The sequence below is a fragment of the Athene cunicularia genome (assembly GCF_003259725.1).
Source record: "Athene cunicularia isolate RWA chromosome Z unlocalized genomic scaffold, athCun1 chrZ_part3, whole genome shotgun sequence".
Classification (NCBI taxonomy): Eukaryota; Metazoa; Chordata; class Aves; order Strigiformes; family Strigidae; genus Athene; species Athene cunicularia.
Genome location: NW_020799144.1, coordinates 4,579,657 through 4,651,745, shown reverse-complemented (window position 1 = coordinate 4,651,745; position 72,089 = coordinate 4,579,657). Strand labels below are relative to the sequence as shown.

At 37.5% G+C, this 72,089-nt stretch overlaps 2 protein-coding genes across 6 annotated transcripts in view; both read left to right on the top strand.

Moving 5' to 3' along the window:
- IFT74 (intraflagellar transport 74) overlaps positions 1 to 20,250 on the top strand; it is a 46,315-nt gene extending 26,065 nt beyond the window's left edge. For 2 of the 3 annotated variants that reach the window (XM_026866704.1, XM_026866706.1), the window contains exons 13-21: positions 708 to 787; positions 1,899 to 1,901; positions 3,903 to 3,956; positions 8,724 to 8,821; positions 9,781 to 9,907; positions 13,672 to 13,835; positions 14,489 to 14,614; positions 17,054 to 17,114; positions 18,858 to 20,250. In XM_026866704.1, coding sequence (XP_026722505.1) covers positions 708 to 787; positions 1,899 to 1,901; positions 3,903 to 3,956; positions 8,724 to 8,821; positions 9,781 to 9,907; positions 13,672 to 13,835; positions 14,489 to 14,614; positions 17,054 to 17,114; positions 18,858 to 18,973 — 829 coding nt within the window. In that variant the 3' untranslated portion in view covers positions 18,974 to 20,250. The remainder of the gene's footprint in view (positions 1 to 707; positions 788 to 1,898; positions 1,902 to 3,902; positions 3,957 to 8,723; positions 8,822 to 9,780; positions 9,908 to 13,671; positions 13,836 to 14,488; positions 14,615 to 17,053; positions 17,115 to 18,857) is intronic. The other variant, XM_026866705.1, reaches the window with a different exon arrangement.
- A 9,117-nt stretch (positions 20,251 to 29,367) lies between these two features.
- On the top strand, positions 29,368 to 71,606 carry TEK (TEK receptor tyrosine kinase). 3 transcript variants are annotated; one of them, XM_026866699.1, is made up of 23 exons: positions 29,368 to 29,855; positions 41,719 to 42,030; positions 47,180 to 47,290; positions 51,106 to 51,258; positions 53,375 to 53,506; positions 54,643 to 54,783; positions 55,477 to 55,605; positions 56,258 to 56,412; positions 56,695 to 56,836; positions 57,212 to 57,373; positions 58,191 to 58,325; positions 59,097 to 59,390; positions 60,662 to 60,961; positions 61,421 to 61,578; positions 62,806 to 63,016; positions 63,927 to 64,037; positions 64,392 to 64,582; positions 64,960 to 65,073; positions 66,828 to 66,898; positions 67,469 to 67,509; positions 68,805 to 68,901; positions 69,372 to 69,471; positions 69,581 to 71,606. In XM_026866699.1, the coding sequence occupies exons 1-23, from the start codon at positions 29,804 to 29,806 to the stop codon at positions 69,653 to 69,655; spliced, it is 3,387 nt and encodes a 1,128-aa protein (XP_026722500.1). In that variant the 5' UTR covers positions 29,368 to 29,803; the 3' UTR covers positions 69,656 to 71,606. The 3 variants fall into 3 exon arrangements, 2 of the variants coding, with proteins under 2 accessions (XP_026722500.1, XP_026722502.1); XM_026866701.1 differs by lacking the exons at positions 29,368 to 29,855; positions 41,719 to 42,030 and adding an exon at positions 42,050 to 42,119; XR_003400201.1 differs by lacking the exons at positions 67,469 to 67,509; positions 69,581 to 71,606.
- Positions 71,607 to 72,089: the final 483 nt, after the last annotated feature.

Here is a 72,089-nt window from a genome sequence, read left to right as displayed (position 1 = left end):
CTGGTAAATGTTATTATAAATAGTAAAGGAGTGGGTTTAAAAGAGTATGATATTTTTGTGATTTTGAGCTTTTTGATTTATCTCTCTTTAGAGAAAAATTTGGATAATTCCTGAAATCTTCTAGAAACAATTTTAAATTCTTTTAAGTGGTATTCCCAGCTGTAATAATTGGTTAATTTTTAGTGTATTGACACCTTTGATTGAATAATAAGCTGCGTAACAGAATTTTTGGAAACAGTAACAGAGAATTATATTTGAGAATTTACACAGAAATGTTTTTAAGCTAATTTCCTTTCCCACTTCAATTGATTTTATAACACAGTGTTTTACTTGGCAATTTCTTAATGAATTTTAGTGAACATGTAGGTAATTTCTAAGGAATACAGTTCCTTGTTGCAGTTTACCAATTATGTTGTACCTCTGCAAAGCTGTATAGCAACCAGAAGAGGGACCAGCTGAGTAAGTTAAGAACTACTGATAACTTAAAAAAAAAAAAAAAGATTTTAACTCAAAACAGCAGCAATAATTATATTTCACAGATATAGGGACTGGAGTGACAAGTGCTTTACATACACATTTTATAATAACAACAATCCTCATCCTATTCTTTTGGTTTTGATAAACGTAGGTTTGCTATTCTTATTCTTGATTTTTCTCTCCATTTTACATCACATTTTTAACCTTGGATTTCATTATCTATTTGTCAGGCTGACAGAAGTAAAAGAAAAAACAAACCATTTTAAAAAGGTCATTCAGCGACTTGATATGGATCTAGAGAATCATCAAGGTAATGTGACTAGAGTTGTAGTATACTATGCTGAGCTGCATCTATTCATATTACAACACATATTTTATGGACATTAGTTGATTGAAACATTTAAGCTTATATAAATGTCCATTATTCACCATCAGAAGAAAGTTTTGTGTCTAGGGCTGCAGGCTTCTCTTTTTAGATGTGAGAAATAGGGAGTACCCACCTTTAGTGGCATGTTTATTGAGTTCATATAGAGTAGTAAAGCTACCAAATAAAATAATAGTACAGCTGTCTGGTTTTGTGTACCAGTTTTATTTTTAGGACTACTCGAGGGATAGAAGTTTATCTTACTGGCAGCATTGCAGAACCATCTCAGTTTTAGAAAAGTGCGGTTTTATTGCAACTTCCACATGATCTGATACACTCTCAGTGAATGTGGAATTGAGAATATTTAATAACAATATGTAAAGCAGACAGAATTCATACTATTTTTATCTGGTTTTGAAACTTTTTGGATTCAGCTTTGCAAGAAGAGTTTGGAAACTCCCTAGAAATGGCATTAGCTTAGGCAAACACCTGCTGTAGTACATTAGGCTGGGTTAGGATGGGATTTGTCCTAGCACATCAAGTCATGGTTCTGAAGGAAGTAATTTAAATTTGAGCATAGGGCCTCAACAGCTGTGGAAGATTCTCCTTAAAATGAAAATTTATCCCACGGAAAACTTTCTAATTATAAGGAATCTTGTTTAGATATGAGTTAAATAAATATGTTTATACATTCTGGAAAACTTAGTAACAAGTTATTTAAATTCTATAGGGCTGATGAATTGATGTGTTTGTGTTCTTTTTACTTTATACCTTTTCTCAGGCAATCAGTGTAAAATTTACAGTGTAAATTCCTTCAAGGTGAACAAATGTTTCTAAAATTGACCCTAATGTTTGATACATCCGTTTCTCATCTTTTGCATTACAAAATAATTCATATTTATCAAGATATTTAATTATTTTTGTGCAAATAATTTATTAAGACAGTTTTATTAGCTTTTTGGTTTCCAGATAATGTCATTGTCAACTTTACTATTCTGTTTTAATTTTTCCTTATTTGGCTTGCAACTCCTTTTTTTGTATCTTTGGAGAAATGCAGAAGGTAAGATATGAGTTGGTTTTCACATTTGGTAGCTAGGTTTACACACACTATCGTTTGTTGCTGGATTGTATGCCTTTCACTGTTTTAGAAAAAGACCTCTGATGGAGAAGAGGGTTTAAAGCATATGTAGCAGAAAGCACATGCGCTCTGTCAATGTATCGAGAACAGTCAGGATATTCAGAATTAGTTGCCTTGTGGCATAATATAAGGGAAATTATACCTCTTGGTATAACATAGAGTGAATAAAGAAGATACTCATAAGGAGTAGCTTTAGACACAGGAATTCCCAATGCCGCCTTCTCTTGTGAATGGAGAAAGAATCCCAGATGGCCATTCATACTTCTGCTCTAAATCAGAATCTTGGTGTGCCCTTGAGATTCTTGTCCTCCCTCCCTCCCTTGTCAGCTTGCTTCTGACTCAGTATTTAAATTGTTTGTTACAAAGCATTCCCAAAACTTCAGCTCCTAAAGTTTTTTAGTTAAATTTAAGGTAAAATAGCCAGTAAAGGAAAAAGTACACATATGGATTTTTTTAATGTTTCAGGATAAATATTTCAGTGCTAAAAACGGAGCAGAGGAAAAAAAAAAAAAACCAAAACAGACCATAAACAGAAGTAACTATTTTTAGTTTTCACTTAACAAAGACTAAATAAGTAAAAAATTCACCCACTTATTATATGTTCCATATATTAGCAGTTACCTTTAACTGATTAGTCAAAATCAAGATTAACTCATAATAGAATAGACTTAACACTTCATAAATTGTAATGAGAGGCTAAGATATCAATGTAATAATTTTGTATTTTAAAGAAAACTTATCTGTAAAGACATTTTAAAAGTTGTGGTCTTAATTTCAAGTATTTTTTTTCTTTAAACACTTGATAGATAATGTAGTTCTGTTTTATGGCTTACTGTAACTAGACTTAACAGTAGCACAGACTGAGTTACAAAGTATTGGAGACTTGCCTTGCAAAATGAAAGAGAGAGTCCAGCAAGGAACAAAGCCACAGCTGCAAGGAAGCTGAAGCAGGATCACAGTTCCCTTGAGGTCTGAGGGTGTTCCTATTGTTTGTATATACTAGATAAAAAGGAAAGCATGGGGGTGTACAAGTAAAAAGACCTGCAAAAATTTGCTTGCTCAGTTATATCTGTATATTCTTCATTCTTTTTCTTTGTATTCTTTAAAGTTACAAGATTATGCTGAAAATTAATCAATGCCTAAGACTCAAACAATTACAAATTTAGATATTTGAAACTTAAAATTATTCTTGGGAGTTGAATTGTCTGATCTTCTTGAAACTTGTGACAAATACATCGTCTCGCATTTTACTATTACTATTTTAAGTAAGAGTCAGTGGTTGGATTTAAAGATGTTGTGAATTATGTATTGTATGTTATCCATTACTCCTAATACCACTGTAAAGAATGTGTACAGAAATGTTCTTTTAAACTTAATTGTAGAAATTCTTCTGTGCATTTTATTTTCCTATATCATTGCTCGTACAGTTTTTCTGTTTATTTCCCTGAGATTGTCACACTGTTACTTACAAGCAGCATATCCTTATGAAAGTCCATTATAATACGTGAAAGTGACATTGAAATGGTTCATATGTTGACGACTGCAGAAAGTTTTAACTAACCATGGTGCCTGAATGCACAAAAGCTTTTGTTCTCTAGTACTGAAATTCACCTGTGTTCAGAAAAATCCTGTGAACTTCCTTTGTTCAAACAAAGTATCCCACTCTTATTTATCAAAAATTCTGATCTCTAAAAGGTTCTAAAAATTGCAATGGGGCTGATTTATTAAGATAATTATCTTTTTTTTTTTAATATAAGTGTGTATGACATAGTTGGACTGACTACATTAAATGGCATGGGATGAATCCTGTAGTTTCTAGGCATGTAGAATTTTTATTTTTTAGATTGACACTTTGCCTACCCTACCTAAAGGATTTCAGGATTGAGACAATATAAAGTTAAATCAATATTATTTCTCTTTCAGGGGAGGAAAATTGGAAATACAAAGAGCTGAAGAAGAGGGAAGAAAGCATGGATAGTAAGTTGTCTAATTTCCTTTAATTAGGCCTAACTCCACCAAAATACAGGTTTTCTTGTATTGTTAACACTCAATTTAGACCTTAAAAGAGCTGATGTCCTGATCTTTGCATAAAGTTTCTGTGATCTACCTTAGGACAAGACAATTTATATATTAGGACTCACAGAACAGTCAAAGGTATTTGGAGCATCTTTCAAGTATTTTCATCAAACATTAAAGGACTTGGGAACACAGCTTTTTTTTCTGAAAGCAAGGCTGAAATTAATTTAAATAGAAGACATAAAACCAGCTGTTGAGGTCTGTTTCAAAGCAGCACTTCAGAATGGACAAGCATAGATATTTTCGAATTCTTTAAAATTAAGGCTTCTTGTATCTTTTTATTCAAGATGAATGCTACTAAAGCTTTCTTCCATATTAAAAGGTTCTAATGTTATAGAGACCTCAGCAGCAATTAACAGAGGATGAAGACAGAATTAAAATATAAAATATACCTTATTGCTAGTATACTGTAATGGGCAGGTTACAAAAAAAGGTGGTCTGCTACTCAACAAAAGGGGAAAATGATCAATAAATATGCCATGAAAGCAAAAGTATATAATACCTCTTTGTTCTCTACAAATGTTCAATGTAATTTATGGCTAGCATGATACTGAAAGAAAGGTTTCAACTGACAGTAGGGAAAGATGGATAAGGACGCAGTTAGAGAATTTTTGGATGTTCTAATTACCTGATTTCCTGAGGAGTAGAAAGGCAAAAGCTTGTTTGATCTTGATTTTCGGTATGAATACAGACCATAAAAGCAGGGCCTCATGATCCTTCTGACTTTTGGGATTTTGGTTCTACTTCTGCCCTTCATCGGAGAATATTGATGCAGTTCTAGAGCTGTTTGAGATTAACTGAGAGATTTGGAGGAACATGCAGGAATCTTAAAGATGGGAAAAAAGCAAACACGGTACCTGTCTTGAAGAAGAAGAGCTGGGGAAATACAGACCAGTCAGCTTTATCCATTTCCAGAAAGATTGTAGAAAAAATAAGCAAGCAAATTTGTAACATTACAGAAACAGCAATATGAATTGATTTGTCAAGAACAAACAACTAATTTCCTTCTTTGACAGAATAATATTGCAGAATAAGGGAGAAGCAGCAGATGATGTGTCCTGTAACTTCAGTACATCTTCTACTGCTGTCTCATGTTCTTAGAAGCAAGCTAAAGAAATTAATCCATTATTAACCTACACTGTGCTTTTGATTAAAAAATAAATGATTATGAAGGATTCACTGCCAAGATGGAAGAAAGTATTGAGTGGAGTTTTGCAGTGGTTTGGATGTTCAGGTTAGTGAATATTTTTATTAATCGGTTGGATGACAGGAAAGAGAGTAAATATATAGTTCACAGAAAATACTGCATTGGAAAATCTGAAATCATGTTGGAGGACAGCGTTAGAATTTAAAATGCCTGTAGCAGACTAGAAACTAAGTACAAGAAGTTCAAAAAAGATGGTTTAAATTTTTACACTTGGGCAGAGTAATCAACAGCAAAAATGCAGAACAAGTAGTTCACTAGACACAGCTCTGTGGTATGGCTTGGAGTTACAGTGAAAGAAAAAGTGAACATGGCTCAGCAGTATCACACTAACATGGAAGAGAAAAATACCATAGTAGTAGGTATACATAGGAGTGTAATTTGTCAGACACATGTAGTAATCTTGCTCCCTGTGCATTGAGGAAGGCTTCAGTTGGAGTATTGCCTCTAGTTCTGTAGATAAAGAAAGAGGTTGACAGTCCTGAAGAGAGACTTGATAGAGGATGTGGAAAGCATGACCTGCAAGGAAATATTAAAGAATGAGTATTTTATTTTAGAGAATTTATGACAGTCATCAAATGCGTAAAAAGGCTCTTTCCAATAATAAATGAATAATCTATCTCTACATATCCATGGAGGACAGAAGTAATATATCAATAGTTGCATGAAGATTTTGGATTGGATATTAGAAAAAACCTCCTAACATTGACATTCACCAAGCATTGGAATAGATTGTTCAGGGGGATTGTAGAGTATCTGTCATGAGCCTGTATGTAAGAAGAGTATAGACAAACATCTGAATTACTGACATGTCTTTGTCCTGTAGCGAGTTAATCAGATGACCTTTTCAGTCCTTTCCATTCAATTTTTTATGAATCTGTGAAATACATAGCACTCAAACGAAACAAGGTCAGTCAGACACATGTGATGAAAAGGAGAGTTGCTTGCAGAAAGACAGTGAGATGAGATGTAAATACAGACCTTGCTTAATGTTTTTAAATAAATTCAAAGAAGGTTTGGAAAAAAAACCAAAACCCACCTAAAGGTCCAGAATGCCAAAGGAGAATAACAATAGTGAAATCATGTAGGTACAATTCTTGGGTCCTAATTCCACGGTTTTGAGGTCAGGTTTATAAAATTATATATTTGTGTATGTAAAGTATTTTAGTTTTATTCTCATTTCATATTTATAAATGTGTGAGAATGCTTTTCTTTCATGAAGTTGCTTTTATTTCACTCCTCTGCCTTCCCTTGCATACATCCTTTGGAAGATTCAATATCCTCATTGCCTACAGCTTCCTTGGAAGCAAATAGGTGGGTTTATCAAGATAATGCAATGAACATTTAAGACCTCTTGCTAAAATGCATTGAAGTCCATGGCACAATCTGTTATGTTGAAAAGAAGTGTCTCAGACCCCCACAAGAGCTGTTAATGAAGCCGTTGCTCAGCACTAGAGCACTAAATACTTAAATGTGATTGAAAGTTTTGTGTTAGGTTATCTGAGTGATTCTCTTAGTAAAAATTACCCACTTAGTTTTTTAAACAGAAAAGGGAAGAACAGCTCAAATGTTTTAAACACAAAATATTAAGTGAGAATTTCAATATTTTTACCTTCCTTAATGCCTTTCCCTTATTTATGTTGTGCTCCAGTATTTTCTTTGTGTAGAAAATTTCTGTCTATATTTCACAGTAACAGATGGTATGAAATATCCAGTAGTTGTCCTTTGAGAAAGGAGTTCTTTTTGGAGCTGTCGTGGTCACTCATTAAAGTATTAAACAACACAAGTTCATTCTGAAAGAAAAAGAACACCACAAAGAGAAAATAAAATAAAATAAAATAAAATAAGGATAGTTTAATTTTCAGCCTGGGTACTGGAGAAAAAACAGACCTGGCAATAGACTTATTCAGCACCTGGGACTTGACTAGCTTTTTTCAATTGCAGGCTGTTTAAGCTTTGGTTTTAACTGTTTCTGGTTACTAGTTCACAGCAGTGTTGGCAAAGGGTAAACCTTCTTACATTCTTGCCAAGTACTGTTCTCTACCATTACTAGTCGCTGTCAGGTGGACAAAAACTTTATTTCAACTTTTTGAGCCAACTGAATCTGTATCAGAACTAGTCATTGGTTTTAGCAATCACCTTTGCACATTACAAATGTGTTGTCTAATGCCATTCATTTACCTCTAAGAATTCCAAGGGTCTTTCATCCTGAAATCTCTGCTTCAGAGATAGTCTTTTTAGGTTATTGATATTGTCCCTCATGTCTGATAATGCATATCACAAAATTACAGAATCATCTAGGTTGGAAAGGACCTTGAAGATCGTCTAGTCCAACTGTTCACCTAGCACTGACAATTCCCAACTACACCAGATCCTTAAGCACGTTTTCCACTCTGAAAGTTTTAGAAGCTGTATCCTGGGAAGTGTCTCTGTTAACTCTTTCATGGGCAGCATTGCAGATAATGTCAGATATTACAATAGTTTTCTTATCCATAAATGTTTTATTAGTAAAAAATTTTGAAATTGGTCATTTTTTAAAAATCATGGATGCTCTGCGATCTTCAGTTTTCTAGTCAGTTCTTATCCCTTCAGGATTTGCCAGTATTTCTATTAAGTAGTTCCTCCTGTCTTCTTTCTCTCTTCCCAAATAATCCATCTTGAATTTACTATTATCTAATCCTTCAAACAAGTACTTCTCACCTTTTTCATCCATCTAGAAAGTTTCCAAACTCTTATGTTTCCTGAGTGCTCTTGTGTATATAAGCCACGTTTCAGGAGGAGACCAAGTAGGAGATGGATGATCATAACTTATAGCCCTGGGTGGCATCTTGATGGACTTCTGACTTTCATGTGTGTCCAGCACGTTTTTTTCAATATGTCCAGCACAAAAAATACAATGTAGTATGCCTAGGATACAAATACAGAGTGCATACCACCATTAAAACTGTCTTGTCAGATTCAGTTTGGACACTTACTGGAATGAACATAAATTAGAGATGTAGCAAAAGGACATCATACAGAAAGATATGATACCAAGTGAATATTGGTCTCAGGTCCTTAGCAGTGTTTGGCATTTAGTACAGGCCATTAGGTAGTGAAATCACCTTTTTATTTATTAGCCCAGTTTGATAGCTTTCAGAAAAATTAAGACAAATGGTTGCTGGGACAAGTTCAGAGAGGTGTCAGAAATTATGATGATGAAACTTCTTTACCATTGAGTGGCAACCCTCACCTAAACAGTATCCAAGAAGATGGTGACCTCATGTCGTTAATCAGTCAAATACTGACTCTGGAAAATATGTCTTCCCTGCAGCTCATAAACTGACAAGTTTCAAGGGCTCTAGTTACCTGTTTGAAATTGTACAGCGTATCAATTTAATACAAAGTTTTGACTGGAAATGACAAGGACTTGTGCAGTACTCATGCATATAGCAGTCTCCTCTATCATGTTTGTTGATCTCTAGATTTTCTTGAGAATTTTGAAGATGTGAAGAATCAGGAATTGGAACGAAAAGTCCAAATAGAAGCCAACATTGTTGCACTCCTGGAACACTCAAGCAGGGTAAGTGCATTTCCCTCTTCCTATGGCAAGCTAGGAATTTAGAAGCACAGAGCTGGAGAATGAATGGATAAAGAATGATTGTGGGTTTTATATATTATCCAGTCAGTGTCTGCATAATAATCTCCTAAAATGATTAAGTATTAAAGCATGTACAGCTGTAGTTAAAAAAAAAAAAAAAAGTTTAATTTCTTTTTATTTCTGGAGAAAGAGTTTTGAATATTAGATAATACTTGTGACCAGAATAAAAGAAGTGTTTGCGTAATTGCTGTAACTCATCATCACTGCTATAATGAACATTATTCCATTAATGATAAACAGGTCGGAATACTGCAAATAAAACTACTGCGATAATTTATTTACCTAAAGTCTGCAAATCTCAGTTAATGCGTATTCTGTCACTACTGTTAAGTAACTGACAATATTCCAGTTATCTCTCGTGATCTACTAAAATTATGTTTGGAATACCCTGCAGTGTAATATTTAATGTAAACATTTTAGAAATTGTTCCCAGTTACAGTCTGCTATTTTTTGCACTTTTGAATCACTTTTTCTTTAAGTATTTTTGGTTCCCATGTTCTTTTTAATCTCATAGAAATCTTTCAGCTGAGTAATACTTTTGATTACATCATCACTTTTTTGCCTTCTAACTCACTATGGTATACCATAAGATATATTTTATGTAATGACATGTACTTTAGAAGAGATCGTTATGGCTACACAGTTTTTATTTGCTACATTTTTCTTGCATCTTCACTGGCCTCTCAGTACATCTTTTCTCAAAAGTTGGCTGAATGAAAATTGTTCACATTTGTATCACTTCTGACTATTTCCAGTATTTCTTTGTAGTAGAAAAGACAAATAATAGGCAATGCACTAGGAGAGTTTCTTACTTGTCTAGTTGATGTTTTTTTGATTCAAAGATATAGCACATTCTCATTATTGTTATTGGTAATGCACAGAATGTGAATCGTATGAAACAAATTTCATCTGTTACCAATCAAGAGCTGAAGATTATGCAAGAAGACCTCACTTTCAAATCAAATGAAATGCAGAAATCACAGAGCACTGCTAAGAATCTGATTACAGGTGAGATCAGCAATGAATTTTCAAATTCAGTCCTTAAAAAAAATTAAAATTACCTGAGTTGTTACCCTAGTAACTACAAAGATCAATGATCTCCAAATATTAAAATACAGTGACAAGTTGACAGATTGAAACTCTTGTGGGTAACAAGTTATATATATTCCTCAGGAGTATTTCAGTTACTATTATAAGTAAATGATCAGCTTCCTTGCACCTATATATGTTAAACAGATGTATTTTTATAGAGGGGTACAAAGTTTTTTGAGCTAGAAGTTGTACTTTACTAATATCCACCTCGAAATAAATACTTTTCACAATCTTCAAATAGTATTTAATAAATTGAGACTTCCACAGTTATCTAACTATGTATTATTTGTAAATGTAGTACTTAGTATAACTTACTTATGGTTTGTGCTTTCCTAAAGTGGTATGTACCATGGGAGAATAACTGGGAACAACAATGAGTAGCTCTCAAATTCTCAGGATCTGATTCTGCAAAGTGAATATTCATTTTTACTTCATTTTGGAAATACTCAAATATTTAAGTGTAAGAATCTGCAGGATCTTGCCTGTAATTTCAAAAAGCAGACAGTATTTTTCTTTCATTTCCAGAACAAGTATCTATTTAGTTCTTTTTTTTGCACTGTTTATAGTGGAGTTGTTCTCATAATTCTAAGCCTTTGCCAATATCATTATTGGTTCAGCAAGCCTTTCCTTGTTTGTTTGGCTGAAAGGAAGGGGCAGGGGTTAAGAACCATAAATCATTCTGTTAAAAAGCTGTTATGTGCTGTACTTTGTAATAATTTTCAAAATAGGAGCCTGTGTTGTAAGTCAAAGTAGTTATGTGCAAATAAGTAGCTGGTATGCACAAAAGGTTACAGAAATTGTTCTGTTGTGTGTTTGAACATTTAGTGTTCACTTGTCTACAAATAGTCATTTTGCAGTTCTACCTTAGTTTAAAAAGCTGGGCCATGCATTACATGTTCAAATATGACTTTTTGTTCTTTGTGTAAGCATCAGTTCTTACTACTTTACAATATAAGGATGTTCTGGAAGCGCATAGCACTATAGAGACATGATTGAAAGACGTATTTCTTCGCAAGGGGAGAGAAGGAAGTTATAGTACGTAATTTTCAGCAGATCATTTAAATGATTCATAAGTAAACTTGTGACAGCAAGGAGTCACAGATACTGTAATAAACAACTTAAGATTCTTTCAAAAATACAGTGAATTTACAGTTTGCACAGTTGAAGTTCTTCCTAACCCTTGAATTATAGCACAGTCATCTTCATGATTCTTTTGTTGTGATTAAAATCTGGATTTCCATATTTTATTGCCATAGCAAAGGTATAAAAAGTCCACCAGCAGAATGCTTTAAAAAAAAAAAAAAAGGGAGGAGGGGAGAAAAGGAAACCATGAAGAGTAAACAAAAGTGCTGATGGCATAGTTTCCCAAAAACATTTCCCTGGGTCACTGTAGTTTGGTCTGAGAGTTTGCTGCTGTGTACACACTGCCTGCTAGACGCTGCAACTTCATGGCATATCAGAAGGAACTGGGCTGCATCCTCTTCCTGTCTCTTCCCCTAGAGAAGTTTTGAGGTTTTTGAGTTTTTTTCATTGAGGCTGTTGCTGGTTAAGGATAAATTCACCCCTTCTAGTTTCTTCCTTTTTTCTCCAGAAGTTGTGAATGGATAGGAATAGCCCATTGCTGTCCCATCATAGTTTTTATCAGCATATAGATAGAGCAGTCTAAGAATCCTTTCTGGCTTTTTGATATTTATATTTTTATTATCTTTAAATGTAAAATAAATCTCAACTAGTCAACTATTTATTATTTTAAAATAACAAATTATAAATGACTATATAAAAAGTTAAAATGCTGTGATTAGGTCTAAATAAATACTAAGAAAATTCAAAGTTGTTTTCTGCTATTTCTCTCCAATTTTAATTATTTTTATTTCATAAATATTTTTTATTGTTTTTAATGTTAAAGCCCTGATTTACTGAGGTCCTTAAGCATTTGTCTGTCTTTAAACCACAGTGTGGTAGAGCAAGAGAAGTAGAGCTGTGGTCTGTTCAGCCATGTTTTAGAATCTGATGTTGACCAATCCTAGGAACTTGAAATTGTGGGCAGTTATGAAATACTCTAGATACAGGTGAAGTGTTTTCTTAAGCCCTTTAGGGTAGAAGTCATCATAAACATTGAATCACAGACATTCAGTGCAGGTCCAAACCTTTTATTTTTAAACCCCTTTTGTTACCACTGTGGAAATTTTTCATATTTATATAAATGCTCTTTGCACATGGAGGACCCTTTCAGTCTTACCTTATGGAAGTGTGTTCCCTCAGAATAATTATGTATTCTACACAAAAATCTTGGCTTGTTTTTATTTTGAAGTTTCTAAAGAAATTATCAAAGCTCTCAGTAATAAGCCAGAAATGTTGATTAAAGCCAATATTTCACTCTAAAAAATGAGTATATGGCATAAATACACACAAGAGATGAGTACCAAAATCTTGCTGTGACAAGGTTTTGATCAGGTGAGATTTTCCCGAACACTTCCACCAAGGAAACCATACCCAGTTTTTTGAAAAGTGAACTTTCCCTCTGTCACATATGTGCATCCACTGCTTTCTGCCATAAAGATCTATACTGCCTTGGTTAAGTTGGGGGAAAATTTTCCTGCCCTTTTTCCAGGTAATCAGCGCAAATCTTAGTGTGTGAACAACATATGCAGTCTATGCCAAGAGAAGTTTCTTTGTGCTGTCTTAACCCTCCAAACAGCCTGCTTTGCCTGATATTTTAGAATGTAATAAAAAACCTGCATTATTTGTATCATTCTTCTAGGTTAGACACAGCTCTGAAACATAAAGTCAAGTAGCCATGTGTTTAAATGTTAAGAAACATGAAGAAAATATAGTGACAAGGCTGCGGGTCACAAAACCATACAAAACAAGTCTAGCCACATCTAGCCCTTCCACACAGTGTGGAAAACTTATCCCCAAAACTGGATCAGAGGTTTTTGGTTTTTTTTTTTTGGGGGGGGGGGGAAGTTGTGTCTTTATTATGTCATCTCTTAAGCCTTTCATGTCTGAACATTTTCAGTCTTTACATCTGACTTCATATAAGAATCCATCCATACTTCTAACTGGTTTAATTACCTGTAATTGTGTTGTTTCTTTCTAGGACTCTCAGAAGTAAATGCTGTATTTTGTAGCACATACTTATTTTGTAATCTATGACAATTCTTATTCTGTGGAGATAAGGAAGTGTTTTCCTGTACTGAGTGAATATTTAAAGCAAATTGGCTATTTACTCTCATAAATCTTATTGTATACAAGCAACATATATAAAACCAACATGATGCTAAAAAACTAACAAAAATATATTTTTTTTAATTGTCTGCATTCTTGTGGTCAACTTTTTGTAAGGTATCACCACTTTTTTTTTTTTAAATTGACTGATGCTGTAAACAACTTTAACATACCACACTGTGATACAGAAAATCACCATGTTTTTATTACTCTTCATTTGTGGAGTAATGTAATATACAGTAATTGTAATACAGGAGTCTGACTTATGGGATGATTGTGAAGAACAAATTTTTTTCTTTCATTCACATTAACATTCCCATGAATATCAAAATCAGAAAGGTATGAAGGAGCTGTTTGTATTGCTGAAGTATAGGATAAACCTTTATATACTGGGCAATGGATTATGAAATTAAAAGTACTATTAATTAGAGATTGTATATCTGGTGATCTAGAGAGTCAAAAACTGCAGATGGACCTACAGAAGATGGACCTCTTGGAGGGCAAGATGGTTGATGAACTGGCTTCTCTTAAAGACAAAATTGAACAAACAAAAATGGAGTTGGAGGTCTATAATAATTTGCCAGCTCTGAAAGCATCAGGAGAAGAAAAGAAAAAGGTAATGAAAGGAATTAAGCCTTGGATTATACAGAACTTGTGGGTTTGAGCACCTAGTGGAGGGGAATCCAGATATATGACTGAGAATCCTGACTGAAAGCTGAAAACTGGGCTTGTACACCAGTGCAAAAGAATCCAAACGCTTCTCTGCTTATATATGTGCCCTTAACTGAGTACGTGTAGCAGGCTGTCAGCTGAATACCTTTTGATAACTTCCTTCCACAAAATTTCCCATTTATTTTAGTGATTCATCTGAACTTTTCTGCTGTAACACATGACTTTAGCAATCTAACCACAGAACCCAAACAAAGAAGAAAATTATATGCTGCCTGTATTTTCTCTAAGATAAACTTCATATAGACCACTTCCCATTTCACGTCATACATTTCCTACAAATTCATAACATCAGTTGTTCTCACTTGTGCTGATATAGTATTGTCTAAGCCTATAACTTGGTTGTAACTGTTGAATATTCTCTTTACAATAGGGCATGCATTGTTAGAGAAAAGCCTGAAGAGTTCTTTATGTGTATGATCTTTTTTTGAATGGAAGAAAAAGTAGCATGTTGAAAGCTAAATTAAAATAATTTGTCTGTAGTCCACAGCAAATGAACTCATCCATTAATTGGTTTGTCTTGGGTTTTTTTCCAACTAGATACTCCAGGATGACAAAGAAAAATTGACAAAACGTAGCCATTCTTTCAAGAAGATAATGGAATGCTTGAATACAGAGTATGAGACACTAAAGAAAGAGCTGCAAGAGAATGAGACACATTCTCAGGTATAGCTCAAGCTACCTACTATCTCTTCATTTGTTTCTATTGCAGTTTTTGTTTTCTCATACACATGAAGCATTGTATAGATGGAATCAGTTTATTCATTCTCAAGGATTTTTCAAGGTTGTGTGTTGTAAATGCATAGCCATATTTTCTGATTTCAAACAGGAGTTAATATGCCAATAAATTTCTTTAGAAAACTTAGTAATCTTTAGTAATCTTAGTAATCTTTAGATTCCAAAGTTACTAGGCAGAATTCTTTCTGAGCTTAAAAATTGTGTGAATCCTTTGTTTAAGTGTTTATATTAATCTTGCTCAGAACTCTCCCTTTTTGCCCATCCCTTGCTTGAGGAGTTTTGAGGACCAAGTTAGAAAGAAACTACAAGAAAAAAAAAGTCACTACTAATCAGATAAGATCCATTTTGCTTTTAAAGTTATGATGGTAAGTTTTTTTCTTGCAATCTGTACTATTAATTTCATTTTCCTTTTTCCAGTCTTTCTGCTCCTTGCAGACCACTGAAGTTTTAGGGTTTGTTCAGACTTCTTTAAACCTGAGGAATTTTGGTATATGCATATATTTACAGTTACATTTCAAAAGTGAATTGGGAAAAAAGATCTTTATTAAATCTTCAGCAGCTTTGATTCTTGCATTATAAACACCCGTAAGTTGCTGTTGTCTTGGCAACAGAACCTTACTGGCATATAGGCTTGAATGCACAGAAGGAAAATGGATGACCTTAAAATAAGCTGAAAAATGGAAATTTATTATTTTCTCTGCATTTCACTGTTTTTTATTGTTTCAGATTGTTGAGATCTCTGTCCTTTAGAACTGTTACTTTTTTCTAATTCAGTGAAAAGCTGGAGGTGATATTCATACAAGTTTAAGTTGTCTTTCTTCTGGAGTGAACTTTATGGAGCAGATGAGAGGGCATCCTCCTCTAATTAAAGAGCTATACATATACATTATAGCATGTGATTATTGTGGGCCAACTCTAGGGTGATGATATAAATCCCTGAAGCTGAATGCCAAAGTCTGCAAGACTTCAGATACTGTATATTTTTATGCCAAGATCACATTCTTATTCCTAGAGATTATGTAAATCAGAAATGGATACCCAGCCAGGGTTAAGATACTTACATAATAATGCTAAAAAGTTTATATAAAATTGTAGTTGTACAGCATTTCTTCAGTTCATTAAGATGTGGCAGTTCTGTTTCAATGTGTGCAAAAAGGATTTGTTTCTTTGCTTTTTATGTCATGAGTATAAATGACATGAGGGTGAATAAAGTATCTTAAAATAGCTGATTAGTTGACGTGCTTCAAGCATGTTGAAGTACAAATAGTTTATGTATCTTGAGGGTTTGGATGATTTTGCAAGCAGTCAACTGTATGAGGTGTGGGCTTCAAGGAGTTACTATAAAAATGCACTGAGTATTTCCTTTGATAGATAGCAGACAGTATTTTAAACCTAGGCTCCTTTACCAGCTGTATTGCACATAACATCTACAAAGGGGACAATAAAAATTTTAATTGGTCAGAAATATCATATCTTGGAAATAAAGGACTGCAATGTTTGCTTTGAACCAGCACAGTAAATAACTGGTTCTTCACTGTAAGATTTGAGTAATATAGCAACTATTTTCATATCTTCCAGTTTAAGAATAAGCATTTAAGTAAAATGTTGCAATATTTTCCTAATTTATTACCCTAGTTTCCACTGAATGTTTAGTCTCCGAATGATTTTCAGTTTCTGCATTTAAAAATAACATCTGCATATCTTGAAATGCAGAACCTTGAACATTAGCATCAGAAAAACAAATATAAAGTTGTATTGTAAGGAAGCAGCCATCAATATAATGTCCACATTAGTTTCCTGTTGATGCTGAAAGTATTGAAGAAGTGCCAGCACTTAATCCACACTCCTACAATCTTCTTGCTGCAGCTCTGTTCTTATCACAGCTTCTGGCATCAGACAGGAAACTGAACTATGGAAGTGAGGAAGTTTCTTCTGTATAGCTCAAAGTCCAAGACAGTGTCAGGAAATATTGTATCTTTGGTGATTTTAGATCTTACTGATTTTAAGAAGAGATCATTTAAATGATATGAAGTATAATGAGAATTAGTATCTCCCTGCAGTGTTCGCCTTTTTACTTCTGACTTGCTTAGACGTTTCCCTATGTGACGTCTTGAATTCTCATCTGACTTTTTCCATCCACCAATGCAGTTGCACGTGGTGCTTTTGTATAAATAGGTGTATGAAGTGCTGAATTATATACAGGTTAATCATTGGAAGCTTTACAAATAATTTTGCCATTGTTTCTCATTTCTGTGGTTTTTTTGTGAAATAACTTTGATCTTACCAGGTGATAGGGATTGTGAGATTCTTTGCATAAAGTACATGTGTAATTATAATTTTATTTTTTGACTCTTTTTGTGTTATCAGCTTACAAATTTGGAGAGGAAGTGGCAGCACCATGAGCAAAATAACTTTATGATGAAGGAATGTATCCTTTAAGAAACACAGCAAAATTCAGGCATGGTATTAATTGAGGAAGAAGTCTGTTTCCTCCAGCAGAATAAGACAGGACAGAATGGGGAGCTGAAGACGGGAGGAGGGGAAAGGCGATGATTTGCAAATGTCTAGTTAGCTGATAGATATTACATATAGCAAAACTTGCAAGTATTGTCTGAAACAATTTTACAGGGTCCTAAACCATAACATTTGTCTCGCATTCTGGAGTTTTTCCTGTTGGGTCAGTTTTGCCATTAGGTCTTATGCGAAGATCATCTTCACATCCATCCAGTCTTATCTGAAATTATCCAGCAAGTGTAGCATTGTTTCAAAGTCTGTATAGCATGGTGACTTTGCCTAGTATTTTTCAGTTTTAAAACACCATAAATATGAATGATAAAAAAGTAAACAACAGATTGTATGCATTTAATGTATTTTTATCAATTAAAGAGGAATTGCATATTAGAGAGAAAAAAGAGATAAATGTGGTAAGATATGACCAGGAGATGCTTTAGCTGCAAAATGAGCTGGGAGGGGGGAACTGCATTGTAGCGCTTTCATTATGTGATGCTAATTACTTACATTGCACTGATCATATAAGAGCTTCCAAAACATCGGCAAAATCTTATTTACTGGAAGTGACTTTCATAAGGTATTTTTTTAAATTAGCAAAAGCATCAAAGTTTTTTTTATTAAAACTGGTGGTTCTTCTTACCTTGTACTATTCCCCATAGTTTTTGTAGCCATTGGAGTAGGGCATCATTGCACTTTTATTTTATATTCTAGGAACTTTAAATTCACTGCAATAAATGAACTTCTTTAAAATTATTTAGGAAACAATATAAAATCTCAAAGATACATAGAATCACTGTTAATGATTATAGTACAAATGTAATTGATAGAAGTAAGGGCAAAACTAGACGATATCATCCAGTGTTTTGTGTTGGACAATGGACATTGCTACATGTCTCAGAAAAGTGCCCAAGAATATATTTTCGGCAATTCTGTAATAGCCTAGTCATCAGGGGAAAAAATAATAATATGGGATCTGCATAGAGCATTATCTTTTTCATATACCGAATATCCTGTTTCTTGTGTCTGATAAGTACTCTAATTCTTAGAAAAAATCTGAAAAAAGTCTTGGACAATGTAATGTAATTGCAGCCATTTCCTCTATGAAGAAGGCTCTACCACAATATTTTATCAGGCAAGAATCTAGGTCCTATTTTTTCTAACAGAAAAAAAATGAAACAAACCAAGTTGATCAGGGTTCTGGAAGTGCCTCATAACTTGCTGCAGTTTATTACCTATCCAAATGCAGACCATTATACAGAGTTTTATGTCTGCTTGGGCTACTGAAAAGGAAGGTCCTGCTTTCCTGGACTGGGACTGTTGTAGCCGGAATTCTAAAGTGCCAGACTGTATGATCGTAAATAGCTGAGTGCCTTGAAATGGTTTTGTTTGCAATGTAACAATGGACAGAGTCTTCCAGGAGGGACCTATTGCCTGCATATATGAAAACAAAACTGACTCAGACATGTAATCTCTTTTTTTTTTTCCTCTTGGCATGAGATGGCAGATACTAAATAGGCTTAAATCTTTTAGGTTTTTTTCTATTATTTGCAACCCATGACAGTTTTCACATGAGGAAACTTACTGTATTATGGTTCCCTTATGATACCTAATTATGCTTGTATTTATACTGGCAGTTTGTTTCTTTAATTCTTTTAATCAGTCATAGCGACAAAAAGTCAGGAGAGTGACTACCAGCCAATAATGAAGAACGTGAGAAAGCTGGTCACAGAATACAACAAAGCTCTCATAGAAGCTTTACAGAACACCAAGAACTGAACCCAGGCACTTCCTTCCTGCCCCAGTGGACCAACAACAAGAGATGTGCACAGGCAGCATGGAAAGCTGAACTAGTCAGCTCATTTGCTCACCACTATGGCAACACATATTCTTTTCTGTATTTTTCTACATTTTTAGATGTCACAGGGTTTAATAGTATCCCTCTGAAACATTTAAAAAGTTTACTGAATTGTAGAAACTTGTAGAAATAAAAAGGAAATACCACATAATGAGTGTAAAAACATCAGAAAATTTTTCTGAGGCCCATTGCTGGATTATGTCTGAAATGTGAAACAATTAATCTCTTAATTGTCTTGTAGTCCTATCCCTGCCAGGAGTTCTCCCTGAATAAGGACTGCCTGACAGGCTCTCATATGCATTATCTTAAATGAATTGTATAGTAAGATAAATGGTAATATCAGCATACCATCCCAATTTAAATAGCAATTTATAACACGTAAGGAAAACATCTAAGGATGACAAGCATCCTTTTAAGTCAGAACTGCTTCATAGTTTGAAGTCTTAGAATAAAAGCAAATGTACTTTGGATCTGTAAGCAAATTTTCATTTCCCAGTGGAGAACTGATTAACTGCTTTATATTTTTTAAATGTAATTATAAGGAGAGAACTGTGATAAAAATAGTGAAACTCAGCTAATACTGACCTTCTGCAGAACATTTTACTTTTGTAGTATTCACCAATAAAGGGAATAACAGAGAAAAGCTCTTGTATTTTATGTGGGTTTTTTCTTAAGGTTTCAAGCTGCAGTGTCATATGCAACCTCTGCTTTGACAAAAATACATAGAAAGAGATTCAGCATAGAACAAAACCAGGACTGATACGGAAATAACAATGTGCTTTATAATGCAGAAATTTCAGAAGACTTTTACATAAAATTTCCATGTGTACAGTCCCCTCACATTCAATATGCAATGTAATTATAAACTACCTAATGATAATTTCCTCCACCTGGTATGTTGCAAGAGAAAAAAAACCATATTCAACTACAGATAGGAATCTTAGCCAGACAGTAATCTAGCCTTTTACAAAAAATAATTAAAAAAGGGGGGGGTCTGGTTTTATAGTTGTTCTACTCTCTTAGAAAAGTTTCCAAAACATAAGTAGACTATGTGCTTCACTTCATAGAACTGGAGTAGACAAAGCATTAGAAGATGTACTGAAAATAGAAATGTACATGAAAATAGAAGTCTTGTATTTTTGTCACTAAATTTCTCCAAATCTGTGATTGTCATTTTGAGTATAAAGAGGTATGTAAACAAAAAAATTGAAGGTTCTTGGAGAGAGCACTGTGTTTCCAAATTCAGCACAGTAGATGCTGTTGCTCTGTATATTTATGTCTATATAATTTTTAGAGATAATGGAACAGGATTTCTGTAAACCAAGGACTGTTATCTAGGGGAAATTCCCACTAATGTCTCTTCCTTCCTGCCAGAGTTTCAGCTATTCCAGAGAGAGCCCATTATTTGCTGAGATAAAGTTGAAGTCTAATACCCTCACCCATCAAACCACCAGCTGGAGAGATTGCCTCCTGAATTCCACTTGTGTTACAATAACATATTTTAATGAACAATGGAAAAAAGCTGCAGACTGAATAAAGAGACTGCTTTAAATTTGCTTTCTTTTAGGGCAGGGGATGGTTTTATTCCTTGATAGTCATCCTGTAAGACAGCATGGTAAAGTTTACAGTTTGTTTTTGTGTTCTCCAGGAGATGCCTGTCATAAAAGCCCCCTCTCCAGCATGCTCTTCTTTTCCTTATTCTATTGAAGGATCTACAGTTTCCCCGTTTCTGTCTGAGAATCTCGTCCATCATTCCTCCTCTTAACTGTTCATCCTTACGGTTCTGTATCATGGTCATAATACCCATGGCTGAAGAGGACTGTATGGATTCTAAATGGTGAGCTATGCAGCAGGCATTTAGTATCCCTCTAATAATTCATTCCCAGGAGTGATCTGAGTAAATTGTATCCATATCTAGCTCCTAAAGTCACAGTGAATATAACCTTTAACTCTTCTTTTTAAACACAAGGTTAAGTGCCAGACATAGATCATTTTTTCAACAAAGCTCCTTTATGTATATCGACACTAACTCAGTAACACAGGTCTCTCTACCCAGTCTATCTTTTATCCATTTTATGCTGTGACTTCAAACTGAGATGACATTAAGTGGCAGCATTTATTGGGTGGAGAAATTTAAAAACTTTTCTGCTCACCTGTCTCACCAGGGCTGAGCAGGGGTAAGAATCACCTTCCTCAGCCTGCTGGCAATGCTCTCCCTAACACACCACAGCATACTGTTGGCCTTTTTTACTGTGCATTGTTGGCTCTTGGTCACCTTGGTGTCTACCAAGAAGGACTGCAAGGTCCTTCTCAGCAAAGCTGCTTTTGAGCCACTCGGCTCCCAGTGTATACAGGTGCCTGGGTTGTTCCTTCCCAGTAGCAGGACTTCTGTTTGTGAAACTTCGTGACATTCCTGTCTGCCCGTTTCTTCAGCCTGTGGGTCCCTCTGAACAGGGACGCGACAATTTGGTGCATCAACCACTCCTTCCAGATTTGTATCATCTGTAAGCTTCTTGAAGGTGTTCTCTGACCATCATCCAGGTCATTAGTAAAAACTTTAAACATTATTGGCACAGGTGTCCACACCTGGGGTACCACTACTGACTGGCCCCCAGTTTGACTTTGGGCTACTGATCACACAGTGAGCCCCAAGCCAGTTTTCGGGCCACCTCACTGTCCACTTACCTAACCTGTACTTTGTCAGCTTATTTATGAGGATTTTATGTGAAACCATGTCAAATGCCTTGCTAATGTTGAGGTAAACAACATCCACACCTCTCTCCTTGCTCACTTAGTTACCTCATTGTGAGAGGCTATCAGGTTGGTTAAGCATAACTTCCCCTTCATAAATCCTGCTAACTACTCATGATCACCTTCCCATCCTTCATGTGTCTGGAAATTATTTACAGTGTAAGTTTCTCCATCACTTTCTCAGGGATCAGTGTGAGGCTGACTGGCCTGTAGTTCCCAGCTTGCTCTTGCTCTTCCTGAAGATAGGAGTGACATTTGCTTTCTTTCCATCTTCAGAAGCCTCTCTCTATCACCGTGACAAAATAGCCTCACTATGCCATCAGCCAGCTGCTTCTGCACATGGTACTTCCCAACAAGATCCATGGACTTATGTATGTCCAGTCTGTTTAAAAGTTCCCTAACCTGATCCTCCTCCAGGAAGATGCCACTAAGGCATTAGCATCCCAGGTTTGACACTGTTTGTCACTCCAAATCCCACTTCACTGGCACACTGCATGGAAATAAGCTTTTAATTTCAAAATCTTCAGCAAAAGGGTCTGTTATTTCTTTGTTATATTTGTGCTCTGAATGAGGATGAGCATAGAAATGACTGTTATTTTTCCCACCTTATGATGGGATGACACTGCACCTTGTTGCCGTGTGTATGGATATCATCATATCTCCAGGCCAATTTGCTGCAGGCAAGAGTTAATCCTCTTGTTGGTCTTCCTGCTTCATCTTATCCTCACTGCTTTTCATTGTGATCAAAGAAACTTATTTTTCTTTCAAAATGAGATTATTTTTTCCTTGAGTTAGTGAGCATAGAGGACAACATGCAGCATTCCTGTGAGCAATTCCAAACAGGCAGAACACGGAGATTTGTTTTTAATTCTTTCTACCTGACAGCATTAGTCAATGTTAATGCTTAGTGCTGTGATGTGCTGTTACACAACTGGAAGTTTATGTTTCCAAAGTGAAGTTGTTGTAAAGTTTTCAGTACACTTCTGCTTTTTTGCTGCAAATGTAGAACAAAAATACAAGGCATAAAGCAGACCTTATGATAAGGCACTAGTCATAAGAATATCTTAGTTTGAGGACAAAGATATTAAAGTGCTTACTTTATAGCTATTCTGAAAAATATCTGCTTCAAGTGAACTCCTCAGAAACATGTCTCATAGTGATAAGGCATCTGGGTGGGGTGGACATGGCAATTGTTTGGAGTGAAAAAAAACCTTTGGATTTTGAGAGAGATCATAAAATCACAGTTCACTTGAACACATGCACAATGGTCAATACTAGCTGAATGTTGAATGCTGTGTATATTGCAGGTGAAAACTCCACCAGCTTTGATCAATCATTCATTGGAACTGGCAGAAGTTTGGAGTAGAGGGAGAAATGTTCCTTGCCGTGACTTGCGGTCTACACTTGCAGGTTCTTCTTTCAGGAAGGAGGACTAACAGGACAACATGCCAAATGTGTGAAATGTAGGAAGCCTCCCACATTTAAAAAAAAAACCATGAGCCAGAAATGTAAAATGATCCGCTCTCGTTTCCTCTTGTAAAGCTAATTCCTTGAAAGCTGCATTCATTTAAAGTGACTGGCCTTGATTCACTGAGCACTGGTATCTTTGGATCAAGCCCAAGATTTCTTCCGTGCAGCAAAGGATAAATAAGGTGCAAGACCACTGTCTCCTACATAGAACACAGGTTTGCCTACAAATACTATTTTGAGTGGCCTGAGGAGGACTCAGCACCTCTGAAAGGTAGAAAGAAAAAGAAAATAATGATGATAGATATTATCAGTAGTTTCAGTTACCCCAACAGTTAACGCATGAGAAACAAAATTCCAAATCAAGTCTTCAGATTTTCGGTATCCTTCCTGTTCTTTTTCTTCCAAATTAAATGAAGAGGGGCTGTTTAATGGCTTGGACTTGTGTACAGGTTTGCTGTATTTAATATTTTTTTTTAGGATTATTGAGCTGAAAATTACTGAAGTTCTTTACCGATATGCAAATCTACATTTTTAACGTCTCAGTTTAAAATGAGACATGCATGTCTTTCACACTTCCATATTTCAAGAATTGCTAACATTGTATTGTTCAACCTCACTCTCTCTCAAAAAAAGAAAAACAAAACAAAAAGCAAAAACAAAAACAAAACAAAACAAAACACAACAACAACAACAACAACAAAAACAACCAAACCCCAAGCAATTTAGAAATCTTTCTCTCATGCAGCAGGAAGACTGGAGTTAAAGCTGGAGCATTCACCAGAAGAAACTGTTACACAGTAGGTCCCCAGCAGTGCAGGTGTGGCTCTCCTGCATCAGAACAAGATTTCCACTGTGACATACATTTCATACATTTGGAAGCAGAAACAGGTAGATAGCAACTAAATTGCACTTGTTGAATGCTGGTTAAAGTTAAATGATGCAGTCATCAAATTAAAATTACCTTTAGAAACACATTAACTGTGAGATTAATTCAGCATAATAAAGTGGGACTTGCAAAGAGGATTTTAAGAATGAGTTTTTGTAACCTTAATGGATGAAAACAGCAGCAATAGTCAGATCTGCAGACTTCACGTGCATTAAATGGCTTACACAATTAAGTCTTTATCTCTCCAAACTGCACAGATATTAAATTTGTCTCGTTAATGCTGGGCTACTTTAAGCAATTGAAACAAATGATTGCTGTGCATCATTTGGGGGGATTCAATGCTAGTATCTTAAAACATTTAGATTTACAGTTATTACCTTTAAACATAAATACACAGTGTAATTTGTCCTTCAGGCTCTAGAAAAGCAGTGACAGAACAGAGAAAAGAAAAACTGTGATCTCTAGTTTCTGTACAAGTTCTGCTTACCTCTTGTTGAACAATTCCTCTTTCAGGCTGGAGAATCTCACTCATCTCCAGACTTCTTTTGACTTTAGGGCAGCAGAAGTACTAACATCACATACATTTGTGAACCCAGAACCTCAACCAGTCTTGGTAGAGAAACAAAAGCTTGGTTTGGGGTTAATTTAGCATATGTTCAGAATTACCTGTTTTAGCAGATCTTTTATAAACTGGAGCAGACATGCTCTAAAGTAGGAAAACAATGGGCTCAAAAAGCAATGACAAGGATGCAGTTTTGTCCTTCTTATACAAACTGCATGCATATGACTAGCTTGCTTAACTTCTCACTCATGTGACTTCACATACACATTTGACATCAGTGGCCATCACCATTGCTGGCTCTTACCTTCACTTCTTACATGCACTCTCCAAGCATATTTTAAATCAGTCTCAGTCCCTTTTGTCAGCAAAGAATTGGGGGGAAAAAAAAAATATTGTTTTGTTCTTCTCCTGACAACAGACCAGTCTAAAATCTACATGAAGCCTATTTTAACAAAATACAAGTGAGTCACTAAGTAAAAGTTTCCAGACTATAGACCTTCATCAAACAGCTTGATATCCTTCACAATTACTTTACTGATACAGAGGCCCTGAAGTACTGTGTTGTTTCAACAGCTGAACTTTCTTCTTGAGAGAAACTTGAGATTCCCATGAGATCCTGTGTTTAATTCTATTGTGGTAAATTCCCTTTCATTTCACTAGCAAGGAAGACTGGAAAGTAACAGCTCCCTTTGGCTAAGGCTGTTCTGTAGACTGCTCAATACTCAGCCATTTTCCAGGCTATGGTCTCCTGAAAATACAAGAGAAGCTCTTGGACCATAGCCATGTGTACCAGTCTGAGTTACCTTTTGAGTATGCAAATGCAGGAGAGGCAGTAGAAAAGAAGTTACTGCACCTCCCCAGCACAGACTGCCAAAAGAATGAGCTGCAACAAAAAACCCCCAGATTCTGCTACCTTTTCTACCCCACCTTAAAGTTTCTCACAACCACTTACTATAATGTCACTACTCCTTCAGTTCCTTCCATGTTACTGTGACGTATCTTTAACTATGTACCATAGAAACTTTTATTTCCCTCCAGTTTCTATACTGCCACTGCGTTGTTTAGAGATAGTCCTCGACCTGACCACTTAGACCAGCAACAGCACCTGTCCTCTGACTATCCACTTGGCTTCTACATCTCACTTCCATGTGATCCAAAATAGCTGGCTTAGGGGCTGTGGTTGGTCTCAGTGGCACAGGCTGTTCTGTAGGGGACAACAGGATCTGTTTAAGAAAAGAAATTTAAACTCCATAATCTGTGTGCCTCTACTTCACATTAGCTGATTGCTGTGAGTGATAATTCCTAAAGTTCCTTTACTGCCTCCTACTAACATATATTAACATCATGTCAAGGCCAAAGTAATGGCTTGTTTCCAAAAAGCATAATACAGCCAGACACTGCAAGAGGATATGTGCTTTCTGCTAACACATCTACCTGATTAAAGAAGTGCAGAGTGGCATTGTTTCTTTTTCCTCCTCACATATTTCCATGTGCTACAGCATGTATAAATGGATTGTCCTTGAGACAAGCGTGCTGCTTATCTAAAGAGGAAACCCTGCTGTCAAGAGTTCAGGGCACTTGACATATCATAAGAATAACCTCCAGCAAACAGAGTTATGAAAAACCATGTTTAATGCTAGGGTTATATTTGCATATTGCAAGGCAATTTATTTCCCTGTTGTTGCTAATTTAAAAATTCATGCATGCCATTGTGATGGGCATTAAGTTAGATGTGAATGCTGGTATGTATCAATCAGCAGTTAACCACCAGCAAAACTGATGTTCCTGAGGGGAACACTTTAGAAATGTCATGAGGTTGGACAGCCTTTCTGAGTCTTTCCAAGTAGCTTTAGAAAAGCAAAGGGTGTAGTCTATGGGCCCAAATACATCTAATACCCACCTGAGGACTGTGCCATAGGCTCATTGGCCAGCCCAGTAGTCAACTGGCTGTATTAGCCCCACATGCACAAAAGTTGGAGTAACTCAGTACCATACTTTACTCTTCCTGTCACCCCCACTTTTAGCCCAGTTTCTTTTGCTGGCAGTCTGTTTTTGCCAGAAGGTTGTTTCCAAGTCCTCCGCTCTGTAACAGTGAACACAGACTGAGATTTAGAAGCATCTTGTTTGCAGATCAATCAACATAAGCAGAGGACTAGATAGCAAGAGATGGGCTCATGCACGGTATCCTGCTATGATATTGCTGCTTGGTGGGGGGACAGACAATTCTAGTGCACTTGTGTTGTTCAGTAATCAGAGGAATGATCAGATCATAGAGTTTTTAGTTCACATGACAGAAAACTGATAAGACCTACTTTTACAAAGACTCATAATCTAATAATATGAAATATAAGGATGAAAATATGGAATGTTAGGCTGGAAAACACTTAAATATGAGTAAGAATAAGCCAGAATAGTGAAATCCTTTAAATTTCAGTCTAGCAAAACATACGTGATCAGTGGGAGCAATAATCAAACCATGTCACTTAAAAGTCTTCCAGATAGAAGCAAATCTAAGCATAAACACTTATTACACATAACAAGTACGTAAATGTTTATTGAATCATAGACACTATTCACTATTTCTTAAAAAATGAAATTATAAAATGAAATGCAAAACAAATAAGTGAGCTTGTTGAGGCTGCTATCCGAACCAAATTTTGACTTGGGTAAGTATGTAACTCCTCTCTTTTGGCATCAGCAGGTCTTTGCAACCTTCTTGTATTTGTGGAGTATTGCATATTTAGGCTGTCTGCTCTCATCCTGGAGATAGCTACCTTGCCATGGCAGATGTGGTGATCAGTAGGCACAAGATGATTCTTCAGCACATAATGAATAGCTGACCTGGACAGTTATGCATACTGCAAAACCAGTCAGCAGCAGTCAATATGTATTGCTTTGTGTTTAGGTACATTAAACAAGGAGACATGATGCATTTCTTCTCAGTGACCTGTTTATGCCCCAGGAGTGGCATTAAATGAAAAGTTTAAAAACCCTTCTAAGCTCACAATAATTATCTGAAGAACCACAGCCTTGACTGAAATTGTTTAACACCCCCACACCTCAGGAAATTGAAAGACACTGGGGGAAAAAAAAAAAAATAAAAGAAGACCACGTTAGATGTAGGTTAAATGAGCAACAGAGCAGGGTTATCCACAAGATAGGTATTATGATAAGCGTATCTGGTAATACACTAAGTATTCTGATATTAGAGGGGCCTATACCAGCAGGCTTATAAAGGTTAACATGCAATTGGAATGTGCATAATCACTGCCTCTTCACGTCTAAGAAAATGTTCTCAAAAATGAAAGGTGAACAAAATACATGTGTGTATTGTGATCTAGAACCAGACCAAGTAAATATCTTATCTTCTGTCTCCTTTAAGTCTCAAAATTGAATTTTAGTAGTGTTTGGGCCTCACACTGTGATTTTGCCTCCAGAGGATACTTTCAGGTTAAGTTCCTACTTGGTTTGGCTTTCAACTATATTGGGAGAGGGTGGGACGGGTGACATGTAAAGAGCAGCTCTGGGTTAATGCATTGAAAACTGCTGTAGGTGACACCCTCTGTCCACATGGCAATAGGTCTTGGGTGTAAAGGACTTTGTCTGTGCAATCTATACCAATCAAAGGCTAAAGGGTCCTCCTATGGAAATTAAATCAAAGTAGGATCAACCCATACCCCATTTCCAAAATGATGCTGAACATTCACATTTCCATACTTCTGTAAAAGTCACGAATCATAGAATCATTCAGATTGGAAAAGACCCTTGGGATCATCAAGTCCAACCATCAGCTCCACTCTATAAAGTTTCCCCTACACCACATCCCCCAACAGCTCATCTAAACACATCCAGGGATGGTGACTCTGCCACCTCCCTGGGCAGCCTATTCCTCTGTCTGACCACTTTTCTGTGAAAAAATTTTCCCTAATGTCCAGCCTGAACCTCCCTGTTGCAGTTTAAAGCCATTCCCCCTTGTTCTGTCCCTAATCACCTGTGAGAGCAGCACCAACCTCTCTACAATGTCCTTTCAGGGAGCTGTAGAGAGTGATGAGGTCTCCCCTCAGCCTTCTCCTCCTCACACTAAAGGATTAAAATCATTCTGGGTGTTAGCATCTTGGCAGAACTACAGGATTTTCAAATACTACATTTTCATCAGTTATATTTAGTCAAGTGGTAAACAAGATTGCCCTTTATTTGCAATTCTGTTTATATAGCTGAGTGATGACTTTTCATTTATTTCATTAATTTTTGTGTCTTTCTTTGTATTATTTCCTGATGTTTTCTTTTAGCTTCTGAGTTTTGAGACCCCCCTCTGAGTGATGTGGCATTTTGATCCCACTGAAATCATAATAGCTCTGGGTGCAATTTATTATTGCAACAAGTTTTCAGTCTGTTTCCAATTGTCAAACATAGAGAAAAATTGTTCCCAGTAAAGCACATGAACTAATGGAATAGTTTGCTGGATTGTGACTGGCTTTGGTCTATACTGGATTCAGCTGGCTGTTTTGTGGCTGTTTACTTCGTATTTCTATTACTGTGTGCTGGAATGCATTGCAGCCAGCAGCTTACATGTGGATTAAATAAATAAGAGAAAAGATGATAGCACCCTGAGAAATTAGCAGAGCTGTACTTTAAGAAGGGGATGACAGTTTCTACCTACTGTACCTAGGTGGAGGACTTTTTACTTGCACTCTCCCGCCTACTGGAAGATGCCATCATTGTTCCTATTTTGCTGACGATGACCAACAGCAGTCCCCTACTTCTCCAGCAGCTCCAGATAACTGTTCTGATGCATTGCTGGATGGACGGGATTTGCACTGCCCTGCAGTCCCGCTGACACAAAAATGCCTTTAAGATCCTGCCTTTCCCATCCTAATCTACAAAGGAAACAGGAAAAAGGAACTTAAACTCCCTGTACTCAGACAGCAATGAGACTGTTCCAGCCTGCGCCAGTGCTACGATTTCTTGCCTGAGTTGTAAACAGCATACCATGCAGGAGAAGAGCAACCGGTAAACGTCTACCCCGAGAAAAGGATACTCCATGAGCAACTGTAAGAACTGGATGGATATATTTTGGAAAGCATGGACCCTTTAGCACATATAGTTCTCTATGGATTCAGCCTGATGATTTCAGGTAAGCCTTTTTAATATCTATAGTCAACCTGTCATGTCTTTCTTGCTTCTCATGCACTGTGCAGATGAAACACATGACTCCCTACTCCTTACTCCAGCACTTTTACCTTTATTGTTTCAAATACTTGTGTGTGTTTCAGTGAGTCTACTTACCTCTGTGCAGCACTCTTAGGGGGAGTGAGGGCAGGACTGTGGCTGAGCTGGGGAGGATTTAACTACTTGTAGAATCCGATGCCACCTCTTTTTAATTGTTGAAGTTCTTTGTTGACACATGTGCACACTACAGCAAGGTTTCTCTTCTGTCTAATGGTATTAACTTTTCCATAAATCTCATTTCACCGAATTCATTGGTGTCTTTCCCCAAGAATATCTGCCCTACATACAGATTAAATGTTGACTTTTTCTGTGACTGACTTTATGAACTGTTTGTGCAGTAGAAAATGTTGACATTTATAAGTATTCCAGTATGTGATTTTAGATTTTAGACAAGATTCCACGTATGGAATCTAGATGAAAGTCAGTGGAGAAAAAGGGCAGGAAAGTGCATTATATAAGAACAGTTAATAATAGTTCAAATACAGCTAAAGAATGATTCATTATTACCAGCAAATGTCAGTAGTTCAGGGAGTCAGAAGTTAGTCACGAGACACCTGCAGAAAGGTATGCAGTAATATTATACTTATGAAAATGTAGTTTATAGTATTCAGACTCTTAACATTAGAGATGTTTTGCTGTAGCTATCACAAACAGAGCCCAAAGGAAGCCTGCGCTCCTGCCATCTGATTCTTAGTTGCTCAGCATTTTAGTATCGCTTTTACCATCCATATTTTGATTGTCCATACAGTTTCTTCTGGATAAGATACCAAGCAAAATCTGTAAAAAAGAAATGCAACTCAAATAATAACCTTAGACTCTTGGCTTACACCTAAACATTTAATTAATACATGCATAAATTGTTCTAGTCCATCTAGGTAAGGTGCTGTAAAACTGATTGTGCTGCAATGAAAACCACAAAGTAGCAAGAAAAGGCAGAAGTCCTCATTGCCATGTAACTCACTTTACAATTTCCAGATCTTCTTGATTAGCAGCGTGTTAACAGCAAAGTGAATTATTAAGAAATGAGTTTGAGATGTTACTTTTGGAGTCTATAAAAGACTAGAGATTCAAAATTGAAAAAAAAAAAAAAAGTTTAAAATCTGTTGAATGCATGTTTATAAGTATTCTTATCTAGCCATAGCTGTAATGGGCTGCATATTGTTCACCAATTCCTCTTTTGTGTCTTAAGTTTCTTGATTGCTTAGCTGCATATTGATTCAACCTATCTAGCCCTCAAATCACTTACAGCTTTACACTTTAAGGAGATGCCTGGGTAGCGTAAGCATTATGGATGGAGAAAAGAAAGTCTAGTTACCCCAACTCTTTTTCCTTGTATCTCTTGTTTCTTTTTGTGGTAACATACTTAACACAGAAAGCAAGCAACATTCATTAAGTCACAAGTATGACAGAAAAACAAGCTGGCTGCAGAGATTATCTATAAACATGGACAATGCAGACAGCTCAGTCCTGAAGAGCTGTCAGTCCCCCTTTTCCACAGGGGCCGACCAGTGAGGTGTGTGCTGTAGTCACACCCATCTCAATAGATCTGTCAGCTTTCCCGCTTTTGTTTGAGAATGATATCATGTTTCCTGGGGCGAGCTGTGGAAGACAATGTGAGCCTGCTTTCCTCTAGATATTGCAGGCGGAGTTCAGGAAAGCAGGAATGACATTCCCTGAGCAGGGAAGGCTTTACACTCAGCGCAGACAGTGAACTGGCTTAACCTTGTCCCCAGTGATTGTGGGCTTCTCTGGGTGTGTTGCTGGGTAGGCACAAAATCCACTCCACCCTTTTCCAAGGTGAAGACTGTCAGCTTGGCTCCCATTACAAGAAATGGCCTTTGATTTAATGTTTTATGTTTTTTTTTTTTTTTTTTTTTTTTTTTTTTTTTTTTTTTTTAGTAGAGTATTCCATTTGCAGCTAGAGCTAAAGGTCTGATTTGGAAGTTAACTTTCAAAATATACACAAATGCTCACTTTTACACTGTATATAGGGTCGATGCTTGCCATAGCAAATGTTTAGTTAAACTGGCAAGGGGTTGAATTTAATCCTGTTGGGATTCTTGAAACTAGACTGAGCATCACCACATTGTTTTGGTTGACTCTACTCCAGTCAGTATTTTGTAGAATCAAAATGATCCTGGCATCCATTCTGAAACATAATTCAAACCCCAAGGCTGTGGCTAGGTATGATCTGTTAAGTCCTGACCAAAGAAGAGCCATAGACTTACCTATTCCCTTGGAAGGCTGAGGACAAAGCCAATAATGAGTGCCAGAATTCGGCTTTTGCCTCTTAGCATCACCCTCAGATGGTCTGGAAATTTGCTTGCAGCTTCTCACAGTGGGCTAACTCTCACAAATGCTCATGTGTGAGCCTTATTTTAGCAAGATGGCCACCGCCAGTAACAGATTTGTGTAAACCAGCAACAATTAAAAGCAATTTCAAGCACATGTCTGACTTTGTCTGGCAGGAAAAATATACATTGCTAAATGTCTCCATTCTTCAACACAGACAGAATCTTCTGTGCTATAGCTCTGCTCTACCAATAATCTTAGATCCAGTACGTTTCTAAAAATACTGGATTTTTTTGTGTGTGTGTGATTTAGTTGTTGAACCCATATATGGTAAAATACTCGAAGGGTTATATTAGCCTCTTCAGAAAGGGTAACAGTGGAGCTAACAGTGCAGTGCCATTCAGTGGCAGCTCTCCATCATCCCTGTTGATGGCTGTGTTTTCTTTGAGATTAGTAGGTATTATGAAAAAAACACCCATAAATCGTGCATACTATTATTATGTGACTCATTTACATATTCAGAAAGTTAAGCAGCTTTTAACACATATTACCAGACACACAAGCACCATTATGATGCTATAAGCTTTTCAAAATTACAATAAATTGCAATTTTTAGACTGGAATGTTCTAATAATTCTGCTTCAAGACTTGTTTTTCTCTTGTAAAGGTTAACTTAACATAGAGAAAACCTGAATTAACCTCTGGTTAATACATGCCTGTGATAGTGATTATAAATACGTCATTATTCCCATAATTAAAGGAACTAGGTCTGTGTGAGTATCCTCAGATATGCTGTTGTCTGACCAAAATGTTGCCCGAACTTCAAACAGTCTGTCCTACAGCTGCAGTGCTGGGGCTTTGAGCCTGCAACAGGCAGAGGTGAACACAAACCACATCTGAGATTTTAATCTCAGGTATTTCAAAACTATGCTGAGTAAACATTACACTGGCACACAGTCTTTCAAACATATAAATCATCTAACTACTAATGTGAATTGCAAGAGAAATTAAAAAAAATTATTTCATTCCTCGTTCCTGAAGTGCATTTGATTTGTGAGACCCAGCAATTGCACTCGCCTGACACACACAGGTTATGTAGCCAAAGGGAAGAGTACCCAGGTGCCTCATGAGTTTGAAAGTTACATGGAATTTAGACTCTTCTTGAGGTGTAGGCTTCATCTAACCCAAAAATATTGGGCCTCCACAGGAATCACTGCTTGAATCTCTGACCTGCTGAATGTTGGTATTACTGCACAGTTCTGTTAGGACGGTCATGACTGCGAAATTGATGGATCTGTCTTATGGGGGAGAGAGTGAGCTGTTCTGTTTTAGTTACATTGTTGGCTATATGTTTGCAAAGAAAAAAGTTCCAGCTGTGACCTAATTCATCACACCCTGACTGCAGCTAGAAGCCAAAACCAACAGCTTTAGCCTGTGCAGGCAGCTCTGTGCACCTACCCTAAGTGGAATTACAAAAGTGGGATGATTCTCTCCAGTTTGGTTTTGGTTTTGTTTTGGGGTTTTTTTAGCTTTAGATTTTGCTTTTGGTGTGTGTCTGGTTCAGACCTAGTGAGAGGTAGAGTAGCTCTCAGGAGGCCTGTGTTCCCAGAGGCCGTTTCAGCAGCTGGGAATAGTCAGGAGTAAAAAGGAATTGCATCAGACCTGAAGGAATCAAATCTAAAAGGGTGAAATGCAATCCCATTACATTCACTAGTGTGAACATATGCTATTGTTTTACATACAGATTTCATATATGTAAATATATATATATATATATACACACACACAACATAGATTGTTTGGGTATACAGTCATAATTAAGCTGGTTGGATGGATTACTTTTTGCTGAAATTTCATTTCAGGGAAAAAAATGTTTTAACATTTTGCAGACATGGTCTGATGCCGACAAAAATTTCATCTGGAAGGCTTTAGGGGGACAAGAGGGAAGTCAGAGAGACTGTCTGCAGCTGAGGAGCTGGCTTTAGGGCAGAGGAGAAGTGGAGTTGGTCCTTCATGTGCCCGCAATAAGAATTATCTTAGTTGGAAACCTGTTCTGTATTGGTCATGTAGATTTGAGTCTGCTTCACCCAGACCTGTCTCTTAAACACACAAAAACCCTGTTCAGCTTTCCATAGAAAGAAGAAATTATACCAAACATGGATGCACCTACAACTTCTGTGAGACAGAGTTCCATGGTCAGCTCCCACTGTGAGGCAAGACCTATCCGGGACTGGAGGGATGAAAATCTTAGAGAAATTGCAATGAAGAACTGTCCTCCAAAGACAGTATCTGCCCTGTGCTAGTGGTAAAATCACATTTAAGATGCCGTTTCACTGTGGTTTCAGTGGCAATGCATAGCAAAAAAACAACCTGTGTCTGAACTGAAGACTTTCCTGTAACGACTTTAAAATGCTGATTATTTTTTAGGGTACGGATCCGATAACTTGTCTCCAACTAACACCCAAACTAAGAATATGCACTAATAAGGTTAAATAAAACATCATAAAGAAGTAAAAAGACCCCACCAAAATTCATTCTGTAATTCATCACCAGGAAATGCAAACACTTTGGGTATGAAGATATTAGACATTTACTAAGTTCTGAAAGGATTTTTGAAAGACAGGTTCACACATGACATTTCTGGGTTCAAGGGTAAAATACATAAACTTTTTGCTTCAAGGTGGGTATTTTGATGGCCTGGTATTTATTTACTTTTTTCATTGTGTGAGCCTGTCTGAAGTGTCTTGGTTAATTTCCCCTTTGGAGTATAACAAGACTCTCTTGACAATGCAGTTCCATCTGCACTTCTGATCATGCTGATGATTTTCTCTTTTTATTCTCTGACTGTTCACCTCAAGACCTGCCACTGATCAGGGAACTTAGCTTCATTACTCGCAAAGTGTGCTTAGCACCAGAAATATCTTCCACTACTCAGAAAAATTGTTAAGTGGCAGAGTGAGGGTACGCTACTGTAGAGGCAAGAATGTACTACAGTAGGTCCAGCAGCCAGCACTCACAGACACTTTCAGACAGTTAACCTTAAGCATGTTTTATGCACTGATATGTCCTATGAAAAGTAATTGATTACCTATATTATTTTGCATGCTTCAACTTGCACATGTGCACAAACAACATACAGTATACATATGCAGTATATATAGTAGCTTCACGATGCTACTTAAAAGGATCACCCTTGTTATGGACATATGTATCATTGCTTGCAAGTACTTTCTTGATGGTAGTACCCGTATTTGGCTAGCTGCAAATCCAGCCAGGTGTAGCTAAACTACAAACCTGTCCTACTCGGGCATTCTCACATTCCTCATCCTTTTTCAGCATTACCTAGCACATTGTCAGCTGGTTGTCCAACAATTTCTGCTGATACGTTGTTTTCTGCTTTACTTGTGTTTGGTCAACCAGGCCCAAGAAGTCATGAGAAAGAGTCTTTCTACATTTCTGTTACTTACACACACACACATTTAGGCAGCCTCACTGTGAAACGCCCAGCCAAGCTGCACCAGTGCCTCATTTCTAGCTTTTTCATCCTAAAAGATTGCTTTTATGAATTGTGAAACAACTGAAATATAGAGAAAACATTATACTCTATTTTACAAGAAGGCAGTTGCATTTCCTTGAACTGCTCCAAATGAACTCAAGGGCTTGTAAGAAACTATTAGCATAGTAGCTTTGACAAACTGTTTTATTTTTCACATTTGTGCTCTGGTCTTCCCACTACTTCTAAGTAGCAAAACAATGTTCTGTCACTAATGTTTTGTCTCTTATTAGTTTCACAATACCTTTCCTCCACAAATAATGCCCTATTACTAAGGGCAAGAGGTCTCAGTATTTGAGCTGTGAGCCATCCCACAGCTGCCCAGTAGCATCGCATAAGATACAAGCCGTGAGATTCTTTCCATGGACAAGAAGAAAGGTTTTACTGGAAAACCTGACTTTTTGCTCATTTATGAACTGTTTTTTGCAGCATTTCTGTCTCTCTCTCTCTTTTTTTTGCCCTGCTGTTGCTGCCATGTGGCAGAGAATCTCTTCAGGTAATAATAACTTCAGCCTTGCTTTCCTGTGGGGGACTGAGCTGTCAGAAGAGAACTTGACTCACCAGAAGAAATTAACTGAGCTGTTGCTATCTTTGCATTCCAGATGAACTTTACAGGACACTAAGAGATTATTGAGTCCATGAAATGAATATGTGATTTCAAGGCCCCCTCAAATTATTTACTTTTTTAGAAAATGAACAAAAAATAAGCGAGACTGATAAGAGAAATGTTGAGTGCACAGAAAAAGAGGAAATAAAGATTGCCAAATTCTGGTGTAGTCTATGTTCCACTCTCTACCTGAAAAATATCCCCAAACAGCTAATGTTTTGAGTTAGTTTCTGATTAGATTTAATATTAAGTAAGGAGTACTCTGTTTCTTCTTCTTCTTCTTCTTCTTTTTTTTAATCAGAGAGGGGACATGGGGATTGGGTCTCTTCTTCATATTTCACTTGCATTATTTCTGTCCTGATTATCTTCCAGATCAGCTAATTAGTTAATTGTTTAAAATTTTCAATGTAATTTATCTAGTACTTTACTAAGAATTAATCAAATGCTATACTTTTTCAGCAAAATTGCTTATATGATGGCCATTTGTATTCCTAAACAGATTAGTGAAATTATTTTAATCTGGTGTGTGATTTTATATAGAAAAATACAATTGAGGAGGGTACAGTGAACTTATAACTACAAAACAAGACACAATGAGAAATATGGGAATGCCAGCTATTTAGCAAGTTTTGTTCTAAATCAAAACCTTATTCTTTCAAGCAGAAGGAGTGCTTGGTGTTGTTTCTTAAGAGACTTGAAGGAGGAGTGTTGATGACTTGACAGTCTGGGATATATATTTCCATCAGTCTCAAAAGAGTGTCATATGCAACTGACTGTTTTCCTTTCAGCATAACACCAAATCTAAACTAAACAGATTCTATTTTTTCTCTGCTAGTATAGTATCTATAAGTATTATATTCATATTCACAGACAGTTAATAGCAGAAATAATTTGTGTTCCAAGCAATAACAGTAAAAAACGCAACTGCTTGAGCATTTCAGATTACATCACCTTTTATTCCCATTGCTTAACCTGATGAAAAAAGGGGTGGATTTTACTGGAATTTTCTGCCATCTCCTCTTGTCTTAAATAATTATTATTTTAAAAGTATTAATCTTTCCACTTATCTATTACTACAGCTCTTCTTTTTCCTCTGTTATCCTCCAAATGTCAAGGGAAGGACTTCCAGTTTATAGTCCCTTCAAGCAATTACTAAAAAAGATCTACAAATATAAGGAAAATGAATACATCATTAGATGTGTAATGCCTAAACAATTTCTTTCTTTCCACTACTACCCAGTATTAATTAATAGCTAAAACATTTACCCAGAACTTTGCATTTTTAATACACCTTGCAAACATGGACTAGTGTTTAATATGTGTTTGAGGGGCAGTGGAGTATGGTTATCCTTTACCTTGATGGAGCTGACCACTCTGGCTGCTTTCTATGGTAGAGAAGTGTTAGACACTCCACAGTATTGAACACTTTTCCAATTAACAGGCAACTCTGCAAAGGTCTCACACTAGGTAGAAATTGTCTTCAATATTTCCATGTTTTCCTGGGGACCACACAAAGTTTAACCGTGTAAATCTGCAAGTATTTGGGCAGGGGCTTTCTGAGATGAGAGGACAAATCATAACACTTTTCTGTTCTCATAAGACTCGCTGTGTGTACTTTATCTATGGCTTTAAACTGTCTCAGTTCAAGGCTGATGCACTGTTTTATTCCTAAATTAGTGTCTATCACAAATACCAATCTAGGGAACTGATGTTTTAAACTTTAGCAGAGACTTTCTTGCTCTTTGAGCTGACCTGTGTCTGGGATGTGTTCCAGGGAATTTCTGAGAGCTGTTTCTTCCAGTTGGTCCTGGCTGGTGTAACACAGCACAGAAAACGTGATGACTCTGTGCCTGTATGAATGGCATTTTGCTAGGGAATAAGAACACACAGGGGCTGTGGAGACAGCATGATACACACTTACTCTCTGTTCAGCACAATTTCCCAAGGCAATTATGTACTAGAGAAGCTGTGAAAGACATGGCGAGGTATCACCTAAGAAGACAGCACAGTCCTGTAGTTAAGAGTGGCCCATGATGAACTTCAAAGGTCTCCCTGCATTCATTTTGCCATCTGGGTTATAGTGGGTGTAGTATCATTTAAACTTAGTTTTAGAGGATGCCATTTTCTCTGTGCTGGAAGGGCTCAAAGCACTGCACGACAATGAGTTGCGTCATAAATACTGGGCAATGAATCTTTTCTGTGGGGTATCTTCCATTTTCAGCATTAGCCTTCTGCAAATACTCTCTTCTCAAAAGCTATTTGCACACACAGCAATCTGCCTTCCTGATAAGGTCAGTTCTTCAAGGACTGGGGCAGGACTCAAAGGACCTTTTCAAGGAAGCAGAGAGGATTGTCACTGGTACAGACACAGGCTGTTTCCTGTCTGTATGTCTTGTGCTTTACTCAGAGAGCTAAATCCTGTTGTCCTTATTCAGTCCTTACATATTCAAAGTCTTCATTAACATGAAGGGTAGAATTTGCCTAAATTTTGCCAGACTAGGTAAATTCCTTTTTAGCAAGGACTGTTGGGTTAGTTTATGTTGCACTACCAGAAAAAGATGCTGTAGGAATCCCTAAGTATAAAGCATATGTGCATTTTACACATTTATTTTTTTTTTCCCCCCAGTCTGAGGGCAGCAACTCCCAGTGGTGTCAAACAAAGCCTTTCTCTCACATTAGAGGCCTTAGTGTGACTTTTAAAATGCCAGTCCTGCTAGATTCTGAGTTGAGTTGCCTTCAAGTCAATGTCCTGTTAGGATGCTTTTTTTTTTTTTTCCAAAATACACCTAAAGCGTATCTTTTCTTAGTGCAAAACTTTCACTTACATATATTTAAATTTCTGCTTGCAATATATTCCAACTGTGAAACATTAACTACCAAATCATGCTTGGCATATGATTCCATACTTATGCATAGCTATTACTCCTTTTTAGATGCAGAAAGGCCTTCTAGTGTTTCTCCAGGAAGACATGAAACTCCATCTGTGCTCCATCTGCTTCATGCAGGTGTCTGGGTTACTCTGCATTGTTTAATATGACAAAATACCACATATATTTAGACAATCAATCAGACCACTATTCACCCACCAGTGGCTAGATTTCAATTCATCTGGAATAATAACAAGTGAAATAAGCAATACTTCTGAGCTATGGTTTTTCTGCACCTTGGTTACATGATTTGTATTACTACAAAGAAACAGAAGAGTATGCAGCAAATACCCTGAATATGATATGGCATTGCTTTGCTATGTCTTGCATAGGAATCAAAGGCAACATGAAATCTAGTCCTCAAAACTAAGACTTTACTACTTTTTTTCATCATATTAAAAGATTGAGATGCAGGGAAGCAAGAGGTGCTATTTTCACCTTTATATCTATGTTGGAGGTCAGAGGAAGAGAGAAATGCTAGAGAAATGGAACTGGAGCCCTTGACGAGCAGTCATCCTCTGAAGGACCTCAGCAACTTGGGCCCATACCACTGTATTGGAAAGACACTTGAAGCTCTGTGCTCTGTGGATGCTAGGCAGACACGTCAAAATAGTTCAGTTCTGATCTGCAACACCCTGCCTGACCTCAGCACAGACAATCACATCAAGTCACAGAGTCTGGATCCAAATTTGAGTCCGAGTTTCACAAGTCTGCAGAAATCAGAATCTTGCAGTTTATGATTTTAAGAATATCTCTACCTGGCATGTGATCCTTGCTGACAGAAACTGAAGTCTTCTCCTTTCAGTGTCGGTGACTGTTGAATTAATCTGCCTTCAGCTGATGCATCAGACCCATAGTAAGAGCACAAGTGTTCCTCATATAAAAAAACACTGAGTTTTTATAAATGGCCTATTAAATGAATGCATGAGTCTGGCCTCATTTCTACCACATACTTCTACTTTGCTCAAAGGGTTTATTTTTGTAATGTGCAGCAGCATGAATTAACATTGCTGACCTACACCTTTATGCAGTATTTACTTTAACAGCCATTTCATCCTTCCCAGAAGGTTTAATTTCTCCATTATGTAACTGCAAGTTATCTGGGCTGGCACATTAAAGGGTGGTAACTGTGGCAGACTGGCTGGGTGTGGTGAGTGTCAGTGTGCTGTCAAGATACTTCAGTCCCCAGAGTGGTTGCTGGAACTGAAAGCAGAGAAGGACCTCCTCCCTTGGCCCCAGCCCTACAGAGACACACGCAAAGACTGCGGTCAGCAATAAGACCTTTTGACCTCCCTTATCTAAGACTAGACCCCTTCCTTCCAATCAGAGAAACATTTGGAAGCTGAGTGGCATTAAATACTGGGTCTCTCTGTGTAAATACAAAATATACTTGTATCCAAAGCAGGAAAATAGATGTGATGAATAAAAGAAATCAATTCTTCTTCCTGTTTCAGCTGGAAAAAATGTTACTGTTTCCCTTCTCCTTAATGTGAATTTCAATAGTAAAGGGAAACGCCTGTTATTTGCAAATTGTTGATTGTAGGAGAGCTGTATTTCCCTCCTACTATGTGCATTTGAAAACTAAATCTGTAGTGCTGTCAGAGACTCTTTTCATCAAGCTTGTATCTATCATTTCCAAAGAACTTCCATCTCCATGTATTTCTGGCAGTTCTATTATCAAAGGGAGTAATTTTGATGGATTTAAAACTAACCTCATAAAAAATTAGCTTTACTAGTGTGGCCGACTTGCTCTTTGCTTTTGAGAAAGTTTTTTTACACCATTGTTCTTGCCACTGTCTGTTAAAGGCTTCGATGGTTAACATGTGAATGATTACGAAATCATTAATCTAAAATTATAAAACAGCTGAAAAAAAATATTCCAAAGTACTACCAATTCCTATAACTGAAAGACGCATCTATTTTACATCAATTCATATGTATTAAATCCATATAAGGGGCATAAAAGAAACACTAATAAACTGACAACCTTACGATCTATTGACCATGCCACCAGCAAAGCACCATACTCGAGGCATTTATGCACATTTCTAACTATTTAAGCATCTATCTCCTTCTGCAACGCATGATTTTCCTTGGGCTTCCACAAAAGTTCTTAAAAGAAATTCCACAAGTTTGCGAGGCTTGTTTCCTCTTCTGAGAAGAACAAATGTTCTTTACATAGAAAGTATGTTCATGGCATAAAAAGTAAACCCTAAAGTCAGTGTAGCAGAATATTTAATCTACAGCCTTCCTATTTTGGACAAAAGCTGTGGAAGACATCAGCCAGAAAAACCCTGTGAACTGGGTGAAACAGCTTATCTGGCAATTTGATAGGCCGCATACTCAAACTCTTCAGAAAAACCTTTTCATCTGCTGCTTTCTTCCTTAGGTAAAGTGGATGCGGCACTGGACCTTATACTGATTAATTCTTTCCCTCTGGTGGGCAACTCTGAGACATCACTTATCTGTATCACTTCCAAATGGCGTCCCCGTGAATCTATCACAATAGACCGAGACCAGGAGGATGTGACAAACCAGCACCGGGAACCACTGGAAGTTAATGAAGATTCAAAGAGAGCAACAGCCAAAACAGTGGTGTGGAAGAGGGAACAGGCCAGTGAAACTATTGGAGCATATTACTGTGAAGGGAAACTCCAGGATGAGGTGACAAGGATACATACTATGAAGATGCCACTGGGAGGTACTGTATGGTGGTCAGATCTGAATTTTGCATGTCACTGCTTGCAGACTGGCAGTTATCCCTGGTTGACAAATGTGGCTCCAGAGCAGGTAAGGCAGTCTGGAGTCAACAAAAATAGACTTGGCTCAAGCCCATGTATTTTTCCCTAAAGAACAGAGACAACCGGTTAATACTAGCTGCTAGTCATTTCCTTGTCAGTCAGTTAGAAATCTGTGGGTATTCTGCCTGCATCTGGCTACTGCCAGGAACACAAAGTCAGTTGGAAAATAAGGTAAGTACTGATGCCAAGAAATAACATCTATGGTAATTTCTGCAGTGGGTTTTTCACATCCCAGACCCTTGATAGCTAAACACACTTCCATTTTAAAGTCTTGACAGGTCTGAGATGTAGGTAGTCAAATATTATTATCTTTTATTTCTTAATAAACAGGCAACCTGAGCCTCAAAAATAACTGCTTTGCCTAAGGTTCACTAAAACTACAGATCAGCAATATTGGATCTGCACAGTCTGTGTCAGTATGGAAAAAAATGATCCATCTCAATAATGGACAGAAACTCAAGAGAAGTCTCCCAAAACCTAAGAACATTATTCACAAAAATCCACTATGGTTTTCACTATTGACTTGGGTTTGGTTTTAATGTTATGTACAGTAGGAAATGCTAATATGGCAGAGAGGTGATGGGATGAGAAGGTGGGATTTCCAAAGGCCACCATATCGCCTTTAAATTACATTTTCTTATTTGCAAAATTTTGCTGTCTCTGGACCTCATTAAACTTCTGGAACAAGTTCTGAAGTAGAGATCACCATAAACTTCAGAAAAGTGCAAGAAATTTTGGCTAATTTTCTTCAGAAAATCAAGTTTTCAAAACTTCAGCTGATTTCTAGTAGGAGTCCTGTATTGCTAATTTCTTGTGACATGGCAGCTGGTCTGTGAAGAGACTTGACACTTTTAGTCTTTCTTTACAAGGTTTTAGTAAGAGCAGTTATCACTGTTGGTATTCCCTGAAATTATATAGCAAATTTAGAAAATAAAGTTTGTAATTTGTCTGAGCTACAGCTAGTGTCTATTCATTTCTCTTAGTACAGGAACATTAGAAGCAAGGTGGGGAGGACAAGTGCATTTTTCTATGGCTTAGGTTTTCTCTGACCAAATGTGGGTTTTGGGGTGTTGGACTGGTCACCGAGAAGGCTCTGCAGATGCAGGCTGACAACTCCATTGTTTCAAAGGAGACTGCACTGAGGAGGAGATAAGATAACAGCCCATGGAAAGTCAACATGACCCCGCCTGTGGCAGAATGCTAGTTTGCTGAGCACATCTCTGGCTGTCATGTAAAAAAACTCCCATGGGTGGAAAAGTGTCTGGTTAATCAATCAGGTTTTTGCAGGAGCAGGGAATTTAAAGTAATTAAACTTTGAGAGCTTCCTATGTGACAGACGTTGTTCTAACAAGAAATAACACAACATTCATGCCAGCAGTAGGTAGGTTTCTTTGAATTATTTCTGGGTTTGAATCCATCTCTCAGATTTTCTCTGCAAAAGTTTTTACTGTCAAAATTTGAGCCAGCAACTCTTTGGTGAATGCATATAATCTAATCAGGCTGGATGGGTGAGAAAGAGGCGCAAGATAAGTTCTCAAAGCTGTTAAAGTGCACAGAAAGAGGAAGAAAAGGTCACTGAAGAATTGTGAGGTTTGGCAGAGCATCTGTAGTTGGAAAACAGGCCTTTTTCCCCTTTACATTGTCTGAATAATTTTTAAAGATGTGTTTTTCAACACTAAAAAATAAGTAGGAGTTGAAACGTGAAGTTTTCCATTGAGGACACAAAAGGCATGGGAAGGAGCAGCACTTCTGAAAATGCAGCCACTGTTTTGCAGCTTCAGGGCAAGAAGCTGCTCAAACACTCACTTAAGGATTAATCATTTGGTAAGGATTAATCATTAATCACTGACTTTAGAGGGAACTGTCATCCGCCTGGTTATGTACCTATCATCAGATATGCAGATACAATGAAGATATTTGCAGTATAATACAGAAAAATAACAGGTTTGTTTTCCTGTTTTGCCCCACACATGTGCCATTCTGAAACTAATGAGGCGTTCTCCTGAATTTTTTATATTGTAGCATTAGGGTTACACTCATACATGTAATGAGAGGTAACAGATTATGCTTTGTATAAATATATATGGGGAGTAATGCTTATACTGTATACAGCACACATATCTAGAATAGAATATTATAACCTGTTCTGCATCTAGTAAAATATAATTTATGCAATTTCTCTATAGAATAAATATGTATTTTCATATATATACATATATATATATATATACACAATTGAGTTTCCCCCACAGAATATCTCTAGAGCAGGCAAAGGGACAATAATGGAAATGCAAGCGACAAAGCATTATGGCACTTGTCCTGCAACTCAGTTCATTATGTCTCTATAAGGAATTCACACACTCGAGATGTGAAATAATTAATTAATACAAATTACAATCTAAAAATACGTTAGAACTGAGCTCACCAGGGAGTGTGCATTCCTTTGCATTGTAACAATACTCTGAAGAAAAAGTCTTGTGGCTAAGCGAACAAAAAAAGAAAATGGGGAAACAAAAGTTTAATAGCTTGTTAAAAAAATTAGTAATGCCCCACTAAATCTGGTCCAAAACACACGGCAATTAAAACACTTAGGATCATTTGTAAATAGTAATTCATTTTTGGGAATGCGGTTGAATTGTCTTTTCCTAAATAGATCATGATTTTCACCATGCATTTGTTATTCATAAATAACATCTAACTCGGGAGCTGACAGTAAGTTGGGATTGCTTTCAGGGTTTTTTTTTGTTTGTTTCTAATGAGATCTTATTTCATTATTCTATATTGTAATTCTTAGTTTCTCTAAGAGGTAAGTTCAGATAGCAGTGCCCAGGTAGCATGGCAAATGCTCAGTAGATTCCCACGCATGTGCTTAGTATACAGGAAGATTCCTGCTGGAATCAGTTGGATAGCACGCACAAAGGAATTAAAACATGTGGCAGAGGCTCACAGCATTAACATTAGAACTGCACAAGGGACAGAAATGCCATTCTGCAAAGTATTGTGAGTTTTCAGTAGTTGTCTTGTTCCCAATCAGAAATAAAACATTAAAATGTCAAAAATTCTCAAGGAAATAAAATTCTGGGGGAGAATTTGACTTGGATAGATAGAAATGGCTTCATTTTTGCTCAGATTTTCTTTGGGTTTACATCATATAACATAATACAAACATTTTGCTTTTTAATTAAAATGACATTCTGAAATGGAAATATTAAAATAATATTTTCTCAAATATTGAAAGAATATGACCCTTTTTCCCACTCAGATTTTACAAAATAATATTGTGGAGGTTGATACAGTTTCAGCCTCATAAAAACTTTGATGTGCCATCTACCTGCTTGTTTTTTACAGCTCTGTTACACATATAACAGAAAATTAGTTCATAATTTTCTTCTGTGCTTTCTGACCCTATCTCTGTGTATTTCTTTGCCTTCAAGTTTCAGCCACAGACTCCAAATTTATTTTCTGCAACCAATGGTATGAGTCAAAGTGCACTTTATTGACAGTTTTCTAAAAATGAACTGAATAAAAGAGGCATGACTATAGAAAAATGGCAAATTTTTTTTGAGTAAGTTGTCTAATAGTTTATACTAAACTTGTTTATGTGTTCCTTAAACAAAATATTCCCTGTGAAATAAACGTGACTTTAATAGAAATGGAACCTGTGTAAATGTGGAGCCAACTAGAAGCATGAATGGCTCTCCAAGGATTCCTTCCAGCTGAAGCTCAGGTGGATCTTTCTGTCGGAAAGGTCCCACTCACTTTGCTGGTGAGGCAGGTGAGTGGCAGCAAAACCAAGCTCCCTGGAGCTGAACAAAAGCAAGATGCAGGACGGACTTACCCAAGAGGAGCTTGCTCAGGAGGAATTCTAAGGCAAAACAGCCTCAAATAGAGAAAAAGGGCCTGGTGAAAATCAATGCCTCGGTCCCTGGGTGCTCTAAAGGGAAGATACAAAGGAATAATATTCTCACTCAGATAAAGAGGTGAACAGTTCAGGAGTTAACTTTGCCTAATTTTAGAACAGTTTCCCTAATTTTTTTTCCATATGATATATCAATGACCAGAAAACCTGAATTTATCCTCAAAAAGTTTCACAGCTTTCCCTTGGAATTTTTCAACCAAATGAAAGGAAGCATCCTTAACTTCTAACTTGTTTCAAGTAATGTTGTAATTAAAATTATTATTTCACTGGTTTCAAAAAGTAATATTTCTTTAGATTTTTCTGTCCCTTCCCCAATTATCTTCTGATATGTTTTTTCCACTAACAATGATAAAGACAAAAGTGTGAAAATCCTTCTGTCTAGTACTTTCTTCTTTTTCTTAAATCAAGAACTATAAACAAATGTATAAAAGTGCTTCTCTGTTTAAGCAGCAAAATTAATTTCAATTTTCCAAGGAAAATTGAGAAATATCACTGATCTAGATAGTTTGTCCCATGGAATTTTTTTTAATTAAGCCACATTTTCAGACTAGAATATTTTGGTAAAAGTATCACTGTCTATGAATATGTTTTCTTCTTTTGTTCTTAGTGCAAGCCAACACTCTTAGTAATTATAGAGAGTATGGTGAACAAATGCAAGCACAGACCTATCTTACTGGATCTCCCCCAGGCCCTGTATGACTGTGGTCTCCTGAACTATCTTGACTGTTCTGCATCATAAAGTTTAAGGAGAAAAGAACTGAGTCATTCTCAAGTCTTAAGTGCTGAAGAAACTTGGGAAAGTGTTTTACAGTTTACTGGAGCTCCTAGTTAGGAAGGGTTTCAGTTACTCAGCCAAAATCCTTTTATTTAAAAAAAAAAAAAAAAAATTAATGCCTCAGGTTCTAGTAGCAGTCTGTTGTTTCAAGGTATAGGCAAGTCCTCTATCTTTGCCAAAACAGAGAGTTGAGGTTGCTGGGGCTGAAGAGTCGATGTGTGCTTAAAAGAAATTTAAATCTTAAAATCTGAGTCAGGGCCATGCTGTAAACCATTCTCAGCTTTCAGCCCAGAGACCGGATAGTGACAATAACTGCTGCTATTTATCCCATACTTCTGTCCTGTTCTGTTTTCAGCATCATTCCACCCAGTGGCATTAACTGTTACAGCAAATAAGGGAGAGCACGTGAATATTTCCTTCATAAGAATGGCAGCAAAAGAGGAAGATGCAGTGATCTACAAAAATGGTAATTAATCTTTCTCTTCTGTCTTTTCTCTTCCCTCTATCATTGCCTTAGCCAAGTGTCACATAACTGTTTTAAAGTCATTGCTGATGATGCCCATGCTGGACAACTGGAGCAGATGTAATTCCTCATGCATTTAACATTCCCTAAAGGAGCCATTTGCAATATCTAATATATTGAGCTGACCTGTTTCTCTTCCTCCAGAATGCCAAATTCTCCATTTATACCTTTGCTTTGTTTCTCATTTTCCTTTTTTGATTTCCTTCTATAACTCCTCATATATTTCCCTGGCTACTTTTAACCACCTTTTCTTTTCTTTTCTTTTCTTTTCTTTTCTTTTCTTTTCTTTTCTTTTCTTTTCTTTTCTTTTCTTTTCTTTTCTTTTTCTTTTCTTTTCTTTTCTTTTCTTTTCTTTTCTTTTCTTTTCTTTTCTTTTCTTTTCTTTTCTTTTCTTTTCTCTTCTCTTCTCTTCTCTTCTCTTCTCTTCTCTTCTCTTCTCTTCTCTTCTCTTCTCTTTTCTTTTCTTGCTTCTGTGTCAGTGTGAAGGCCTAGTTACTGCATTTTTCTTTGCATTTTTACTGCTTTTTAAGTGCTTACCTTTCCTCCTTCAAATGGCTTTTAGAGGCCATTTACCTCCTATGATGCTCTTTAGGCTAAGAAATGAAGCATTAGTAATCTGCTATTAAAAAGGCAAAACTGTCAACAAAATCTAATCCTCATTTCACTCAACTACAAAAATTAGTCAGATTGTAAAATTCATGTCACCAACCTTCCTATCTAACATGGCACCTAAATCACATGTAACTCAAGCTGTGTGTTGCTAGTGCCTGATACTTGGAAATACGTGCAGTTTGCTATCTACCTCCTGTAGAAATACAGTAAAATACTGATCACTGAAACTTAAAGTGCCTTCAAACTCAATCAGAATGTTAAACACCAAGAAATTATACTTGTGGAAAGCACACATAATGTACGGGTACAACTTTGTCTACTGATAGTCTCACTTTCAATGAGCTACCAGTGAACAGAGTAAATAGAGCAGGATAAGGTAAGGAAGTATCAGCACACTGCAAAAGAACACACGCAATGGGTCAGCCTCAACCCCAGTTGCTGAACACTTGGAGCACTTCTCTACATGCTGGAAGAGAAAAATAACCAAAAGGTGTCTTTTAAAAAAGTGATATGCAAAGTAGCATTTCTTAAAGACCTGCTTCTTTGCTCTTCAGAGCTATTCAGCTATGGCAGTGCACAGTGAAGAAAGTTTGCTGTTGCTTGTCCTTTAAGGGTCCCCAGGGAAATTTTGTGATCTACTGTCAGCATTTTCTTATACAGCATTTTCTTATACAAGAACCAGCTGGTATGTCAGAGAGGAATGCTTACATCACGGTGTTGTCTTAGAATTCCAACTGGAAATTTGGCAAAAAGCCTCAAATTAACCATTGTAGGTCAAGTTCTCCACCTGAGATTGCAGCTGAAATATCATCCCTAAGGAATCCTGATACAGCAGCTGGCAAAGAAGAGAAAATACTTGTCCTGTTATGTTTAACTGTTGCAGTCTTTCACTTCAGTCATTTAAAATACCACTTCCCCCTTGCAGACCCTCACAAAGGCTGTCCAAAGAATTAAACTCCTCTGCTAAACAAGATTGCTTTAAGACATTGGCATTGCACATGCCATGTTGGAAAACAAGCCACAAAAACTGTACCAGACTCTGAGCACAGGCTTTCTTAATACTTTGCTGCAAGGTTGTTTTTTTTTTTTTCAGCTTGTAATTCAAAAGATACACAGAGCAAGACCTGCAGTTTCAGAACTAATCCCTTTCATTCTTTGCTCTTATTCTTTGGCCCTGTTTTCTTGAAGAACTGTTATACGTTGTCATGGAATAAACTGATCCTTAAAACTTTTGCTGTTTTGATTATGAACCTCAGCAAAGTTTTATGTTTCTAGACTGTCTGAAATTTTACTATAGTCAAATTAACGGTATGACAATATGTATGATCACAGAGAGTAAAGGTTCTGCCTGTACCTTCTGAATTATTTCAGTAAAGTGAAAAAAGTTGTTTCATTGCCAGTGAAACTATAAGGGGATGTAGAAGGTGAAGGCATTTGATTTGTGGGAGTATCATCTGGTTAATGGTCATTCAGCATAAAAGACTAGGACAAGAAGCAAGAGAAGTTATTAAAGAGATATACAAGCCCCAAGGAGTAGCATATGACAGAGAAAACATCAATGGACAGAGCTGTCCAACTTCTGAGGGCCACTGAGGGAACACAAAGTCCTGAGCAGCTTCAGCCAGAGCTTTGTAGGTATAAGAACCAGGGAGCAGGATTATCAGGAGGAAAGAGCAAACTTACTATGGCATGATTGAGGGGGACTGTGAACATCTGTGAAATAATGGATATTTAGACAAAGAGACAAACAGGAGAAAGGGAGGGCTCAAAGAGAAAGGAGCAAGCATGAGAAAATGGGGTGGGAGGCAGGTAAAAGGTGCCACAGCTTTGTTCAAGCTCTGCACTACAGTAGGTCTGGTCTTATTAAACTCTATTCCTAATTATTCTTCAACAGAAGTGTGCTCTCTACCTGGTTTGCAGATGTAAAATGTGCTAGTGATCTTCAGACCAGACTAGAAGGTGCAACAGATTTGACTGCCAAGTAACTGGACACCACATGCCAAGGGTCAAAGGGGCTTGTATGTCTGGGGTCAGCAGCCAGAGAGACTAGGAGTCTAAGGCCAGTTATGTCAGGGACCCATTTGCATGTGGTCATGTGTGACATTAATGATCTTCAAGCCAGGATAGCCAGTGAGTCGATTAAGAGGTCAGCTGTTAGACAGACTGTAGGTCTGGGCCGGCTAAGAGCCAGTTTTGAGTGTGTGACTGTATGAAGTCTACCAGCAAGCCTGACTAGCTGACAAGTGAGAATAGGATGGGGCTGTCTGGGCTGTTCAAGAGTCTGTGAGTCCCATGTGCACATGCAGTACCTGTAGAGCCACAGCTGTGCTGTGTGGGTGTGTTGGTGGCTGACTCTGTTGGTACAGTGTGTGTCAGCACATGCATGTATGTTTTGGTGATAGCTGGCTGGACCTGGCATTAGCCGACTGCAGCAACCTTGTTCTAACAGAATAGAGTGGAAGGACTCCCAAGGGTCCTGCAGTCCACTGGATGCAACTTCTCTTTGACAGTGACCAATGTTCAAATGTTTGTACTTGATGATCCAGAGGGATGGGAGAAGATCAAATGCTATTGCCTTACTTAGCAAGCATGGATGACCAACTGCAGCAAACCTAGAATAACACAGAAAAGCTCTCTTGGTGAAAAAAGATAGAAGAGACAGAAACATAAGTCTGGGAAGAAAAGATAAAGCTATGCTGTGATTTTCCTGCTTTGGTCTGCTGAGTAAATCTTTATGCTTCTTGGATTAAATAGGACCTGGCTGGCATTTGCTATTTGACTCTTTCCAGCTACACTAGACTTCTTATAGATTGTCACCTCTCACTTCAGAAAAGGCCAAGAAACAAAATTAACACTTTTACCCACTAGACTCTTAGCAACATTTCTGCAAAGCAAAACTGAATGCAAAATTGTTTGTCCCATTCATCTAATAATTCTCAAGATCTACCTTCCTTTTTAGTATACCTAGTATACCTAAAAACCCCACCTAGTATATCTGAAGGGCTGTCAGCAATTCATAACTAAGGAATAGATTCTGAAGCTTAGCTCATCCCAGCTGTCCTTCCTCAGTAACCAATGCAAACTCACTTCTGTCTGTAGAAGGTGACTGACTTCTGTCTGTTGTACCCGTGTGCCCCTTTCCCCAGGTTCCTTCATCCACTCTGTGCCCAGGCATGAAGTGCCAGGGGAGCTGGAAGTCTCCTATCCTCAAGTTCAACCACAGGACGCAGGGGTTTACTCTGCCAGATATATAGGAGGAAATCTCTTTACTTCTGCTTACACAAGGCTTATTGTAAGACGTAAGTTTCATTAATGTGTGCTAAATGATTAATTATTTAAAGTCTAATTAATCTGAAATGAATCTTATACTGTGCCCAAATAAGGGCAAAAATCTTTCTTGTCATAAGCTATCATCAGATTATGTCAGAAGAATTTTTTTGCCAAGGATCTTTGGTACAAGCTGATACTGATTTCAGCAGCTGAGAGAGAAAAAAATTCAGATTTAGGTTCAATTCATCCATTCCTGAAACAGCTCGCTCTTTTCTCAACATCTCAGCTTTTCAAACACTGAGTAAGTACAAATTAAGAAAGTGGCACTCCCATGAATATGATATGTGGGTCTGAGCACAAAATAGCAATTTTCAAATGTCTCTGTTCTCTCTGGAGATAAATCTTAGGATAAACCCCATTTATCCTAAGATTTATCATCTTTAGCATACATTATTTTAATCTTACCAACCACCCCAGCTTTAGTTAGCTCTTAAAGTTCACCTCCCAGTGGATGACAGGAACAGTTTACAGTGCAGGCAGATATTTTCCATATTATAAGTGTTCTACACATCTTGCACCTCATGCTACTATGTCCATTTTCATCAGATATAGAGAAAATAGTATTCTATTAACTTGGATAGAAATATAAAACTGATATGTAAAAATAAATGGCTGTTCAAATATCTTACATCACGGAGAAAATATTTCTGATTGTAAATTGTATTTTACTTGCTCATACCCACAGGATACTTCCAGGAGTCATGAATGAATCAATATAATGCCCCAAATTTGGATTTTGAAGCTACTGTTAAATAAAATGGTCCAAGATCTGTTGTATACTCCAGTACCAAGCTGCATAGCAGAAGACTTATCCATAAATTCTGCCCCCTGCCTTGAAATAGGCTTTTGTCTTGCCCATCCTGCTTACTGGGAAAACTCCTGGGGCATAGTCTGGGAGAGCGATAGGGAGCAGACTAACAATAAAGAGAATGGATGATTACATGCCACCACTCAAACACATGTCCTGTCTTTCTTTGAATTGGCATTGTAGACACAAACTGATGATTTTTAGCAAAGCTGGTTTTTGTTTGTTTTTTTTTTAAAGTATCCACATGTAAAAATTTCATTCTGGTAGAAAGGGGAGATAGAGCTCCAAGTGCCGTGTTGATTCATTGAATGCTTGCTGAAATCTGAAAAAGCTGATCCAAGTCATTTACTCAGTCTTAGTGAGACTGCCTCAGGACTTTCCAGTTTATTATCTTCTCAGTCCTAGCTTTACACTAGAGGAGAGCATTAAGATCAGCTTCTGTGATGTAAGAAACATTGTTAAAAATAAAATACTGAATTGAGTCCTCTCAGCTCCCACTGATTTCAAAAGCATTTCTAAGAACATTGCATCTTGTAGTGTTAGATTAATCATCTGCACGATGATGGCATATATACTTGTTTAGAGCTTAAGATAGGCTTATATTAAATTAGTATCAAAAATCTCACTGGCAGGATTAATGGTAGTAGTATCTTTTTAAAGTGGGAAAGAAAATCATGACAGGCATTAAGACAACTCATTGGTCTTAGTCCATTTATTCCAGAAACAGGTCATCCATTGACTCATCTGTGCTATGAAGAACTCATGAAGACAGTAAAGATACAACAGATGTGAACTCATTCTACTGAACTTTCAATAAAAATATTGTTACTGAAAAAAATAATGACTTACGAAATGCTGGTACAATGCCAGTGATGTCAAACTTGGTCCTGCTGTTTTACTACCAGTACAGTCAGCTCCATGTGAAGCCTGTACCTTTCATAGGTCTTTGATCCCTGTTACAAGAACTAATATCTTAAATACAATATCTTTGTCAACTTCCAAACTTACAAACTAAAAAAACCTCTATCTGTAGTTTCAAAAAGAGGACTTTGTCAGTTCCTTAACATTACTGCATACTATGCAGCAGTTCTGATCCAGAAATAGAGGCATTTCCAAAATGGAATTCCTTACATTAGGTCATTTGGCTGGGGTTTTGGGGGGTCCTTATGGATGTTTTTATGTATTTTACTGTTTGTTTTCATTAAAAAGAATTTTACTGCTTGATTGGTTACTGAATAAGAAGACAACAAATATGTCATTATATTTTTTCATAAAAGGATGTGAAGCTCAGAAATGGGGCCCTTCCTGTAGCTCCCACTGCCCTTCCTGCATGAACAATGGCATTTGTCATGAAGATACTGGGGAATGCATCTGTCCTCCAGGTTTCATGGGAAAAACATGTGAGAAAGGTAAGCAAATATTATTTTCACAGATTGTTTATTAATTTCTTCTTGGTAGCAGAAATTGGCAGATTATTGAGGGAAGCATCAGGTGGACTAGCCTTGTTTTATTCGTTATAGCTATAGCATTTACAGCCACTACTGGCCACAGGACAGTGTTGGGTGACATGAAGTCTGAATTAGTAGTTATGATTTAACTTCTCCCTCTCTTCTCCTAGTGGAGATTATATTGCTAGGGAAGATGAATGTTTCCAGCTCTTCTGGATCAATATGCACTTGGACAGTGTGATAGATAACCTCATTTAGGTTCTTTTTCCCACAACAGCTGGACTAAATGATCTTCTGAGCTTCCTTCCAACCTAGGTTGTTCTGTGATTCCCTTTAAATCAGTATGCTCGAAGTTACTGACTGACTGTTAAATGCATGGTAGAATAGGAGATCTGAAGGATACACTGTAATCGGGAAATGAAGCCCTGTGTTAAAGATTCCCTGGCCACTTCTGAACAGGCTGCTAACATGCTCACAGGGTGATCTCTCTCTGCAGGGACATATCAACAGTATATGCCTGTGTGTGCATATCTGTGTCTGTGACAGTTTGGATTCTGTAAGAATTACAGCAGACATCACATTGCTCTAATCTCTCCAAACAACTTTTGGGTTCAATGCTAAATATATATTTTGACTGAATTGCAGTGCTGAAAACTCTAGAGCTAAACTATCGGAATAGTGGACATCTGAACCACTCTTATGCAGCACTAATCACAAAAGCAAAACCTTGAGCTTGGCAGTTTCATATGCACTGACATCTAAGAAGAATATTAGGTTTTCATGGCACTGCTTGTCCATTTTATATTAAAAAGGCTTGAAAAGAGTATTTATTGCTGTAGATCTGTCCCCACATACCCAAAGCAAGGGGTGCTTTGCTGATGGATCCTCACATGGGAGAAAGTTGTTTGGTTTTGCCGCCTGAACTTAACCATTCATGTAGCTGTTCCTTAAGTTGTTATGGGTGTTAATATATCTGGTATCTGAATGGTAAAAATGCTATTTTAAATTTAATTCATGTTGTCTGTATCATTAGAAGCATTAGTTCTTTTGTGGACTTAATGCTGTTAAGCTATTCTTTCCCTCTCTCCCTTCAATAGCTTGTGGAGCCAATACATTTGGCAAAACATGTGAAGAGAGCTGTAAAGAAAACTATGGCTGCAGAAACTATATGTTCTGTCTACCAGATCCATATGGTTGTTCTTGTGCCACAGGATGGATGGGACTAGAATGTGATAAAGGTATAGTAAAAAATACGAGGATTGGTAGAGTCCTTAGCATGCTGCACATAGAAATACAGACGAGAACTAACAGAAGAGAGTAAAAGACTGTATCTTTTACATTCTGTAGAAGGGATAATAGTATTTACCCATCTTAGAGGACCATGTTAAATTCTCAGAAGAAGAGCATAGTAAAGTCGAAAACTATTCAAAATATTGTGCAAAATGAACTGACATTCTACCAAGACATTAAAAATCCTCTAACAGATATAATCCTGCTGTATTTCTACAAGTCGAACTGAGCAATACTGAGCAGAATCAGCCTTGTTCATTTCAATTAGACTGCCAACAACTTAGGGACATGAAGCACATCTTCCTTTAAGAATATGTGTCACTGTGTTAAATGGTGACATAAGTCTGATGAAGCCTTCGGACTCTACTGCAGTGTAAGTGAAAAAGCAGTGGAGGTCGAAGAAGCTTCCACATTGGCATCTAGTTGACAAATGACAGGCACGGATACAAATGTGCTCTAAATTTTGACAAGAGCGTGTTCTCAGGATGCTCTGTGAATGACTTAGTGCTAATACATAGAGTTTCAAACTCAGATCAGCTGAGGGAAGTAAACCCTACTGGAGATTTGATGCATGAGATTGAAAATTAGTGGAAGACATTTTCTAGTACCTTTACACTAACTGGAAATTTATGTATTTGCAGAATGCAAACCTGGTTTTTATGGGTCGGACTGCAAACTCAAATGTAATTGTCACAATCGAGGGACATGCGACAGATTTAAGGGCTGCATCTGCTCCCTTGGATGGCATGGTCTGCAATGTGAAAAAGAAGGTAAAGCAAGGTAACACGGTAGTAAATGGCTTTTCCCAGTGTATCTGAAACAGATCTTCATGCTGGAACAGCATTATCACTCCAGGCTGGTATCCCTGCTCTGTCAACTACTTTCTAGGGGCCCAAACAATTCTGTAAATCTTTATTGCAATACAGTGTTTATAAGCCTCTGCCCCATATGCTGCATTTAGCAGGCAGGTATGCTATTAATATTTAATCTGATTTTGGTTTCATTAGAGGTAGATTTTCAAACCTTACTCCATAGGATTTAACACTGACCTTAATATCAATTACTGACAGAAGCTGAGCATCGTACCTGCATGATCAGCTTTTGGATAGGCTCATTGTACTTTACCATTACCTGCCTCTTATTCATCTGGATACATTCCTATACCATGTGCCTCATGATCTGAAATTGATGACTGAGACACCAAGAAAACCCCAGAGTTTAAAACAGCTCTGTCTCTCTGAGAGAAAATTAAGCTTGCAAAGCTGACTTGGTAAGCATGGTCCTTGCGCAGGCTCACATGAGTGAAAGGAGACTCGAACACCTATTCTGCCTGTGCTCATTTTACACCTAAACCTGATTTGGTGCTGCCTTTTTAAGGTTCTGTTTGAAGGCTGACACTAAAATACTATGTATCTTCTGTAGGTGCAGCAGATCTTTCACCTCAGATAGAAAACTTACTAAATCCTGTAGAACTCAATTCTGGTGTCGAGTTCAAGCCTTTTTGTATAGCCACTGGGATGCCACTTCCTAAATCCGAAGAATTTAAACTTTTGAAGCAAGATGGAACTGTCCTAAGGGTAGGCTCCTGATTAATTTCCTCCTATTATTTCTGATGTTTACAACTACTTTATCTGTACTTTATGCACACTATTGTTTTCAAACATAATGTGAGATTTCAATATTCTGAGATACTTCATGAACTCAATGAGCACATATGAAACTGTGGAACTGACCGTTGTAGACCCTTTCTATTGATATAACTTAAACTCCTGGTGAGTTCCTAAACTGTGAGAAAGTGTCATTGGAATATTCCTACATGCCCACATTTTTCGGGCCCTGTACATCTTTTGTCTTTTCAGCCTGCCCTAATTGTTACCAGTAATCGCTCTGAAGCCATGTTTACAATTAATCGAATCCAGCCCCGTGATACAGGAACCTGGGTCTGCAGTGTGCAGACAGTAGCAGGAATGGCAGAGAAACCATTTCAAGTTACAGTCAAAGGTAAAAGCATGAATCTCTTCAAATGTCTTAATCTCTGTACATTTAAGGGCAGCTTTACATTTAACGTGGAAGAGCTTTCTGTTCTCTGCACTGCAGGAAAATGTCTGAATAAATATTTGTAGTCAGAAACAAATAAGTTGTTTATAAGCAGCATACTAATTATGTGTATTAAAAAAGTAAGCGTGATGGTAAGGATTAGAAAAAAGCCCAAGGGTTTTTTTGAAAGATCTAAACTGGCAGCTTTAGGGTATAAACTCCTGTCTACTTTGTAAGACTTTTGAAGACATCTCCCATTTTTCTGTAGATCTAGGAAGATACCAGTTTTACTGATATAGGGAATTAAAAGGCTGGTTTAATACTTGCATTCTTGCTCAGTTCCTCCTGTGCCACAGTATGCCCCAAGGCTGACAGACAGCGGACATAATTTTCTCATAATTGATATCAACGCTGAGTTACATCTTGGAGATGGACCTGTTGTGTCAACAAAACTCCTGTACAAGCCAGCAAAACATTATCAGTCCTGGATGTCTGTGGAAGGTAAGAGGATATTTTTTAATTCCCCTTAAACACAAACTTCAGCTGCATGCTGAAACATAATGTGCTGTCTTCTCTTGACTAAACTCAAAAGACTCTACAACGCATAAAAGTTAAATCATTTATGACTTGATGTGTGATTCTTTGTATATCACTGCATAGTGTTAATGTGGTACATCAACAGCAGTTAAAAGTCTATATTCAGTTTTCAGTAACCAAGGGGTTTCTCTCTCCTTCCTTAAGATAAATATTACTCAGTGTTAGGCCTAGTTGTTGAATACTCCCATGTAAATAGCAGGTTTTCAAAAGTAGTGAGCAATATGGAGGTGTCCTGGAGCATCTACAATCTTCTTCATGTCTATTGTGCCCGCTGGTGAGACAAATATCTTACCTAAATATTTATCAGGAATGTTATGGGCAAAATGAAGCCTGCTTGTGAGTTAGATGACTTCTTCCAGCTCTGTTTTAATGCAAGGCCTAAAATATTATAGGAAACATTACATGAACTTTAACAAGTAACAAACATTTGTTACTTATTCAAGATAACCTAAGATCTGCATACACAATGTACACTGCCTAAGCAACCAGTCTTGTTCCGACCAGAAGGAAGGGCAGATGGGAACATCTTTTGTGCTCGGTTGGAGCTCAACTTAAAAATAAGTATTTTATATTCTAAATAGCTTATATTGGTGAACCAGGAACAAAAGTATCTGAGTATCTTACCTTCCATGGTTAGTGGTTGAGGAATATTTTCCAAACCTTTTCTTCCTTAACATTTTTCAGCATGGTCTATGGCTTTACTTTCTCCGTTTGTTGTCAGTAAAAGGCACAACCAAAAGACTGGACAATCTGGAACCAAAAACAGAATATCAGTTCTGTGTTCAGCTGAGTCGGCAAGGGGAAGGTGGGGAAGGTCATCCTGGACCACAGGCTAGTTTCACAACAGCTGCGCTTGGTAAGTTGTCATCTTGCCTTTTCATAAAAGGCTATTTCAGCTGGTTTTCTCTATGGTCTGTTCCCTGATACCTGTCAGAGCACTTTCATTTGAGCAAAGAAAACTGGTCCAGAATACTCTGTAGAGACTTTCAAAATAGTCCCAGGCAAAGAAATAAGGCAAGGAAAAACACACAAAAAACCCACTAGTGGTGAAGAAAACCAGAATAAGGCAGAGCTACTATTCTCCCCAATTTAGAGACAAGGAATCTGTGAAAGGTGAATTTACATATTTTTGCTAGCTATGCAGCAGAGTTGGAGATACAAATCACTTCTTTTGCACGCTGCTCCTTCCTCCTAATACCACATTAGTCCTTCCTCTTAGTATTAGATCAGTTTACCCTAAAAATGAAGATGTCTAAACAAGCAGAAAGACTTTTATCCCACTGAAGATACAGCCCAAACTGAATACAGACATACAAAATAAATGAGAATTGCACCAGGAACTATCTAACAAGAGAGCAAAAGAGCTGTCTTCTCATGTTTAAAAAGTGCATCTGCAACATCAGCTCAGTGAACAGACCTTTTTATTGCCACAACAGCTGCTGATAAGATACTCTGGGACTATCAACACCTCTAAGATGTAATTTATGTCAAATTGGGTGGGTGGTGGAGAGAATTACCCCTTGTCATCCTAAGATGGGGCAAGTGGTTAGGAAAAACTGGTACCCCTATTTTAGCTTGTATACCAGATATGAAATGTTTTTTCCTGTTTCACTGTGGCTTTTCCAAGGTCTTCCTCCACCAGAAGGTCTCACTCTCTTTCCAAAAAGTATGACATCACTGAATTTGTCATGGCATCCTTTAACACTGAGGACAGAGGATGACATTCGTGTTGAAGTGGAAAGGAAGATCGTGAATGACAACGGTGACAAGAGCAGTGTTATAACTCAAGTGCCAGGAAATATGTCCACCCTGATCATTAAAGATCTTGAGCCTAGACAGCAATACATGTGCAGAGTACGGGTGAACACCAGGTCCCAAGGAGAATGGAGTAACTATCTGTATGCATGGACTTTCAGTGACAGTAAGTAGCTGATTCACATCCTTCTGTTTAATTCTTCCTCTTTCCCCAAGATTGATTGTCACTTAATGACTACGTTAAATGTAATCCTTTGTTCTGGTAACACTCAGTTCCTGATGATCACTTGTGATTGTTACTACTATTATTATGACCATAACTCTGCATCCAAAGAAATTCTTATGCTGGAAATTATTAGGAACTAATAATGAGTTTTAAAAAAAACACCAGGAAAAGCTAATTAAAAGCTTGGGAATCCACATTTTAATTGAAGTGTGATTCATGCTTTGGACACATGTAGCATTTTTTTCCTCCTCATAATGATGAACCCACAGAATTCATTACTTCAAGCTCTTTTGTTACTTAAAAAAACCACTCAGACCCCACAATTCAGCTATGTCAATACAGAAATTACAGTTAAAGAAGAGATGTGATGCAAGGTAAAACCCCTGTGAGCAAAGAGTAGTTAAGTGTGCTACACTGAAGACCAATGACTGCCCTTGAATTTTGTGTGTGTAGTGTCCTTTCATAATGCTACAACAAATGCCATATCTGGATGAAATACCATCTGAACAGATGTCCGTCTGAATGACTGATGGGTGCCATTGTCCATACTACACACTGGAAAGGTGGGCTTCTTCCTCCTTACAGGTCATGTGAGGAGGTCCATTATGAGATCCTACATGTATTAACAGAAGTGTCAATGGCTGTCATGGGACACTCCAGTTTCCTGAACTCTGATGCCAAACTGCACTAAGAAAAACATAAGGGAACTGTTTTTCAGGAGAAGGTACTAGTCACCACTAGCACTCACCCCTGCTGGTGTTTTTCTGATGAAATTTGTGGAAATGTTGGTATTGATTTCCATTCTTTCTAACAGCCTGTATCTTGACAGGGAATTGCTGAAGCAGTCAAAGTATGGGAAATGGGAATCACATGGGAATGATGATTCAGTATAGAAGGAAATTATTTTTTTCTGCATTAATCTGAAAGCAGTTATGTTGTACCTGCATACAGCTCAGATAATTTGTATCATAATCCAAGGACAGCAGTATACTGAATACCACTCCAACCTCTGCAGGAAGTATGAAGTACTGCAATATGGGTAACAGCACATCAAGTTCATAAAGCTATTGCATCCAGTAACCATAGCTTGTCAACAAAATTCTGCTTCTGTTTAGCACAGCAAAAGCACAGAGGAAAGTGTTTGGCTCACTGCAGGATGAAGAGGTGGATGTACACTCCAATGCTTTGTGTGTGTTTCTGTTTGTTCTCAGGAATCCCTCCTGCACCATACAACATCAGGTTTTCTAACACCACAGACACATCCTCAGTCATCTCTTGGACAACTGCCGAGGGTCATTCCATCTCCTCCGTCATCATCAGCTACAAAATTTATGGCAAGGCTGAGTACAACCACATCGATATTATCATAAAGAACACCAGCATTACCCAATACCATCTCAAGGGCCTTGAGCCAAACACTGTGTACCAGGTTCAGATTAATGCTCAGAACAACATCGGCTTGAGCAACCCAAACACATCATTTGAACTGAAGACTCTTCCAGAAACTAAAGGTTGGTTGTTCCAATATGTGGACTTGTACAGACCAGGGCCAGGGCTATAAACTAGATAGCTAAGGCAAAGTAATAATATTATTTTTTAAATATTATTTTTCTTTTGCTCTTAACTTTGACATACAACACCGCATCACCAAAATATTTTCTCAGTTCACTGCATTGGCACTGGTGAAGTGACAACACGCAGTGTTTGTCTGTATCCACTACAAAGTGCCCAACAGCTCATAAATTAAAGTAGATGCATATAATAGAGGACTATTAGATCACTGAGAGTGACCTTAGCTCTGCACTGCCTGAATTCAGTGCGACCTGCAGGTACTCATTTATCTGAAAATCAGAGCATCCAATGTCTGTGACATTTCTGGAAGACAAAGGCAGGAGTAGCTATGTATTGTTCATGGCTTTTTCAGAATTTGATGGAAGTAATGATGAACTCTTTGTGTGCTTTCTCAACAGCCCCATATGAATCAAAAGGAGGCAAAATGCTGCTTATTGCTATCCTTGGTTCTGCAGGGATGACCTGTGTAACAATTCTCCTGGCTTTTCTCATCATGCTACAGTTAAAGCGAGCCAACTTCCAGCGCCGAATGGCTCAGGCTTTCCAAAATGTGGTGGTGGGTTTCCAGATTTCCTGCTTCAGTGTGGTTATTAATTTTGGCTGTATCGTTTCCTGTTCTTTCCAGTTCTTTTTCCTCGGCTTTTCCAAATACTGTCTTCATGTGTGCAATTAGTATTGTTGTTGTAAAGCTTATCTGCTAGTGACCCCAGAGCTAAAGCAATCACAGTTATAGGCTACGAGGTAGAAAGCCTTGCTTGAAAAAAGTTGCACACCATTTATCCTTCTCCCTTTTCTGCTTTGCTGCACCTGCACATGACAAGTACTGAGCCAGACAGAATGTAGAGGGACATATATGAAATTGTGCCCCATTATGAAAACTACAATACTTTTTAATGTTGCTTTTGAGCATCAATAACTGTTCCATCATGGCTTTTCAATTCGGGGACAACACACCAGGAGTCAACTGATGGCATCATCCTAGTTCTGGCTATGAGGAAACTGCTGAAGGTTGCAACATGGGGATATATATACACACAAATATATAGGCACGTATATATTTGTATCCTGCTGTAGTCTCTTTGTTGCTCTGCTTTCTGGTGCTGTTCTCTCACTTCAGAGGGGAACCTGTGAAGCAGAATGAAGTTGGGTTAAAGAGCTCCTCCATATGGCTCTTCATACATTGTTTCATAAACAGTGTGCCAGGGAGCTCATCCAAAGAGATGATCAGTCCCCATGTCACACAGAACAGCTCCTGTTCCTTGTGCTGAAACATTTCCCACAGAGGTGTTTTGTGGAAATGTGTAACTGATGTCTCATCAGCTATGGAGGAAGGTCATTCCCTCTCTCTTTTGTTTCCCTGCTTCTTCTTTCCTCAGTCTTCCTACTGAGCCTGATCAGAACATGATTTAGTCAAGCCTAATATAGGATAAACCTTGAGCCTGAGACAAAACTGGTTTTGAGATCAGTTTTACCAAATTATTTTTGCCCATCTCCTTCATCTTTCAGTATAAAACTCTTCAGGAGGCCTAGGTCTACAAAGGTACTTATGCATAAATTAGGAGCCTGATTAATTTTGTGGATCTGGGCAGAAGTGCTTGATGAAGTTAGTGTCTAAAGCAGGTGTAATTGTCTACTACACTCACTCCTGCATAAGCAAGAGATGGATCAGGCTCTGTGTGTTTGTGTCCATGAGTGAGCACACATCTATTCTGTGAGTGTAATCAGAGCATTCCTCAGTAAAGTAGAAATCACAGTTAATGTCATTTGCTTAATTCTGTTACAGAGGGAAGAGCCGGCTGTACAGTTTAACTCAGGTACTCTCACCCTGAGCAGGAAAGCCAAGAACAGCCCAGATCCCACTATTTACCCAGTTCTTGAGTGGAATGACATAAAATTTCAAGATGTGATTGGGGAAGGTAACTTTGGGCAAGTCCTGAAAGCACGCATTAAGAAAGATGGCTTACGCATGGATGCTGCAATTAAAAGGATGAAAGGTAATAGAGATTGGATACTCTGAGACTAAAGACTTTTCTTTGTTGATTATTCCAAGTGTTTCACTGTCATAATAAATGCTTAGTAGACCTCTCCTAAAGCTAAAATAAATATTAAAAGTTGCTAGCAAAATTGTATCAGCTGTCACTAGGCTAAAATTTGGCAAAGATTGTATTTCTGCAAGGTCAAGTTGGTTTATACTTTTCTTTAACTTTTCTTTATCATTAACTATTATGTATTTTTCAATTCATAAGTTAGTATGAACTTCATGTGTAAATTAATCTGCAAAGTGGGAGCCATTAAAATATGTAATAGAGGCACACAGACCTAGCCTTGGGGCACAGCATTTGTTCATCTTGTTTTGTCACTCAGGGACAACTGTTATCTATGCATCTATGTATATACAGAATATGAGGATCACTCATTTTCTTTGTATTCATTGGGCATGACTGCAACAGTCTATAGAGAACTACAATATGTAGGGTACCGCAAGAATGTACGTATTGTCTTACAATTGACTAGATCATTATCTAAGCAAATTGGGAGATATTCTGAAATATTATGTTCAATTTAAAAGGAGCCAAGGCCTGCATGCAGGCAGAAATAATTGACAGCACTTGTATGGGAATATTTTTAGTCAACAAGTTTTCATGTGATCTGCTACGACATCCAATCAGTGATGTGGTATACTGAGATGCTTTCTTTCTCTGCAGATGGTGGCTACAGATATTGGGTTCTCTCTTCTTCTTTGATTGGAAATTCCTACTTTTTTCAGTAAATACTAATGTATCTTAGTTTTATTATTGGGGCTGCAGCAGTAGTGCCCCAGGCAGCCCAGAGTCCTTATAATTAATAACAATATGGTTATTCAGTTCAAAGGAAAATATAAATGCATGCTTATTTGGTTTTCAGAGTATGCCTCAAAAGATGATCACAGAGACTTTGCTGGAGAACTTGAAGTTCTTTGCAAGCTTGGCCATCATCCCAACATCATAAATCTTTTGGGAGCATGTGAACATCGGGGTAAGATACTTTTGAATACATGTACTTTAAAAAATGTTAAAAAAACCCACAACACAGTACAGCCCATACAGTTCACAGAAACACCAGCTCATGAGCAGACCTGTCTACAACATTTGATAAAATGCCAAATCAACTTGGTTTTAGATCTACAAACCCGCATTAATCCTTCAGAAACTATATTCATCAATAGCTCTAAATTATTCCCTGCACCTAGGAATTTTCCTGCTCAATTTTTCTGTTGCCCTCATCTGTTTTAAGTTTATTTCTCTTTCACGCAAAGCAGTCTAAGTGTCCAAATACTATTACTGACCATCTTTTACTTTGTGATATGCTCACTATCTGATGTTTCATTAGGATATCTTTATCTTGCTATTGAATATGCCCCCCATGGAAATTTACTGGACTTCCTTCGGAAAAGCAGAGTGCTAGAGACAGATCCAGCATTTGCTATTGCCAACAGTACTGCATCTACACTTTCCTCTCAGCAACTTCTGCATTTTGCAGCAGACGTTGCTAGAGGGATGGACTACCTGAGCCAGAAACAGGTCAGTCTTCAGCTCTCTACCCACTGAAAGCAGAGCAATTCATTTTTCAGAGACTATGCCTTTTAATGAAAGCAGTTTTAATTTTAGCTTCTGTATCTCCCACTGGATGAGGGTTTTTGTTGTGTTCACTTAGTCCTATCAAATACTGTGTCAGAGGAACTCAAGGAAGAGGCATTAAAACTTACAGACAACATGGTAGCTAACTGCTTGAATCTTCAGATAAAGTTTAAAATGTTCTTGGTAGTGACACATCAAGACATTTCGTTTGGGTTTTGTTCTTATTCTGAACATTTGCAATTTTTAATATAGCACTGAAATAATATATGTAAAGTATGTGAAGCTCATAGATGTTGTAGTAATATTTTTTTTTAATTTAGTTTATTCATCGAGATTTGGCAGCAAGAAACATCTTGGTTGGAGAAAATTATGTTGCAAAAATAGCTGACTTTGGCTTATCGAGAGGTCAAGAAGTTTATGTTAAAAAGACCATGGTAAGGATCAAAACAAACTGATGCAGTCTGTTTTCCTCTTTGTTTTCCTGTTTCTTCCTCTATGTTTTCATACGAACAAAAATTCAAATTTATGGGTACTTCAGAACTGATTATTTAAATTTTATATATTAATATGTGTGAATATTTATATAGTGCTTATTAATATATATGCATTACTTGTAAATCCTCTACTATGTTTATAATATATGATGTAATTGAAAATTATTTATATGAGTATGGATGGCAGCAAAATAACTACTTTGCACATAGTTATGAGATTTAGTAAAAATGTTCTATAAAAAAGCATATAATATACATTTGATATATGAAGAGGATCTGTACAGCTATGCAAATAATGTTTTTGTACCAGAATTTGTCCAACTGAGGCAAGTTAGTCTAAGTTCTACTGAACAGAGTTAGCAAGAAGTTAGCAAGATGGTAACCAGAGGCATGTCAGCAGCTGTGAGATGAAAAAACAGCTGTCCAGAGCTAACATTTTGAAAGATCTCAAAGAGGGAGACGTGTAATAAGCATCATACAGTTATAGACCAGGAACAACACCAGCTGGTCAAAGGAAGAAGGCTGGTTAGAGGCATCATCAGACATCATTCAGGAGTTACTTTTGTTTCCTCTTGATGTTGGTTGGATAAATTTTCTATTGGCTTTAGTGTTGTCATGGTTTGAGCCCAGAGGGCAACCGATCACCATGCAGCCGTTCACTCACCCTTTTCCCCCAGTGCTGGGAAGAAGGAAAGTGATTCAAAAGGCTCAGGAATTGAGATAAGGACAGGAAGAAGGAGCTCACCCATTATGGTCATAGGCAAAGGTCAGGCTCGTTAGGCGAAGAAAAAGGACGTTACTCTAATTCAAAACACTAATGGCAATGACATTTAACAGACAGAATGGGACAGTAAGAAGCATTATGTGTTAAAAATACTTTCCCCCACCCCTCCCTTCTTCCCAGGCTACTTGTTGTTTCTGGTATTTCTACCTCCTCCCCCCCGTGGCACAGGGGCAGGGGATGGAGGGTGCAGTCAGTCCTCTGCTTCTTCCTCCCAGGTGGGTGGGAGCATTCCCCTGCATTCTTCCTCTGCTCCACATGGTTCCCCTCTCACGGGAGACAGTCCTCCACAAACTCTCTCCTCTGTGAGTCCTCCCCATGGGGTGCATTCTTCTCGAAGTGCTCCGGTGTGTGTCACCCCCACGTGTTGCAGTCCTCCCAGTGCTGAACTACAACAGCGGGGGCTGCTTCTTCCCACAGAGTCCTGGGGGTCCTGCACAGGCCACAAGAGAACCTCTGGTGACCTCCATGGGTGGCAGGGGCAGCCCTGCCCTCTCACCACGGGATACCGGGGAGACCTCTGCACTGCTGCACTTCCCAACCCCTCTTTCTTCCACTGACCTTGGTGTTCGCATAGGTGTCCTTGTAACTCCTCAAAGTCACTCAGCCTTGGCCAGAGACAGTCCAAATTGGAGCGGGGTGGGGGGAGCTTCCAGAAGCTTCTCACAGGCACCACCACTGTAGCCCTCTCCCCTGATACCAGAAAACCTGCCACACAAAACCAGCACAAGTGTGAATAGTCCCCTTGGGAAGTAAATGTACAACTTAAAGAAGTAAGCTTATTTATTTGATAAAGCTTACTTGCACAGAGTCAGTTTTCATTAAGGTAACACACAGAACAATTGTTGGGGTATAAATCGCAGTATTGCTATTCCAACCACCAACAAATAAACTGTCATGAAATAATTTCCAGGGACGGCTTCCAGTGCGATGGATGGCAATTGAATCGTTGAATTACAGTGTTTACACCACAAACAGTGATGTGTAAGTATGTTTTCAAGTTGTCTTTTTTTAATAAAGATATATTTTTCAGTACCAAGAAAAGTTTGACTCAACTGAAAAAACACAGTAGCCATGTCAGCTCAAGTGAGCAATGGAAGCAAAGTAAAACCCACAACAAAAAGTTACTTTTATTTCATCATCAGTGTCTGAACAAGTTCTGTGTTCACAATCTAATTGGATTTGGGCCACTACTTTAGTTATATTTCTCATTTGAAATCAGAAACCTGATGAATCCTTGGGAGACCCAAAGGAACTCAGTATTTTAGTCAGGAAATTGGAAGTGATTACAAACAATTGTGCACTATGTGCTGAGAGCTCACAGTCTAGTAAAGGACTCCAGTTGATGACCCCACAGTGAATTAATTTTACTAAAGATGTCACTCCTGCTTTCTGATTCTATGAACTCTATCATTATACAAAACAATTTAAAAAATAAAAGAATGTATCACACACTTCTCAGTGTTTTCTGAATACTAGCAAAACTATCTACCGTTTTAAAATAAGAAATTTTGTTGCATTCTTGTTGCACTCCATAATATCCCTCTGTTGCAGATGGTCATACGGTGTTCTATTATGGGAAATTGTTAGTTTAGGTAAGTAGCTGAATTTTGTACCACACAAATAAATCAATCTGAGTCAACCGAGCTCCATTCACTCAGTTTGTTAAAAATGTATTTCTTTGAAATGTGTTTCAATTTTTCTATTTCATTCTACTACATTTTGTTTAGCTTCAGTATGCTTGGAAATGCAATATTGTCACATTTTCGATTCAGGTACCATTCTAAATGAGAAAAACATAATGACCATGTTTTCATTGCACCATAAAACCTAGGCCATATCTAAATATAAAATCCAGCATATCATATAATATATATCCCTAATCCAATATGTTTTGAGTTTGATGGGTGGGTTTTCCTCAGCCTTCCTGAGTTTTAAATCAAGACATATTTTAAGGATTTGGGTGAGGGGAGGAGAATGACAAACATCTACTCCAAGTATTCTTGAGGAAAAATTTTGAAAATTCATTTTCAAATAAAATTTAGAGTTCATTTCTGCACAGACCTCTATTCATCATATATGTGATACAACCACAAACCATTCAAAATGACTGTTACATAGCCTTCAGGATTTACCTTGGAGTGTGCCCTGTGGTCTCCTGGCCAAGAGATGCATACTGACTGAAGTGCACATTGCATACTGGACTATCATGAACTCTTGCTTTTTAATTTGTTCCCAGCTTTCCTTGCTAAATGGATTTACAGTAGATATGGATGGGAACTAACACACTGCAATGTGGAAAATCAAGAGTCTAAGTAATCAAATGTGCAAAAAGGGGCAAACCGAGCTTGACATATAGCACCTAGGGATATGGTGTATTTGACACAGTGCTGAGGGATCTGGTGTAGTTGAGAGTGGACAGTGTTAGGTTAATGGTTGGACTAGATGATATTCAAGGTCTTTTCTAACCTAGATGATTCTGTGATGGTAATTCCCATTAGTCCATACCATATCTTATTAATACCATGCTAATGAAGGAATCACTTCATTGCCATCAAGGCTATTGCAAAACCAAAGCTTCGATTGCTATCAAGGGTATTGCAAAAACAGTTCAAATGCAGTCAGATGCAGGCCCTCAGAGTTGGAAAGAAGTTTAGGGCAGCTCCACAGAAGATGAAAGTTAACATTTACTTTTATTTTTCTCTTCAATACTGTGCATTAAGCAGTATGGAAATATTAACAACAAAAATGTAGCGGCAAAATATTCCCTAACAATGGGCTAATTTACTTGCTACTAAATCAGTCATTCTTTTTCAATTCTGTTATGTAATTAAACTTCCTTTTATTAAAAACTCCTTGTATTCATGACAATGGCTAAACTCTGCTTTAGGTGGAACACCATATTGTGGAATGACATGTGCAGAACTCTATGAAAAATTGCCTCAAGGGTACAGACTGGAAAAGCCTCTCAACTGTGATGATGAAGTGTGAGTAACTGCCTCAGCAGAAAAACCAAACCAGAATAATCAGTATCTACTCTAGGAAATATATGATGTCTGCAAGAAACTAAGAAAACAAACATTTTTTCAGGAAAACACAAAAAAGACATTTAAAAAAATATTTTAGCAAGGTTCACAAGTGGAAATAATTACTTCAGTTCTTTTGTACCCAGCATGTACTGTTATTTGTCATGAACCCTTTCCCAGGCTCTCTGCTCCTGCCAGATACCCTGTTCTTTACATAACATGGCTGGGCTTTAGCTCAAAGAGAGCTTTTTGATTATTCCAGAGAAAAAGAAAAATCTTTTCAGACTGCAACCAGCTGTGGAAAACTCCAGCTACTTATAAATCAATTTTCCTTTGAAAAATGGAACGTGCACAATCTTCCAATAAATATGAATTTGTAGCTTTAACCTATATACCTAAACTATCAAACGCTGGTGTTTGATTTTTTAAAGGTATGACCTAATGAGACAGTGCTGGAGAGAAAAACCATATGAAAGACCATCATTTGCTCAGATACTGGTGTCACTGAACAGGATGTTAGAAGAAAGGAAGGTAAGAATGAATCCCTAGAAAACAATTAGGCCATGAATAATTTCAGTATAGTTTAGGATTCTTGAGGTAATGCACCTTGCATCACAATCCCTGTTTATTTCCTTCCCAGACCTATGTGAATACTACCCTATATGAGAAGTTTACCTACGCAGGCATTGATTGCTCCGCTGAAGAAGCTGCTTAAGACAGGAGAAATCTTCATTCATCAGTGATGCACTGAAGAAAACCAAAACTCAATCTGCTGGAGCCCAAAATGTGACATGCTGTGTAGAACTCTGTATAGCTCTAACTGTATATAATACAGTAATACTGTTTTACTACAGATATGTATGTGTATATCACACAGTAATACGAAGTGTATATACTGTTCAGAGTAGGAATAGACTAAAGTAATGAAATCTGCTGCTTCACACGCGGGGTATTCATTTTTCCTAGTTGTGTAGATATAGTGTATACATACCTATTGTAATGCATTAGGTATTGCCATCTTAAATGTTTTAGCTACTTTCCAAGGGCTACTGATAGCACAGTGGGTATCTTGTAGCAGTATTTCATAGTCATTTAATTGCGATTTAAACAAAAATGCTAAATTCAATGTGACGATGGGTGTTGCAAGCAGATGTCAATCCAATATGCTCACCAAGGATAATTAAGACTCCAGTTTGAATGTAAAAGTGAGCTAGTAGAAATGATCTGTTCAAAAATTCTATTGACGTGTAAGATATAAGGCATGCTGTTGCTCTTTCATTGTCGAGTTTAACAGTCAGTGCTTGCCTATATGCAAAATATGCATATGTTTTGAAGTGTTTCAAGCTACTGGAGGCAGTTATACAGCAATTATAAAGCACAGGATTGAGGAACATAATACATATTGTAAAATACATTTTTACAATTAGCCTGGATATACATGAAGCTTATTCAATTTGTACTTCATTTAATATTTTCACTGCATAATTATAAATTACTGCCTATTATATACAAGCAGGGCTTACTTACTTTTGCTTATTTTATCCCTTATGCAGTCTAGTGTGGTATAGCCTCTTAAAATTACTGTACTTATCAACAATGACATTTGGCCTGCTGAAGGATCTTCTAGTCCTTTGATTAGACAAATAGAGGTAGGATTGGCCTGAGCCTCTGGTATCAAATCAGTCATATGGGATCCTGTGGACTTACCCTGTTTGAACTTCACATATCTGCTAAACTCATGCTTTGCACATATGTTCACCTGAACACTCCCCATGACTCGCCAGCTCATAACTGAACATCACATTACAGTGACTTTCTAGATGGGTGGATCTGGTCACCCCCCAGGACTTGGGGGAAGATACTAGAGAGAGAGAGAAAAAGGCATGCCCTTCTGATACTTTGTAGGTATTTTGTTGGTTGGTCACAAGGCAGGTATATCACAGCAGAGTATCATTACTGGCATACACCAGGCTGACTCAAATAGAAGCATCAAGAGCCTTATTAAATAGGAATATCAACAAACAAGGGTGCTGAGATCACTTGTGTGGCCTTGAGATAGGCAGAACTTTCATTATAAGTACTGGTGCCACAATCTGAATTTACAAAGAGTGCACAGATTAACTGGACCAAGAAACAACTCCAAAATGGAAGAGAGAAACAAATTCCACTATATTTTTCATAAAAAGACTACTTGGCTGGCATTCTGAAGCATGGACATTGCATTTTTCAGTCCAACCAGGTTCCTATAGGTCAGTGAGGTGAAGAGGAATGGACCTCCATGGGTGTTTTCTAGGCTGCCAGGCAAAGCTAGCTAACAAAGCAGCTAGCTAGCAAAGCTGCTTAGACTGCTCCACTTTCTGTACAGATCTTTTCACAGGTCCAAAACAGGTCTCACACATCTCTAAGAAGCAGACACAACTGACTATTCTGTTACTTGATGTGAACCCCTTCTTCTCTGGCGAACTTTTACTTGGAACAATATACCGCATAAGGAAAGAATCAGAAACTCATTCATCAACTCGTCTTTATACTGTCTGCATTTTAAGTGCTTGTCTCACTGTAAATTTAGCTGAAGGGCATTTAAGTGTCCTTATAAATATTCTTCATATCATCATTTAATATTGTGGCATGCATTAACTTTCTAATCTGCTGTAATTAATTTCTTTTTTTTTGTAACCTTACATTTTAAAAAATACAAAAAACAAACCAATAATTCAAATACACAGCTTAAGATGTCTCCATTAGGTCTACACATCACAGAACTACAGCTATTAAAAGCATCCACTAGTTTTGCTGGAGTTTAAAATAGATGAATGAGTTCTATACTTGCAACATGCACTGGGTAGCCCAGGTTCAATAGCTAGATTTTACTGTCTGTTATACAGTGCTGGAAAGCCCAAACTGTGGCAGTAAGTGGCATATAAAGGTTTTCAGCCTTAACCATTAGCAGGTTATATGTTCTGCTTTCCACAGCACAATACATCAGATCCCATGGTCCCTCCTTCCCAAGTGTCTTCTCTCTGTTTCTTTGCTGTCAAGAGCATAATGCTACCAATGCCAAGTTTTCCATTATTCCAAATACCCAACATCCTAACATTCTTTGTACACCTCCACCTATTTCATCTGCCAACATCTGCACAAGCTTAGAG

Excerpts from the sequence above, each read along its gene's own strand:
- TEK (XM_026866699.1), top strand. The coding sequence starts at position 29,804 with ATGGACCCTTTAGCACATATAGTTCTCTATGGATTCAGCCTGATGATT. Across the intron at positions 64,583-64,959 it reads ACTACCTGAGCCAGAAACAG|TTTATTCATCGAGATTTGGC; the intron begins GTCAGTCTTCAG and ends TTTTTAATTTAG. Across the intron at positions 68,902-69,371 it reads CTCAACTGTGATGATGAAGT|GTATGACCTAATGAGACAGT; the intron begins GTGAGTAACTGC and ends GATTTTTTAAAG.